Source organism: Asterias rubens, chromosome 9, assembly GCF_902459465.1.
Source record: "Asterias rubens chromosome 9, eAstRub1.3, whole genome shotgun sequence".
In the NCBI taxonomy this organism is placed as follows: domain Eukaryota; kingdom Metazoa; phylum Echinodermata; class Asteroidea; order Forcipulatida; family Asteriidae; genus Asterias; species Asterias rubens.
The window spans coordinates 2,157,054-2,214,346 of record NC_047070.1 but is presented as its reverse complement, the minus strand read 5'-3'; the positions used below and the strand labels follow the sequence as shown (position 1 = coordinate 2,214,346).

Sequence of the window (57,293 nt, the reverse complement as noted above, 5' to 3'; positions counted from 1 at the left end):
TTTGGATTAAAGAAAATTAAAGATAATTGAAGGGGATTAAAGACAGATCTGTATGGAACTCGTACGCTGGTACCCTATAATTCCAGCAAAACTAAATAGCCAACCATACTCATAAAAATTACTGTCAATTCAAAACAAAACAAAACACAAAGCTTCTGTAATTTTCAAATAAATCAGATCGAAATCAGTACTTGAAACGCAACCGTTTCTGTTGTAGGTTAATACACATGATTGGCAGCACTTTGCGCCACATCACCTTTCAAACCATTCATGTTGCTATGTAAAAGGAGTATGTCTCATTATTCAAACGTGGTCCCACATACCTTGCAGGAAAACAATGTATGTTCGAAGCCCCTTGAGCGTCACTAAGTGAAGGATGTGCGCGCTTCAAAAAGCCACTCCTACAAACTTCCCTTTACGAAGACGTGAAAAGTTTGGTCATGTCATCTTGGCGGTTGTAAATAAAGAGGTCAGGCCCAACACTGTGGTCCCTTCGTGACGTGAATTACCCAACCATGCCTCTTAAGAAAAGTACAGTAACTATTTACATAGATTCACACATCCTCCCTCTGTCCCAACCATCCTCTTTCCCTCCCGGCCAAGCAGGCATACACGCACGGACAACCACGCTTTGTAAAAACGTCAATCACACCCCTGGGAACGAGGGCTGGAGTTACCAATGCAACCGAGTCCAACAATTTGAACCCCGTACTTCCCGCCCAAAAACTGTGATGACAACTAAGCGCAATATCACTAAATCAACACAATTAACGTTCCGGATGATAAGGACATTTTCTCCGTTTCATTATTCACATAGTTAATATGCACAGCATGGAAATTTTGACAATCATCGAGTGGCATTCAATTCAATGATTCTGGAATAGTGTTACTTTTTGTGAGCGGATTTAATTTCGGCGCAATTGTCTTCAGAGTGTCGTTAAATGCCCGAGAGTATTACACCGCGCGTGTTTAGTCATCGTAAATACTCTATTGTGATTGGTTGATCTAAACTAGCCGACGTCAGCGCGCCTTGAGAACCGCGCCATTTTCTCCATTACTGAAACTCGTGGTAATATCTCGTTACGGGCGGGAGATCGAATAAACGAGACATTAAAATAATGCACTCAGAATAAATGGTAAGAAACGCCACGTCCCATCTATTATTCCGCTCGGATTTCGAGCGGATTATTGGAAATTATCCATTTTAATGGCCCTTCTCTAGAGAGACGATGTAGGTATAGCCATAAATGAGGTAATTGGAAGGGGGACCACATCGACGTAACGAGGTTTTAACGGCTTGTTACATGCATGTAATCATAATTCTGTTTTCAAATTCGTTAGGAAGAGGCTTGAAGAATGAATTTTAATTAAAATTGTATTGTTTGCTTTTATTTAACAAATTTACCGTGAAGTTTGATCTGAGTTCTGCACTGGCGCCATGCTTAGGTTTTTGATTTTGAGATAAGTTATTAGATGTTCTGATAATTGTTTGTATCTATGTCAGGTCCAATAAAATGCATTACATCGCCTTAAGAAATAAGACATATTTAATAAAAACAGACCATTAAACCAAAATGCCTCGATGATCAATCTAAAAAACAACTCCATAATATGATGTATTTTTAAAAATATTTTGTCAGTCATATCTATTTTTAACTATTGTAATGACTTTATAACTGACCATCGGGTCACGAAGATTGTCAGTTTCAATAAAATTCAAATTCATAAAACGAAATCATGTAAAATAGGAAAGAAAATAGGAACTTCCGATGATTCTTAGCCCATCCAACCTGACTGGCCTTACGTGTTGGTTTATCTTATTACTTTTAAACTAAAAGCAAAAATAAGTTAATGGCCTGATATTTCGACCCTAGCAGAGTCTTGACTCTGATAGGGTCGAAAGTTAATGGCCTGATGTTTCGATCCTAGCAGAGTCTTGACTCTGCTAGGGTCGAAAGTTAATGGCCTGATGTTTCGACCCTAGCAGAGTCTTGACTCTGATAGGGTCGAAACGTCAGGCCATTAACTTATTTTTGCATTTATACCATCGGTCCATTGGGTTGGCAAGTTGTTTGCAACAGCTAATTCTATTTTCCCTTAATTTGAAACTAGACTGTTTCTAAAGAAACACGACTTGGATTAGGAAAGGGAATTGGGAGAAGCGGTTTAACTAACAATCAATGGAATGTCTTTCATCACATTCTATCTATAAAAACCTTAAAAACCTGTAGTATATCTTTCCCTATAGCAAGACTACGATTTCTAATATCCTTTATTATGACGATTTGTTAAAGAGTTCTCGTGACAAGCATTACATCAATTATGCAAATGCGTTTGCATTCCAGTGAGTAGACACTTTTTCCAATCCTAAATTCGTTTGAAATCATGAAATGTATAGTTGTATTATTACTAACGTCTTCGCTTTGGGGAACGTAACAGTAATTTGTAAAGGAGGGTATTGTTTGCGGGTAAAATGCCCTTCCCCACAGACCTATCATTTACCATCAAGGGGACTATTGATGGAAGTATGCAGTATGATTTCCTTTCAGAACCACACAACATACTTCGGTAAATTACCGAACCCTAATTAAATTTGAGAACTCCCATCCTTCTGGAAACAATTGCAGCCTGGAATTTAGTCTATTGTTGGGGCTTGACTGCGCGGGTTGGACTCACCATCCAAATGGGGGATAATTCTATAAAGCGGTGCTGGAATCGAATTTGGACAAGTTTGCCAAAGGAATCCGGTACTACCCATCTACCATTGACTGTAAGAATTATCTCCATTGATGTATTGTTCGACAAGCAATACTTAAGGATGATGCACCGGTTATAATGAAGGGTAATTGCTATGCTTTACAATGTAGCAAATACAACCATGGGAGCTTACTAATCACCTACTACATGATGAATAAATTACAAAGGAGTTGAGGTTCCTCTTAATCTTGTAGATATTTTTCTTAATAATACTTTGAGATGATATTCGTATGATAACTGGATTGATTGAAGATGCTTTGTTAAAGCAATCTCGTCATCTTATTTCTTCATCTCGGTACAGCATTCTTGACATTATTCATAAATCTTATTATTGTTTTGCAACAGAAGAAATAGTATTCAAGTTTTTAATTTGAAATGAAACCCATACTATCGCACAAAATTACCAACTACCTGCGATATAAGTGTAGATAAACAGAGGTCGATAGAGGGCGCCACTCTATACTTAGTGGACAAACGGGGATTGATGCAGGATATCTTTTTATTTAGGGTTTCATTTTATTCTGCCAGACGATAAAATTTACGGTCATCAAATTTTCATTAACCATTCTTGGCGCGCAATCAGTTTACATTGAAAAGGTTTAACCAACTGCCAGTTATAAGTTTTGACATTTTAAATGACAAACATACAGACCACTCTACTGTGTGTACTTTAACTTTTGGTTTTGATAGTTTTTATTTTTACTCACTGGAATGATGATGTAGAAGTTTCAGCTTCATTAAAGCCATTGGACACTTTCGGAACAGAATTTTTTTTTTTCAACAGATTTACAAATAACTCACAGGGTTTACAGAAGGTAATGGTGAAAGACTTCTCTTGAAATATTATTCCATGAAATGCTTTACTTTTTGAGAAAACATTAAAACAATATCAATTCTCGAAAGCGAGAATTACGGACTTATTTTAAACACATGTCATGACACGGCGAAACATGCGGAAACAAGGGTGGGGTTTTCCGTTATTTTCTCCCGACTCCGATGACCGATTGAGCCTAAATTTTCACAGGTTTGTTATTTTATAACAATAATACACGAAGTGTGGGCCTGTGGAAAATACTGTTTACCGATGTTGTGCGATTGCTTTAATACGGTGTTATTTATATACGGTTACTTCTAGCTAGAAGTCTTTTATTCCTGTCTGAAAGCACACAAATCCGCCCAACAAGGGTGTTTTTTCTTTCATCATTTTCTCGCAACTTCGATGACCAATTATTTAGCCCAAATTTTCACAGGCTTGTTAATTTATGCTTATGATGGGATACACCAAGTGAGAACACTGGTCTTTGACAATTACCAAACGTGTACAGTGCCTTTAAGCTGTGTGTCAATCTTTAAAAATATTTAAGCGAATAGTGGTGTCGCACTATAAATCACTGTGGGGGTATCAACAACTAAGTATCCAATCTCACTGTTGTGAATAATTCGCGTTCAGGCGCAACCTTGGGCGACTATTCACGGTTGAGGGCGCTGTATAGGATGCGCGTGGTCAAACTAATCGGAGAACATTTTTTCTGTACATAAAATTGCCAGGTGCTTTCCAGGTTTTTTTATTTTTTCTGAATCGATTCAAAAAGGGAATAATATTTAGTTTTTTAGGATGGCAATTCTATACTATAGAAGAAAAAAACTGCCATCCGGGAGGGATGCTTGATCTGTCTACATCCTTTCAAATTGATTTCACAAAACAAATAGGCCTAAAAATTGAAATATAATTTATAGTTAAGATAGTAGTGAAAGTTTCTTACCAAGCTGTATATAATGACAAAGCTGCTCCTCCATAGGGTCAAATGAAAAGTTCCTCCTTTTAAGAATGTTTGAGCGTGAAATCAGACTTTTTCTCACCAATACACTCTTGATTTGCTGATGAGATGTAGAATAAGGAGCCTTTCAAAAAGCCTTACCACGTACTGCATCTCTTTGGAACTCATTGCCTGGTAGATGTTTCCCTCCATCCTACAATCTAGACTGTTTTAAGAGGAATGAAAATTCCCATTCTTCAGCTCCTGAGTTAGTCATAGTTTGTCATATTATAGCCCTTACCATAATAATAGGCGTTTCGTCTTGTTTGGGGCCAACTTTCATTAGAACACAAACTGTCTTTAAACGTATCGTAAATGTACTGCCGTTGTCCTCACTAATATGACCTAACAACTGCATGCTGCTCGGACCTCATGGGTGGTCGGAACAGTCGGTTTGACTTCTATTATGCTGCTCAAGTTGCTCTACGATCCAAACATGGTGCAAGAAACTCCTCGCTCTACTCCAAGCTAGAAAGGCCTAAGTCACGCACCACTGAGCTTTGACTCGTTAACACCATTACATAATCCTAAATCACGCAAGAATGCCCTGGAATCTGACCTAAAAAATAGGCCTACTTTAAGCTTCAGAAGAGGAATGTTTTATTTGTATTGTAGTTTCGACAAACCTGCTGCCATTTCCGTCATAGTAAGCCTTACAGCTGATACTGGTTGACTTGATCGCTCTTCAAGGCGAATGTGACGGGTGCGATGCGAACCCCCCCCCCCTACCATTCGATTAACACCAGTCACACTAGTATCAGCATTAAGTATTGCTAGTTAAGTGTGATCAAATAACCCCCCAAAACAAACAAATAATCAAATGAAATAACAATGATCATCCTATAAGCAACATGACGACTTTTCCAAAAGGCTTTCTGGTTTTCCATAACAACATTTAGAAAGTCAAATTATTTTGTTTGTCAATAAAATAATATAGTTCACATAGTTTATTGTCTTAAACATTCATACACTAAGTAAAGGTAAACTATAACATACAAAACCTGAGAAGTTGACAATAAAATTATGTGGCAATGCAACCCTATCCTCCGAACGGTCTGTGTAAAGGGCGCCACCCCCTGACTCAGGTCGATTAGTAGTACGATCGAAACTAATGGGTTTTTTTCATTGGGATGAGGGTAGCCAGAACACCTGACGTCACACTTCGAGGCTCGTGAATAACGGATACAGACAGGGGCCCAGTCTAGGATGAGAAAAGCCTGAACATCTGACGTCACACTAGATGAGGACAGCTCAATTAATTCAACGGGTATAATTATTAACCAAATTGAACGAAAAAAATAGGCTGTTATTTGATAGCAGAATTTAATATTTGATGTGGGTTTAAGATGCTGGTGAGATATTTTGTAGATATTTATGGGGTATTTGTTTAAGGTATTTTAAAAAATGGGATGGAGGATGGTGATTCAAAGGAGGGCGCTATCAAAACAGGTATACACACTGCGCCAGGGGGGGGGGCAATTTTGGTTTATGTACATACAATTTCCCACTGTCGAAGTGCTTTTCAATGGGGAAATTTGTTACTTTCTGAATAGAAAAAAAAAAAGGAATCCATACTTTAAAAAAAAAAAATCAGGAACACCTTTGAGGATGACAACTAGATAGATTTAGATCGATTTATTGCTTTTCACACTCGTGGCCAAAGGCCAAAGTACAGCAAAAATTACATTATTTTGTGTACAAAAATAGTTTAGATTCAAAAATAGTTCTACACTACAGAAGATAATAAAAGAAATGCCTCCGGGGCATAATCTCCGGTCACACCGGACCAAGTCTTTGATTATAAAAGCGGCTTTTAAAAAATAAATAAACAAACGGCTTTTTAAATAAGCGGTTATTTAATTAATTAAGCTAGCAATCGAGTTGACAACGTATGTCCAAGCCAGAATCCTCCACGCAAGACTCAAGAGAGGGCGCACTATACAAAGCCTTGTAACGACCAACTCTTCAAACTACGACCGTTTTCGAAACCATGGCCACGGCTCGAGATTGGGCTTGGGTAAGAGGCCCTGTCAGTTACTTAGAAAATGTGTGCTTTCCTTATGCGGATTCAAATAAATGGAAGGAGCCCAAGCCCATGCCTTGGTTTCGTAAATGCTGACGTCGTAAGCCCCGTTTTACATGAGAGAATTTTAGCAAGTGTCCCTTGCTAAAATTGTAGCATGGTTGTACATTAATTAGTTTACAAACTGTACCTCGTGTGAAGGACAACATTTGTTTCTAGTGTCCATTGTTTCTATTGTCCAAGGTCTCTTGCCAAATCCTGTCAAAGATTGCTACATTTTACAACCATGCTAAAATTAAGCAAGGGATCCCAGTTAAATTGATGTCGTGTGAATGGCACTTTAGTTTCAGGAGTTTGTCAATAACAACAATCATTGTCAATAAAAAAAAGCAGTTTCAGATTAAAGCCATTGGACACTTTTGGTAAACAGTATTTTCCCAAATGCCCACACTTCGTGTATCACATATATAAAATAACAAACCTGTGAAAAATTAGGCTCAATCGGTCATCGGAGTCGGAAGAAAATAACGGGAAAACCCACCCTTGTTTAAGCACGTTTCGCCGTGTCATGACATGTGTTTAAAATAAATCCGTAATTCTCGATATCGAGAATTGATAATTGTTTTAATGTTTTCTCAAAAAGTAGAGCATTTCATGGAATAATATTTCAAGAGAAGTCTTTCACCATTACCTTCTGTAAACCCTGTAAGTTATTTGTAAATCTTTGAACTTTGTTTGTTCTGTTCCGAAAGACTGTCCAATGGCGTTAAAGGAACACGTTGCCTTGGATCGGTCGAGTTGGTCTTTGAAAGGCGTTTTGTGACCGTTTGTTATAAAATGCTTGTGGTTAGAAAGATGTTATAAAAGTAGAATACAATGATATACACAAATATGCTTCGAAATTGCGTGGTTTTCTTTTTACCTCGTCCAATAACACGGTCGGCCATTTATGGGAGTCAAAATGTTGACTCCCATAAATTGCCGACCGTGATAGTTCGCGACGTAAAAAGAAAACCGTGCAATTTCGAGTGATACTTGTGTGGATCATTATATTCTTCTTTTAAAAAATCTTTCTAACCATATACATTTCATAACAAACGGTTTCAAACGCTTTTTATAGACCAGCTCGTCCGATCCAAGGCAACGTGTTTCTTTAAGCCTGACAACATAGGAGAGAGAAGAATTGTGAGGAAAAACAATACACTTCAGATTTAAAGTTTGCCTTCGCAACTCAAAACCACATTACACTTTGAACAAAATGTTGGAAGAATTTAGGTTAATCGGGGTGTTTAATGTTTCACAGTAATGTTGCACTGCGGGATTAAAGATTGTACAATACTCTGATGATTGACAGCAGACCGCGACCGAAGTGAGAACGTGATGGGTTGAAATTAGCCAGCACACGGCAGGCGTGTTGGTGGCGATCTGGAACCAATTACGGATCGCGTGGCATGATTTCTCTTACACCGAAAGTTACAAAAAAGTCACGTGCTGTTGTGTGCCTGTTAACTTTAAAGCCATCATCGTTTTAATGACTGGCACAATGACAGGCTGTCATTAAATTTTAAATGAGATAAATCTGTAGGTTATTATGGCTGATTGGTCGGTGTTGATGTTGGCTATAGAGTGTGAACGTAAAGGTGCACAACACTAAAACAAAAAAAGGAAACATTCATGCATCTAAATGCTTTTCATAATTGTTGTATTCCCGCAAATTTATATGTTTATTAAAGACACTGGACACTATTACTAATTATCAAAGACCAGTCCTCTCACTTTGTGTATCTCCACATATACATAAAATAAAAAACCTGTACAAATTTGAGCTCAATCGGTCATCGAAGTTGCGAGATAATAATGAAATAAAAAACACCCTTGTCACACGAAATAGTGTGTGCTTTCAGATGCTTGATTTCGAGACCTCAAATTCTAAATCTGAGGTTTCGAAATCAAATTTGTGGAAAATTACTTTTTTTACTACGTTACTTCAGAGGGAGCCGTTTCTCACAATGTTTCACACTATGAACCTCTCCCCATTACTCGTTGCCAAGTAAGGTTTTATGCCTAATTGTTTTGAGTCATTACCAATAGTGTCCATTGCCTTTAAGGGGACTTGAACAGACTTGGTTAACATTCCAATTGTACTTCCCTATTTGTTATTTATATAAATTTATTTGTTGAACAGTGTTTCGTGGCTTTAGGTTGCATGGTGCACAAACCAGAGAAGTATATAAAACATAATCAAGATAGGCCACTTTTCGGAACAACGACTTGGGCTAGAGGCTAGGATTAAGCTTGATCCTAGGCTTAGGCTTCGCTTAGGATTAATCGTAGGCATATATATAGGCTCCTTAAATTGAGAAATGTACTTTCTTACCTGACTTCAAGCGGACAGACCTTCACCCAGAGCCCAGGGCCCAATTTCATAGAGCTGCTAAGCACAAACATTTGCTTAGCGTGAAATTTCTTCCTTGATAAAAACAGGATTAACAACCAACCATACCATCCATTTGTTGGATATTGCTTGTTACTGGTATTAAGCTGTTGTTTGCTTATCCTGAAAATCATGTGGAAATTTGGTTGGTAATCCTGTTTTTATCAAGGCGAAAATGTCATGCTAAACAAATTTTTGTGCTTAGCAGCTCTATAAAATTGGGCCCAGGCTGTGATTCAGAAGAGGTACATAGAACTGAACACATTTGGTAATAATATTGTCTAAGAGCAGCATTCTCACTTCGTGTATCCCAACATTAGGTATAACAAACCTGTAAACATTTAAACTTATATGCGCAAGCGCAAACTGTCGAATGAGGTGCATGCTGGTCTAGCTAGTGATCAAATTTGATAGCAAGCTAGACCAGCATGCACCTCATTCCACGTCTATTGTGCGCGTACCGAGTATTTGGGATAAGGTCTATGAAAGAAAACGCCCTTGTTGCGCAAGTTTCTGTGCTTTCAGAAGTCTTTTATTAGTAGAGTGAGAAATTATCTCTTTCTCAAAAACTACGTTACTTCAGATACAAGTTTGTGTGCTAATAGTTATTTGAGATACCAATAGTGCCAGTGCATTTAAAAGTTTTCGCCACATCTCTGTGCGTGCTTTAAAGATAGCGCCCTCAATGAACCGGCACCAGTGAGGTTTTCAAGTGACCCATCACTCATTTCAAAAATGGCCAATTACCGGCATTCGATATTGTCATTAAGTTCATGATTGACCTAATAATCCGAAAAATAACCCCGTGTGAAATGGCTGCCATACTGTGCTGACAAGTTTAAGTGCCCAGTATCCGACCATTGCGTGGAATGACATATGGGGTCAACTGTAGAAGGGGGTCCAGTGACCCTAAAAAGAAACCCAACACCGCCACCATCGTCCAACATGGACCATTAGCCTCGGCCAACGTGTCATCGGTCTACACAAGAAAAAAGATTAGCGAATTTTTATGCATCGAGCCTGAGCAAAGATAACAAGAAACACCATGGGTTGCTGTGACACGATTATTCGTTGAATGTCTTTAAGTGCCGAGAGCTCGGGAAGGGAATTGGCAGGGAGGACTGGGAAAGAATGAGGCAATCACCAACGGCTGTTTGCTGTATCTGGAGAATCTTTGATTATGTGTTAATCATGCATTTAAAATCGTGGAGCAACACATCAAAAGACGATTGTTTTACGGTAATAGTTTGTTATACCTTACTCTATGGTTATACCATAGAGTTACCGTAGTTATTATTTTTTGAAAGCTTTCAATCCGTTTTGCTCATGGTTTTGCTAAAGACGGATGAGTGTTGCTGTGAGTAATGGCTACGAGCAACTTCACTTGACCAGAAGCTGTGACGTAGATCTCGAATTGAATATAATAAAATAATATCGAGGTCTTATATAGCGCACGTATCTACAAAACAAGGTACCCAAGGCGCTGAGTATATACAAACTTTCAGAAAGATAGGTTATTGCAGTGATGAATTCGGAGACCAAATTAATTAGCACCTTATAAGGGTTTACAAGTTATACAGGTTGCTACCGTATCGACCATGCTCCAGTTTGCATGGTTCGATATAATCAATATACCTCTCCATGCTCCAGTGTGCATGGTTCGATATAATCAATATACCTCTCCATGCTCCAGTGTGCATGGTTCGATATAATCAATATACCTCTCCATGCTCCAGTGTGCATGGTTCGATATAATCAATATACCTCTCCATGCTCCAGTGTGCATGGTTCGATATAATCAATATACCTCTCCATGCTCCAGTGTGCATGGTTCGATATAATCAATATACCTCTCCATGCTCCAGTGTGCATGGTTCGATATAATCAATATACCTCTCCATGCTCCAGTGTGCATGGTTCGATATAATCAATATACCTCTCCATGCTCCAGTGTGCATGGTTCGATATAATCAATATACCTCTCCATGCTCCAGTTTGCATGGTTCGATATAATCAATATACCTCTCCATGCTCCAGTGTGCATGGTTCGATATAATCAATATTCCTCTCCATGCTCCAGTGTGCATGTTCGATATAATCAATATACCTCTCCATGCTCCAGTGTGCATGGTTCGATATAATCAATATACCTCTCCATGCTCCAGTGCATGGTTCGATATAATCAATATACCTCTCCATGCTCCAGTGTGCATGGTTCGATATAATCAATATACCTCTCCATGCTCCAGTGTGCATGGTTCGATATAATCAATATACCTCTCCATGCTCCAGTGTGCATGGTTCGATATAATCAATATACCTCTATGCTCTATGGTTTCTGGCGAGTCTAGTCGGTGGAGTCAAGTCTAGTCGCACCTGTACCGTTGCTCTTGTATGTGGCAACGGTTTTTCCATTAACAGCGCCACCTTGCTGCACAAATTGGCAAGACGGAAGTGACGTCATAGTGAGCGGAAGATGTGTCATGCTGTATGAGTCTGCCCCAACTGATGCTGTGTGAATCACCAGAGTGTGAGGGAAGTGGCCCGTAACATCACTCTATAGGATCAATGCTGCGTCTGCTGATATCATTCGGAATGTCTCTTTACTTCTCACTTGGATTTGTTTCTGTTTTTATTTCATAGTTTTATAAAATTCACAGGGGATAATAGTGGATTCTTATATAGCGCGCATATCCGTTACTGGCGCTGTAATATACAGTATTTTCCTGCAAGATATTTTTTTGTGGAACTACGTTTTGAATTATGAGACCTATAATACAATAGCACCATGTAATGGTTTACAAGGTGCTGTGGTGCAATATGATGTTTAATCAAACCAGGAACACCGAGGCAAACCTCTTCTCCTTTTGATAAGTGCACTGGGTTCTTTTACGCGAATTTTACGTCCCATCCGAAGGACGGAGGGAATATTGTGTTTCTTTCCTCTGCAAAAATGACCCCATAACTGCCATGACAACACGAACGGTAATCGAGACATCGACGAGTTAATGTTTTCTGCTTTGAACAGTCGTCGGGTCCAATCTACGAAAGGGGGTTTGCCGTTTGATATTGGCAAAGCAGCAAATTGTGCCAAATCGCTGAGTGAGCCCTTATCATTACCGCATTATTGGGAGAATACTGTTTATTTACTCTGTCACTGCAAAAGGACGGATGGGCCTGATGGGATACCCGCCATTCACCACACTTTTCAGTCAGGTTTCCCCACTCCCCATTGGTTTTGTTTGAGCGCCGGTATCGAATGTTTAGACCGAGCAAGGACTGTGTGCGAGCCACTTACATCAGCCTTAAGTGATTTGTTGCAAATGTCAGCGCGGGCTACTCGAAAAGTCAGTCTAGCTTTACGAAGCGTTGCCTCCCCTTCCACTTGGCCTGTCACTCGCTACCATTAACATCCACCCGAGAGGAGACCACGCTTTGCCTCTTGACTCCGATACGTAACAGCAGTTGTGATTGGACAAGCTGGTAGCGTGTCTCTCCAGGGATATGCAACGGGGCTGGTGATTGGATGAGCCGGCAACGTATGGCCTCCTTCCCTTGTGCCGTGGCTGCAAGTTGTTTCAATTTAAGATCAATATTATTAAAGTTAATGTCTCACTAAAGGGTTGTCCAAGTCAATTGTCAGAGAGAGAGCACGGCAGCCATAAGGCCTAGGGCCTCGCTCTCTCTTTCATGAATCATTCTGGTTTCGAAAGCACCACGAACGCAAGAATAGGAAGTCAAACTTGTTGTTGAAGAAACTTTACTCCACTAATAATAAAGTACCTCATTATCAATGCGCCATCTTACTTGAATGGCGTTTACTGTCAACAGAGCGATGACTTGCCTGTGATCTTTCCAACAAAAACTGCATAGTCTAGATTAGACATATTAGAGAGAAACCCAATTCCCGAGCATCCAGTATTAAAGCGCCTTTTCCAGCGGTTGCAAAACAAAAAATAAATGAAAAACCACAGAAGAAACATATTAAACAAAGAAGTGAGTTTTAAGATGTTTTTTTTTTATGAGCTGAAAAAGTCACATTGGCTGTTTGCACGAGGTACTGAGTTCCAGAGTGCATGAGCAGTGCATGAGAAAGAACGGTCTCAAGCATTTCTTAAAATTACTCCTTGGGGCCGATATATAACGTGTGGAGTATTGATATGTTTTATACTTGACGCCGGTTCCAAGTTTTGGTGCATTCTTTTCCTTGTCTGTGTCCAGCACACTGCAGCTTTGTCTGTTATTTGTGCTAATCATATACAATGGGCCACATTCACAGTGATTTGAATGTATATTTGCCAGTGAGACTGCAACTGAACAAGCTTTCAAGATGTATTACTTCATATCATTTACCCGGGGATTAAAGACTGAAGTTCTGTCTTTCACTTAATCATTTTTTTTTTCTTCCTAAACTCTCCCCCTCGGTACGGCGATGTTCCTATTATCAAAACAGTGGCATCGCCGTCTTGATGCGCTGTTTCACCGGTACTCATTAGCAAGTGAAACCCACTCCGTACTTGACCTAAAGATATCATGGTTTCCTGCAGTTGCTGATCTGCAATTCAACTGGGATCGTGTTTTCCGCTCAGCCAACGAAAACTTTGCCGTGGCTGTCCCTCTTCACTGTCGATTCGTTGCCGTGGTGAGGTGCATCACTCACGGCGCGCATTTTTTACATCAGCTCGCTTCGGTTCTCACTGTTTACTGTTTTCTCGACGGTCTTGTGCAGTGATGGAGGTCTGATTCACCAAGTGGATTGCCGACAAGTGGTTATTCCAAGTAGTTTTCTTATTTAATTAGAATGTTTGCCTCGAGGCTTGTGCACCTTAATGACCCACGCCTCGGGCAATATCTGTCTTGTCGGACAAATTTAGTAGATATAAATATTGAGCAAATGCTCAGTAAAGTGGGGCTAAGCGAAATCGTGGTGTACTGATTTTCATATTATGGTTTTGATTAATCATTTACGATTCATTTTTGAAGGACGTTGTCATTTAACACTGCAAGGGCAAATCTGTGGATATATGAGGGTTTTTTATGAATACGAACGGTTTATTTTGTATCGGCTTACAATGTTGATCAACACTAATAAAAACAGAAAAGGTGAATTTTAAATAAATTTACATATAACGTGTTTCGTGTTTACGGGTGGTGGTTTCTTAGATAAAACATACAGATTATATGATTACACTTCTTCACTGGATGCTTTATCTCAAGTAAACCAAATACACATTTTATCAGAGGTTGCATTGTTATTATTTAGTTTTAGTACTTGTTTTATTTATTTTTGCTAATTTATTTGACCCTATTGTTGTTTTGCATCGCTAAAAAGAATGATTTCATTCAAATGTCAGGTTATTTTATTCTTTGTGGAAGGTTGACGACTGTTGCCTGTCTGACCGAAGGGAAAAATCAAAATGGCTCAAAATAAAACAACCTCCACATCAATTTATTGTCATTCTTACATCTTCTCTCATCGTGTGCACCACTCTTGTCATCTCAACTCACTCATCTAACCCTTTATATCTTAACTGATATTTGACTTTGAAATCATCATCTCACTGATTTCATGTTGCCCATTTTGCACCCACATCGTCCAAACTCCTTAAATTTAAACCGACGTTGTGCTCACTGATCCACACAGCCTAATGTATCACGCCGCTACAGCTTAACAAATTAAGTGCACGCCTTGCCGAAGCAATAGAGGAACTAAAGTGTCATTTATTACCTGTTAAAGAAGACAAGCACGATTCCTACCCTATACCCTTAGCCTCTATGAATCAAACTCTACCTGTTGACGTAGTGACCATTAAGACAGATTTTCCAAACGGATTTTACACGATTGATGAGATGGGATTTGGAGATCTTTACAAACACAGCGAGCCCGTAAGATGGCGCCCGTAACGTCCTGATCCGGCGGGGGACTTGGAGTGGTTTCATACCCCCGAAATGCAACCACACCGTCCACTGATCAGACTCAAGCCTCGATCACCTATTCATCACGAAATAACGCCTGTTTGTGCTAATGGCGCGTTTGTTGTACAATTGTCCGTCTCTGTAAGAGGAAATTACGACCATCAATTACTCTTCTCTGTTTATAAGCCTTTTTTTCTTCTTCTTATAGCTATATGCACCACGATACAAGACTTGAATAATAATGCAAACTTACGACCATTTGGGTAAATTAATGGGTTTCTACATTGCCGATTTGTGTTGCAATTGTTGATGTTATTTGGTGTTGTATCCAGGTGGAAGATGCACCGACTGGCAAAGCTGCTTGGTGCTGCTGAATGCTTTTAGGAATTTTTTATTCAACACTTGACTCTTCTCATGGCTAATACATAAGATCCTTTTTAACATATACATTATTCATACCAAAACAACGAGAGAGAAAAAAGACCAAGAGCACCACCAAAAACATAAGCAGCACTGTAGTTACAACAGCAACCCCCCCCCCCCCGAAAAAAACCACCCTCAAAAACAAAAACGACAACAACAAGGATTTTTATTGATTAAGTTTACTCCCGTTGTTATAATTCCGTATTTTCTTATGTTTTAGTTTGTCTATTTTTCCGTGTTCAGCGTCCTAGAGCATGTTTACACATGATTAGGGCGCTATACAAGTTTTGGTATTATTATTAACAAGAACAACGCTCGATTTTGTTCCCAGTAACAATAAAACTAACATGTGAATCTACATTTTCTCCGTCCATTCTCCTTAAAAACACTGGACACCTTTGGTAATTTTCAAAGACCAGTCTTCTCACTTGGTGTATCTCAACATATGCATACAATAACAAACCTGTGAACATTTGAGCTCAATTGGTCGTCGAAGTTGTGAGATATGAACGAAATAAATAACACCTTCGTCACACGAAGTTGTGTGCTTTCAGATGCTTGATTTCGAGACCCTCGAAACTACGTTACTTCAGAGGGAGCCGTTTCTCACAATGTGACTATCAACAGCTCTCCTTTACTCGTTACCATGTAAGTTTTTATGCTATCAATTATTTTGAGTAATTACAAATAGTGTCGACTGCCTTTAACATAACGCCAGCATCTACAGCGATAAATTTGAGTTGGTAAATCGAATGATTTCTAAGCCCACTCAGACATAGCTTTCTTACATTCTCTGTGTGTTAACAAACTTAAACGTCTTAACAATTTAAATTAATTGTTTGAACCCCTTCTAGTCCGGTGCAGATCTCCGGTGTAAATCGTCTTTTCTGCACTGTCATTGTTATGCCCTTTTCATTAAGTGACGTCAGTAACGCCCTAGCTTTCATGGCTGTGTGAACCCCCACCCACAAACTCCGCCCATCAGGAGCTGCATTGACTTACATCAATTCTGATAAAGGTGTTGATTGCTCATGTAGCTTTTTAAAATGTATTTTCGAGAAAGAAGTAATTGTTCACGCATTTGATTTCGAGACCTCAGATTTAGAATTTGAGGTCTCGAAATCAAGCATCTGACAACTTCGTGTGGTGGGACAAGGGTGTTTTTCTTTAATTATTATCTCGCAACTTCGACGACCAATTGAGCTCAAATTTTCACAGGTTTGTTATTTTATGCATATGTTGAGATCCACCAAGTGGGGTAGGTGGGCACATTTTCTGACATTTTACGAAGAAAAAAGGTCTCACGACGAACCCTTGTATCTACTTATAGAAATATCGTGGAGCGATATGGGAGTATCAAGTTCACAGGTTTGTTATTTTATGCATATGTTGAGATACACCAAGTGAGAAGACTGGTCTTTGACAATTACCATTAGTGTCCAGTGGCTTTAAGGGTAAAAAACACGAAAAAATGCCATAAATAAACATGTTTCAGACTATATCACTCAATCACCCCGAAGTCCTCCCCACCCCTCTTGCTTACACAGCGGCTCAATTCACAATGTGAGTAACCTACCAAGGGAATTAACTATTCCCCATTACTCATCAGTTATTTCCACATCAGACAATAGCTCTTTTGTCATCTCTGAAACAGGGATGTCTTGTAACTTTTACATCCATCAATCAAGACACTGAGAAACAAAATCCACATCCCCTAATCCCACATCTTCTCAACGGGGCACAATTTCATAGAGCTGCTTAAAGGCAATGTACATGTTTGGCAATTGTCAAAGACCGGTGTTCTCACTTGGTGTATCCCATCATAAGCATAAAACAACAAGCCTGTGAAATTTTAGGATAGATCGGTCAACGAAGTTGCGAGAAAATGATGAAAGAAAACACACCATTGTTGGACGATTTTGTGTGCTATCATCGGATAGGACTTCTACACTGCAAAAACGTTGGTCAAATCATTTGTTGGGCAAAGTAACTTCAACAATTATTGGTCGATAATTGCCCAACAAAACCAATAATTTGTGTTGTTGGGCAAACATTTTGTTTGCCAATTATTTTTTTTTAAAGTGGAACAAAAGTTGGGCAAGTGTTGGGCAAATAATTCGTAATCTGAATTTATCATAACTGTTGGTTACACTTTTGCTCATTTATTGGGCAACTTTTTTGGTAATTTTAATTAAATGCGATTTTTGGTAAAAGTGATGCACATTAGTTGGTCAAAATCATCCGATCATGCGCACTACGATCAAAGAGTTGCCCAAAAGTTGGGCAAGGTATAAAAAAAAACATAACGATATTTTCCAACATGGCGAGTGGCGGAGTGGCTCTGACGAGCGGGGTTTCCAGTAGATATAGCTCAAATTTGAAGGTTAGTTTTTAACTAAATATGAAGTTGTGTTTTCTATTCAGTCGTACATAGTCGCAGTTGCAGAGGGAGCAACAAAGTGACACTACTGTTGAATTAGTTTCAGTTTTTAGTTTCAGTTTTATCATGCCATTATGTGCAACGCCGGTTGTGGCATGTATGCGTGTGCTTGCGCTGCAACTGTCACGACTGTGTACAACAACTGAACAGGAAACACACTGTATTTAGTTAAAAACCAACCTTCCATAGCATCTACAAACCACTGAGCACCCTCTCGATTTTGAGAGAGATGCCAAGGTCACATCTCACTACCGTTTGCCATCGTGGAAAAGATATTTTCTATGCCTGGTTGTATGACGTATCACAAAAGAAACTGTAAATCAAAGGGTTAAATATATTCACCATTTGTTGGATAACACCGAAAAAGGTTAAATCATTAATAAAATCATCGCCCAATAAGTGGGTTATTGATAATGTATTAAATACCCGAGAAAATGGGTAAACAAAAAAATTACCCAACTGTTGGTTACCAAAATATACCCAACTATTGATTACCCAATTATTATTATTATTAATTATTTGGCAATCAGAGTGCCTAACTTTGATGGGTAATATTTTGCCCAAAAGTTGGAGGAGTTCACTACTCGCCCTTAATTGGGTAAAAAGTTGGGGGCATTTTTTTACCCATTTTTTTACAGTGTAGAAGCTAGAAGAAGTCTTAAGTTAATATTTGTTTGAGTGTACCTTCCCTTTAAGCAGAAATTAACACTGACATCTGTCACAACTATAGTGACGTAGGAGTTTGGATTGCAACCTTATTCGTAAGCATAATTTTATTGTGCTTGGCATCTTTGTTTGTGCTTAAGCAGCTCTATGAAATTGGGCACTGTGCAACAAATGCATACTTAGACTTCAAGAAAATAAGCTGCTTATCTAGATGGTTAATTCATTAGTTAATTCATTTATTATTTTAATGCTCTTCATTCTATACAACAACGATGCACATTAATATGTCGAAATTAAAACACTAATAGCATGACGTATGATATTATTATCATAAATAATAAATAAAAGATAGTTTATATAGCGCTTTATGCCAGGCCTCAAGGCGCTTACCACTAAAATAAAAACAATATTTAAAAAAATCTTCAGTAAATATAGAAACGGCAGTTTAAAAACCACAAGTACACAATGACTCAGAACACAATGATTCAATAATAACCAGCAATTTAGTGACAACATTTTTTAAGCGAGATGCTTTCGTGTTCCCTAACCTATAGACAGACAAACATTTAGTACAACAGCTTCGATGTCCGATGTCCCTCACTAGCCCCCCCCCCTTCCCCTTTCGGTTTCAACACCTTCCTATAAATCTAATGGGTCAGTTTGTTACCCCCCCCCCCCCACCGTGGGGGTCATCAGACACCCTCTTCCAGGTTGTGTCTTTTTTGTTATCTTAAAGGCCATGTACAAACAAAATACAAGTTAAGCGTCCGGTTTTATAAAAAAAAAGAGCAATTTGAGGGCCTTTTTATTTGTTATTTCTTTCAAAGGCGGCAGCCAAGCATTTTTAATTCAAGCTTTCCGCCAATTCTTCAGTTTAACATCACCACTTACTTTGTGTAGGAACAAGTTCTTAAAAGAAAATCATTTTTCTCTGCCTCATTAAATAACTTTGTTTATTGGTTATTCCTTAAAAAAAACTTGTTTGTAATGTTTTAATGAAGTATGGAAATAAATGTTAGTTTGAATGAAGAAAAATAGTCTTTCAGAAGAAATACAAGGGGGAGAATAAAAAAATATGCGGCTCTTAAAAAAAGGGATGAGGAAGGGGACGATCAACTATTTTTTGGGGGGTGGCCTTATGTCCTTGTGTGATTTTCACACATTGACTGTTGATATGATATTATGATGTAAAGATTAACCTTCGGTGAGAATTACAAGGGGTGATGAGAGGCGATGGGGGGTCACTGTCCACAGACAGTCTGGATTCACTGCCGACAATGTCTCAAAAACAATTGCGCATAAAGCTTCTTTCCTTTCATTCATTATCGTATACTGTTAATATCACCATGGCCAACAACTTTTCATGTTGAACATAACAAACTGTGCTTCTCATGTTTGCTATACCTTTACCCAATAACTATCACCAAAAGCAACATTTTCGAAACCATATTCAACATTAAAGGCAGTGGACACTATTATTAGCATAAAACCTTACAAAGTAATGGGGAGAGGTTGATAGTATACAAATATTGACTGCTTCGAGTGCTATGGTTAAAACTATGACTGCCGAGGCGATCCCCGGAGCGTTCTATTTTCCCGAGGCGATCCTCGGTGATCCCCGTAGCATTCTATTTTCCCTCGGCTTCGCCTCGGGAAAATAGAACGCTCCGGGGATCGCCTCGGGTGTCATCGTTTTAACCATTGCACGAGTAAAAGCAGTCAATATTTGTTTTATAACACCCCAAACATTCCTTAATACTGTACTATTATTATTAAGTTACAGACCTGCATGCTACAATCCACGGACGACGCGAATACAGACTGAAAAAAACTGTTACTGTGCTGCATGTAGTGTCGTGCAATCCGAAATGGTTACAGACTATTAATTTATCATCCTCGTACACGCAACGGGCGTCTGGGTAATGCACGCCATGTGCTAGTCTTCGGACTAGAGCACGGCAAACCGACGCACTATCACACGGCCGTCGTCCAGCAAAACTAAGACATGTCATGTGACGCGCTCTAAACCAATGAGCAGGGAGAATATTAGTAAGGGGTGTTATAATATAAAACATTGTGAGAAACGGCTCCCTCTGAAGTGACGTAGTTTTCGAGAAAGAAGTAATTTTCCACGAATTTGATTTCGAGACCTTAAGTTTAGAATTTGAGGTCTCGAAATCAAGCATCTGAAAGCACACAAGTTCGTGTGACACCTTTCATAGTTACCTCGCAACTTCGACGACCAATCGAGCTAAAATTTTCACAGGTTTGTTATTTTATGCATATTTTGAGTTACACCAAGTGAGAAGACTGATCTTTGACAATTACCAATAGTGTCCACTGTCTTTAAAGTTGTGCTACTTGTGTTTTCGGTTAACCTTTTCCAGATATGTATTAAGAATAAATGTAACAGTATATGTTCGTTCACGAGCGTAAAACAATCACTTTTGCAATACCCCCTCCCACCCCATAAAAGTGTACGAAGAGTTGATGTGCCCCCCCCCCCCACCCCCACTGTTAATTACAGTGAACGGTCCCTTAGCCGGTATTGAGTTATACTATTCTGTCCAATGACTTCGCTTCTGAGTTTCATTTCGATATCTGAATCACATCTGCCATCGAGTCATTTGTACAAATTAAAGTCGCATTGATGAAGTGACATTAAATGCCTGTTTCTTGTGATGACTCTACACAAATTGCTCTCTAGTGACCTTTCAGAAATGTTCCAGCTTTTTAAAAACGAATAGTATTTATCATTCGATTAGGTTTACCTTCCAGAAGTGGCCAGACAATTTCAGGCAAAGTTTACCTTCCAGAAGTGGCCAGACAATTTCAGGCAAAGTTTACCTTCCAGAAGTGGCCAGACAATTTCAGGCAGAGTTTACCTTCCAGAAGTGGCCAGACAATTTCAGGCAGAGTTTACCTTCCAGAAGTGGCCAGACAATTTCAGGCAGAGTTTACCTTCCAGAAGTGGCCAGACAATTTCAGGCAGAGTTTACCTTCCAGAAGTGGCCAGACAATTTCAGGCAAAGTTTACCTTCCAGAAGTGGCCAGACAATTTCAGGCAGAGTTTACCTTCCAGAAGTGGCCAGACAATTTCAGGCAAAGTTTACCTCACAGAAGTGGCCAGACAATTTCAGGCAGAGTTTACCTTCCAGAAGTGGCCAGACAATTTCAGGCAGAGTTTACCTTCCAGAAGTGGCCAGACAATTTCAGGCAAAGTTTACCCACCAGAAGTGGCCAGACAATTTCAGGCAAAGTTTACCTTCCAGAAGTGGCCAGACAATTTCAGGCAAAGTTTACCTTCCAGAAGTGGCCAGACAATTTCAGGCAAAGTTTACCTTCCAGAAGTGGCCAGACAATTTCAGGCAGAGTTTACCTTCCAGAAGTGGCCAGACAATTTCAGGCAGAGTTTACCTTCCAGAAGTGGCCAGACAATTTCAGGCAGAGTTTACCTTCCAGAAGTGGCCAGACAATTTCAGGCAGAGTTTACCTTCCAGAAGTGGCCAGACAATTTCAGGCAGAGTTTACCTTCCAGAAGTGGCCAGACAATTTCAGGCAAAGTTTACCTTCCAGAAGTGGCCAGACAATTTCAGGCAGAGTTTACCTTCCAGAAGTGGCCAGACAATTTCAGGCAGAGTTTACCTTCCAGAAGTGGCCAGACAATTTCAGGCAGAGTTTACCTTCCAGAAGTGGCCAGACAATTTCAGGCAGAGTTTACCTTCCAGAAGTGGCCAGACAATTTCAGGCAAAGTTTACCTTCCAGAAGTGGCCAGACAATTTCAGGCAGAGTTTACCTTCCAGAAGTGGCCAGACAATTTCAGGCAGAGTTTACCTTCCAGAAGTGGCCAGACAATTTCAGGCAGAGTTTACCTTCCAGAAGTGGCCAGACAATTTCAGGCAAAGTTTACCTTCCAGAAGTGGCCAGACAATTTCAGGCAGAGTTTACCTTCCAGAAGTGGCCAGACAATTTCAGGCAGAGTTTACCTTCCAGAAGTGGCCAGACAATTTCAGGCAAAGTTTACCTTCCAGAAGTGGCCAGACAATTTCAGGCAGAGTTTACCTTCCAGAAGTGGCCAGACAATTTCAGGCAGAGTTTACCTTCCAGAAGTGGCCAGACAATTTCAGGCAGAGTTTACCTTCCAGAAGTGGCCACACAATTTCAGGCAGAGTTTACCTTCCAGAAGTGGCCAGACAATTTCAGGCAGAGTTTACCTTCCAGAAGTGGCCAGACAATTTCAGGCAAAGTTTACCTTCCAGAAATGGCCAGACAATTTCAGGCAGTGAACAATTGTCCATTAAAGGCCCTGGACACATTTGGTAAATGTCAAAGACCAGTATTCTCACTTGGTGTATCTCAACATATGCATAAAATAACAAATCTGTGAAAATTTGGACTCAATTGGTCATTGAAGGTGCAAGAGAATAATGAAAGAAAAAAACCTTGTTGCATAAATTTATGTGCTTTTACATGGCCAATAAAAGGATTCGCGCATGAAGTCGGGTTTTACCTGAGTGAGAAATTAACTCTTTGAGTTGAGGCAGCCATTTCTCACAATGGTTCACTCAATCAACAGCTCTCCATTGCTCGTGCAAAGTTCTCATGCTAACTATTACTTTGAGTAATTACCAATAGTGTCCAGTGTCTTTCATATCCTTATATCTGGATAGATGGCTGGTATCCTTACACCCACACCACGCCTACATCGCTGACCCCTAGTAAACTCTACATGTAGAGCTGAAATGCAATCTATCTTACTACAGCAATCTACTATAACCACAAGAGTGTAAGTGTTTTGTTTTGCCGTTCTCGAATTGCACAAAAAGGTTTTTAACGAAAACATAATGTACCCGAAACCCCTCAATTATAACAGCAACCATCCACCTATTATCAAATTGCAAACAAAATAATAACCCAAACCTTAATATTTCATTTCATTTTTTGGACACATGAACCGATGGGTTAAAAACTCAACGTCACTTTTGCTTGGCAGTCGGAGAAACCTGAAACTCATTGAAGGACTAATCAAACAAACGACCGAATACTTTAGAAAAGGAAATTTCTCAACCACGCAAACCACAGTTATGAGCTACGGTTTACATGTTATACAATCGGGCGATAAAATACATCTGGGATTTTCACTTAAGTTCCAAAAATTATCTGGCTTCCCCGGTATCCAATAGGAGAAGCTCCCCGTCTCCAGCTGAACGAGAAATCTCTCCCTTGATAATGTGGCAAAAAAAGCATCGAGACATCTTGTTCCATCTTCGTCGTGCATTACTACCGCTGTTCATCATACCAAGGCACCCGACTATTTTCTCTTAAAGCCTCGCTTCGAAGAATGAGGCTCTCCGAGCCTCGCTTCGAAGAATGAGGCTTCATGTGTAGCACAACCCCTTTCATTTTTAATCTTTACTTGGGTTCGACCGCGGATTTTCCAAACATTGTATCGCGTTAACTGCAACAGTGACATTCATGTATGGCACTTGATACGTTTTGTAATTGTCAAAGACCTTTGTTCTCACATCGTGTATCCCAACGTATGAATAAAAAGTAACACATTCGTGAACATTTTTACACAATTGTTCATCGAAGTTACCAGAAAATAATGAAAGATAATAATGTGTGCTTTCAGATGCTTATTCGAGTGATACCTCCTTCTCAAAATCTACCTTACTTAAGAGGGAGCCGTTTCTCACAATGTTTGTTGTTCCATAAACAGCTCCCCATTGCTCGCAAAACAAATAAGTTTTGATGCTTACTTGTAGGTGTAAAACAATTACAACACTTTATCACTTTAATAGACAAAGGCCATGTCCGGTTGATGACCTTAAAATAAAGATAGGTTTAGGTCTACATTTATTGGTTTTGTTAATAACAGTAATCTGAGATGTCTGATGGAGAAGTTTATTTATAGGAATCAAGTCCAAGCCACAATGACGTGATTCGACCGAGAAAGTTGGTCAATCCCGGTCAACTGATGACTCATGTTGTGACGGTGTTTTTTAATACTCGTTGTACAAATCAAGATATAGAGGTAAACATGTAATTATTGGAAACTATTGAGACATTTTTGCCAAGTTGTGGTTGATCCCCGGTCAAGGCTAGCTAGAGATAGCAAATCTACGCCGTGTTTTTGGCGGCATAGACGGCGGGTGTTGTGACTTCCTCTACGGATCATATCCCATTATTTCACGGAATAGTTGACTATTGGTTTGTAAAGACAAACAATATTGTTGAATGGTGGTGGTATTATGGTTTTAATGACTGTGGGTTAAAGGTAAATTACCCGATGGAAATTAAAATGATTTGTGGAGTTGTGGACGGAGGGGTTGTTCCGTTGTGGGGTATCATCAGCATGGTCATTTGTAGCAGAAGTGTGGCTCATTAGGTGAACGGTCAACAGGCACACTGTGTACAAACAAAATGTTGAATTTTGCATCAGGGATAAAGATCGAATATATAGTTGGTAAGACACTGCTAAAACTACAAAGGTCGTGGGTTCGAATACCAGCCGAGTAATTATGATTGTGACTTTTGATTACAGACTTCGGGAAAGTAATGAGTATATTTATACAGTACTAACACACAGAACAAAAAAAATGAACATTTTGCACTTCGAGGAGTAAGGTAAATGAAAAAGGGGTGACATGGGGGCAGTTTAATGTTCTGTGAACAGTAAAACCCTTTAACAAAACAACTTGACATAAAGTGTTACATAAAAGTGAATTCATAAATACCTCAGACAGTTTCGCTATTCCTATTGGTGGAGAGCGCATCGCGTGGGGTGTAAAACGGCCGTGAAAGAACTATAGTCGCTACCATTGTATTATTCCCTTATTGAATGGTTTAGTGGATTATTACTTTAAAAATGTCATCGCAGCATACTGTTGAATTGCGACATAATTCACAATCGTTAAAAATATTACAATAGTTAAAAACATTGCAATAGAAAATACGAAAACTGTGAAAATTATGAAAATATGAAAACCCAAAACAAAGGCCTGGCAGAAATGCACCAATAATGTATCTACAATTAAAGGAACACGTTGCCTTGGATCGGACGAGTTGGTCTATAAAACGCGTTTGTAACCCTTTTTTATAAAATCAAATGGTTGGAAAGATGTTTTAAAAGTAGAATAAAATGACCCACACAAGTTTGCCTCGAAATTGCGTTGTTTTCCTTTTACTTTTCGAACTAACACAGTTGGCCATTTATGGGAGTCAAAAAGTTGAATCCCATAAAAGGCCGACCGTGTTAGTCTACGAGGTAAAAGGAAAATTGTGCAACTTCGAGGCATGTTTGTGTGTGTATTCTACTTTTACATTATCTTTCTACCCATATGCATTTTATAAAAAAAAAACGGTTACAAACGCTTTTCAAAGACCAACTCGACCGATCCAAGGCAACGTGTTCCTTTTAAACCAGAAATGAGAACAATACAACTTGCAATTGTGATTTATGTGTTCAGAAGATTGCTGTAGTGTAATTGCAAAATAATGATTGGTGACTGATGTAAACAACAGAACAACCAAAGCAAATTTAAGATGAGCAAACGGAAATGAAAAGGCATTTTCCTAATGGCAGATCTCTCTCCCTTGTACCCTGGATGTTTGGTGTTTCCTTTGTCTTATCTACCACCCTCAGTGTCCCTTCCCTTTTTGAGTGACTTCTGTTGCATCTTGCACCTCTTATCTCTTAAGGGTAACCACCTAACACCTTCTTCGTCTTATCTTGAAGTAATTTGGGTTAGTATCGCGCCTCTGTTGCACCCTGGGCTTGTTATGTTTTCCACCCCATCATTAGGGTGTCGTAATCAAACCTGGATGGGCAAAGACAGTTCTATTTCCGGTAGGGATGAGTCTGGAGATGTGTCGTTGATGCAAAACACACGAACCAGACATTACATGATCAAAGATTGGGTGTCGAATCCTATTGCCCGCCCCCTTAGGAATTACACCTGTATTACACCCGATTTACACTGGCATGGAGGAATCCTCCATGACACTGATAAGTTTATTTGTTACCTTAATAAGTAGGTTTTGAAACTTTGCATGGTGGAAGTATAACTAATGAGAGGTTCACGGCAACACCGTGTGTAAATCTCTTTTCGGGTAAAGTGGTGGTTTTAAAGACAGTGGACACTATTGGTAATTTTCAAAGACTATAGTCTTCTCAGTTGGTGTATCTCAACATATGCATAAAATAACAAACCTGTGAAAATTTGAGCTCAATTGGTCGTCAAAGTTGCGAGATAATAATGAAAGAAAAACACCATTGTCACACGAAGTTGTGTGCTTTCTGCTGCTTGATTTCGAGACCTGAAATTCTAAGCTTGAGGTCTCGAAATCAAATTCGTGGAAAATTACTTCTTTCTCGAAAACTACCTCACTTCAGAGGGAGCTGTTTCTCACAATGTTTTATACTATCAACATCTCCCCATTACTCGTAAGAAAGAAATGTTTTATGATGATAATTATTTTGAGTAATTACCAATAGTGTCCACTGCCTTTAAAGAGAACCGGTGGTTGACAACTCTACGTTTCGATGAGATATGCTCTGATCCGAAGACGATCAGAGCATGAAGACGATCTCCGGAAGACGATCAGAGCATACTGATCGAAACGTTGAGTTGTTAACCCCCGGTCCTTTCAGAACCACACCTACTCAAATCACACGCCGTTACTGCAAACCTCTCTCGAGAGATCTCTTTAGTTTACCCTAAAATCCAATGGCACCGTGAACATGCAACACTGACCAGTGTTCAGATACCACAAAGATGTCTCAAACATACCACAAAGATGTCTCAAACGTAATTCCCAGACGAACAATCCACATCAACTCAGACTTTCTGATGTACAATAAAAAACAACTTCATCATTGAAAAAGATAATAAAGAATCCATAATATTTCAATGGACGTTTTAATCACCCATTTACTTTTAGAAGACTCAGTAAGTTTTATGTCAAACTGTGATTATTCATGCCTTGTTTTAAACAACTGATAGCTAGGTTTACAATTCTTTTTTACCCATAGGTATTGCTCACGTACACCTGGAACTTTTAGACACAAAGCACCATGTCAAAATTCTTTCGATAACATAAAGTTTTACTGTAACGATGGCATGGACTTCAAGTTCGTTCAGTGGGGTGCGTAAAGATGAGAATGGTTGACATCGTGTGAGGTCAAAGTAGAGGTCAAATCTCGGGGGTGTCGTAAGAGGCTCTTAGAGGTGAGAAGAAACACCGATTATTTCAATATGGTCTCAGCTCCTAAGGCCAAATAAAAACATACTTATGTAGAGCGTACCTTGCTCGCTTCATTTTGAGAGGCCGTCTCCTTTTTTTTCTCTTTTTGTTTTGCAAATCTTCTTTTTCATTAAAAATTGATACATTTTAACGATCTCAGACAAAACAAGCCTATAGCCGGTTGTCCTTAAACAAAATTATGTCAAGCGGCCTTTGATATTTTTTTACATTATCACGATCTTATAGACGAAAAAACCAAGCCGGCTGTCTTTAATGTCGGCCATTTTGAAAGAAAAAAACAAAAACAAAAAACTCTTTCTTATTCAAAAAGGCATGACGCTAAACATTGTTTTCTTTTCTTCCGAAAGAACTTGAGTCATAATTACCGCATTCGTGGACCCTCTCACTTTGGATACCTACATGGCTCGTTTGAGGGTAAACCCTACAGGATACCTCCCTAGGGAGCAATGAGGCATTGAGGTGTGGAGAGATATAAAGATGCTTGGAGGTAGCCTCATATAAAACTCACCCTGTTAGTTTAAATCAACTCCTCCCCCATTCCTTTGACAGTTGAAAAAGGGTCTCCAATGTGCTTCCCTCTATAGTCACAATTAATGAGGCCGTAAATTGCCAATCCTTACCCCCCCCCCCCCCATTATTAGGCTAATGTGATTTACCTTTATTGTTCCAAAGTGGTCATTAAGAATCAAACGTGTCAGTCTTGACTTTAAGGACAACACAAAGACTGTTCCTTGGAGTCTGTTTAGGGTTATAAAGCTCCCCTCTTAAATTGTCTTAATGTGTGTGCGGCTTGGGTATTTGTTTTCAATGTTTAAGAAGCGGGACGTATTCAAGGTGTACGACTCTAATCTGACCCGTGTGTATGGAAAGTGAATGCTAATCATCCTGTCTTCATGAGGAACAGTTTACTCAAAGCTCAAAGGCTAGATGAACTTTTAACGGCGCATAATTCACCTTGCGCATGTCTGGCAAAACTTCTGTCTGTCAGTAAATTATACTTAAAAAAAACAGCAAAACATTTTAGGTTTCAGATTAAAATATTATAAACTTTCTAATCTCAAAAATGCTCAAAACAACAAATGTTGCTTTATTATTTGGCTGCAAGATGAACACTTAGGCCTACTCTAGCACAATTTCATGATGAGACTTAAAGACACTGTACACTATTGGTAATTGTCAAAGACCAGTCTTCTCACTTGGTGTATCCCAACATAGGCTATAATAACAAACGTGTGAAAATTTAGACTCAAATGGGCATGAAGTTGCAAAAGAAAAGTGAAAGAAAACCACCCTTGTTTGAACAAATTTCAACAAATTTGGACAAAGGCTTGAGGTCAGAAATATTTAATATTTGAGTGAGAAATAACCTCTTTTTCCAAAACTACGTTACTTCGGAGGGGCGGCCGTTTCTCACAATGTTTTATAAATTATACTAATCAACAGCTCTCCATTGCTCGTTAAAGTAAGTTTTTATACATTAGGCTAAGTTGAGTAACCGATAGTGTCCAGTGCCTTTAAAACTGCAAACTGCCGTTTACGAAAAAAGGCATTTTATGCCTTTAAGGTCAAACTATAAGGTTGTGGGTTTCGACCCTTCATGGAGAGCATTAAACGAGCTGGGGTTACGCACGATCTCATTTGAAGTATGTACCGTTAAAAGCCTGCTGTCTCCCCACCAGGAATTCTCCTCCCGATACCCGGACCTTCCGAATCGCCGATAATTAGAACACAACGGTACCATGGAAGGAGGGGGGGGGGGGTGGATAGCTCCATCTGAAACGGGTTTAGATAAATAAGGTTTACCGAGAAAAGAATGTGTGACTGCTGTGAGTGGAGGACTATTGATGACAGTCTTTTTACTGGACTAAAGGGTCGCTGTTCTACTTGTTAATGATTTGAAACACTGATCTTTGAGTTGTAACAGGTAGAGTGATTGGTTTAGTTGTAGGTAATGCAAGAGGAATCCTCATCGTTCTGAACAGAGTAATTAACTTGGCTTACGTATTGATAATATGGGTCACAATCAATTGACTAGATACAAAAAGAAATATTAGGTGAACATGTGATAAGTTTGTAAATGTCAAAGACCCGTCTTCTCACTTGGTGTATCTCAACATATGCATAAAATTACAAACCTGTGAAAATTTTAGCTCAATTGGTCATCGAAGTTGCGAGACAATAATGCAAGAATGTCACACGAAGGTTGTGTGCTTTCAGATGCTTGATTTCGAGACCTCAAAATCTAATTCTAAGGTCTCGAAATCAAACTCGTGGAAAACTACTTCTTTCTCGAAAACTACGTTACTTCAGAGGGAGCCGTTTCTCACGATGTTTATACTATCAACAGCTCCCCATTTTACGCTACCAAGTAAGGTTTTATGCTAAAATATATTTTGAGTAATTACCAACAATAGTGTCTCATTGTGCAGTTTGAGGTTTATTTTCGTCAGACCTTTCGGTAGGCAGATTGCCATTACTAAAATTGAATTGGGGGAAAAAGTTGCATGTCAAGCACCGGATTCAAGCTCTGGTGTTTCTGATCAGCAGAGTGGGGGGTTCGAGTCACAGTCGTGACTCCTTAAGCAAGACACTTAACCATGATGCTTCGTCCTTCGGAGGGGACGTAAAGCCAATGGTCTCGTGTGTTGTGTAACGCACGTAAAATAACCCGGTGCACTTTATCGAAAAGAGAAAGGGGTTAGCCCAGGTGTTCTTGGTTTGATTGGCAGCATATTGCACTACAGCACCTTGTAAACCAATATAACAGGACTATGTCTCATAATTCCAACGCAGTCGCACCTTGAAGAAAAATACTGATGTTAAAGCGCCCTGAGCGTCACTGAGTGACGGATATGCGCGCTGTAAGAATCCACTATTATTATTAAAGGAAAATTCTATACCCTCAACCTTGACTATCGAACAATTTGAGGATGGAAATTTTCCTTCCTTCATGGTCTTACCTAAAACCAAATCAATAAATGTTCAACCCAGTGCAAAGGGCTCATGCTTGAATGCAGTGGACACTATTGGTTATTACTCAAAATAATTATTAGCATAAAACCTTACTTGGTAACGAGTAATGGGGACAGGTTGATAAAATAAAACATTGTGAGAAACGGCTTCCTCTGAAGTGACTTATTTCGAGAAATAAGTTATTTTCCACGAATTTGATTTCGAGACCTCAGAATTAGGAGGTCTCGAAATCAAGCATCTGAAAGCACAAATCTTCGTGTGACAAGGGTGTTTTTTTTTTATTATTATCTCACAACTTTGTATGTTCAAGGTATTGACTACTATTGTCTCCAAAACATGAAGAAACGGCAAAGTTGTAAACTTTGGTTGATAAGTTAAATATTCTAAGTTGCAGGGGCTACAGACAGTACTTGTATCTATAGTTCAAACTTAGTTTGTAGTGATTTTTAAATAATTTTTAACAAGATTTTGTACTTCACCAGACGAATAAAGAATGACAAACATGCTTACGTATTCTGTAAGACCACTCTCCACCGGAGAGGGCGCTTTGAAAACGTCAACAATAAATTGGATATGACATCGTGACCGACCCACGTGCACTATTGACCGTAACAACTTGCATTTCTGTTGTCTCACATCTCACACCACGGCCATCAAATATATACAAAGAACCAGACTTCTCGAGACACAGGGACATCTTCCTGAAACTCAAGACAAGAAAGTGTTACAATTAGTAACCTCTGGTTAAACAGGGTAGCCCGATGAATAGAGGAAATTGGGTAATCTGTTTCTGACTTTGATAACAGATCGAGATTAACACGGGGTAATTAAATCAGAGCGGCCCTCAAGTAGACCGTGAGTAGACGAGACACGAAGCCATCAATTAGCGGGTCGACTTAGCCAATTTAACGGCATGTACTCTAGGGTCGCGTGGGTACTCACTGTTGTGTTTTTATATGAAGCAAGGGGAATAAATTCATTATCACAGATTGAGACCGACTTCCAAGTTTAGTTAGTGTATCCCCCAATGTGTAAAAATAAATATTACGGAGATGTAATTTTATAGCGGTGCTGGAATGTTTGCTTCGCCGTTGATTTGATCCGATTGACGGTTAACACTGGCCTCTCTGCCAGTCAAACTTGGGCCTCCAGGCGGTTAATTGTCAATACCAACCTCGTTCCATTCTTGTGTTTGTTTATATCAAGCTGCTTATTGCGGGGTCGTGCTGAGTGACACGCGGGCTCCCTGGACAAAAAGGAAAGTGTTATTTTGTTTCAAGATTTATCCATTAATGAACTTCTTGTTTCGATAAACGCTGGCTTGATTGTCTACGATTGGGTTTCCAAGAGAAATATGAAGCGGGAAAAACAATTTCTCACAATCTTAAAAACATCGCTTATGAATTACATCATCAGGTGATAGGTCACGTGGTGACACAAGTCCCGTATTCTACATTCCATTCGAACCTTTCGTTTTTAATGGGTTCAGCGATGAAGGGATTTGCTCAGTTATATTGCTGACAAGTAACAGTGCCCGTCACCGAATAAATAGTACGCGTGCGCAGTGAGGTCACAACCTTCCATACGGTCCCAGATGATAGAAGTCGAAATGATAAACCAGCGATGAAATGTTAGCCAAGTTTTAACCTGTTTTTACATAAAGAGTTCTCTGTTTTGTATTTTAACTTGTCAGAGCGGGGGGAAAAAATCTCCAAGCCCTAGAAAATTGTTTTCATGTTGTCATCATCATCATTCTGATGATGTCAACGCAGCGATCGCACGAGTCATTTCAGACGCGCTATTTGGGCTCACTCTCTCAATAATAATACCCTCAAATCGATTGGCTGACTGTGCCCCCCCCCCCAACCCATCATCCATTTAAAGCCATTGTGGATTGGATACTTGGAGAGCCACGGTAGCAGTTACCCAGTCAGATGTCCACCACACACACTGACTACTTGACAAAAACACAATGCAACAGTGGTGTGTTAAATCACAGGGCAGTGTTTAACAGTCATTAGTGGGTGGCTACTGCCCCATCCAGTCTGCTCCACTACACACGCACCACGCGCGCAAACCGCAGCCACAGTTTGTGGCATTATCACTTCCCACACAAGTCAATGGTTCCATCAAAAAATAATCGCAAGAGAAGTGACTGCGTAAAACAAAAACAGCAGAACAAAAAATCACTGCAAGTTTGTTGAGGCCGTCGTCCTACACAGCAAATCCAGCTCACACAAGATGGAATTCTGCTGACTTTGGTCTTTAAAAGGACTCCGAGGAAGAACTTCAAACCGGAGATTGGAGCTGATTTCGCGTCGTCGATCAGTAAAATGCTTTTAATTACCTGTCGACTCACCGCTCAGCCGATGTAGCCATTTGTTTAATGTGGCGGGTCGTTAACAATCTATTATAAGCAATTTGACGTTGTTGGAGCAACACACTGAGATAGCAGTCAGTGCTGGCTGATGCGTGGATATAAACTGCCAGGCCAATATAGTATCGTTTTAGAGCCATCATACATCAAGTTTACTATAATCGTCGACTGAAAAAAACAAAATCTCTGAAGATTTTCTCAGCTGATACACCAAGATGTTTCCCCAATATAGAACAGAGTTTTTAGCGGTCGGTCTTGCCTCATCAAAGTTTCATCCTGTACCGGTATCAGCGTCGACTTTCTTCCCACCAGTGGTTGCGATTGGAACCTGGCATCCTCATAACTACCGACCGAGAGCTAAGCGACCTACGCCGTACTACATCGCCGATATCCTGGGTCTGTGGGAGCGCGAGGAAACACAGAGGAAACTCGGCCTCCTCGGAGAACACCGGGCAGCCGCTGTGCTCGACGCCGGTAGCCTAGCGGTAAACCACGGGTACCTGAAGCCGCGCGGCAAGCAGACATCACCGATAAACCTGGCCGGAGAGATGGAGAAACGCCAGGCGAGGAAACTAGCAAAAGACGCTCATGCTAAATCACAGATTGATGTAGAGATTGTTGCTGAGCGGATGGAAAGCAGAGATAGCACAGACAGTAATGGTAGGTCAAAACTTTGTTTTTTGAAGAAAAAAATTGAATGTTGCAAATAATTTTTGAACCAAAAGGACCGATGGTCTAAATGCCAAAATAGTTAATGTCCTGACGTTTCAACCCTAGCGGAGTTTTTCTCGAAGACTTGAAGGTTTTTACTTTAATTTATCTCAAGATCTCTAATGATAAAATAATTTGATTGAGTAATAACCATTTGTTCTTGAGTTAAATGAGCACTACTTATTCATCAAATCGTGGAGATCTCTCTACTGGCCCAGGCCTATTTGTTTACATTCCTTTCTCTTGTAATAAGGTAACCGATAAAACATCCATAAAAATTAGGCATAACAAATTTAAACATACTATAAATTCCTTAACTACTCTAAACGTAAAGTATCGCTACACACTGTTCCTGTACCCGGTGTTAAAGAAAACAAAACTGGTTAGCCTACCATTAAATAAAACCCCTTCTACAATGTCACCTTCTTTTGAGCTGACGAGGTCGATTTAACCCTCTTGTTCAACCCCTCCACGCCCGTCTATCGACCACTTTATAACGGCACACCATGGACCACCAAGAAGCAATTGAGAGGTGTTTAAATAAAAAATCCCCCCATCATCTTTTCTGTCGTACGGCTCACACACTCTCTCTCTCTCCCTCTCTCTCATTATCCCGTATCTGAGCAATTGAGGCAAAAGTCCCCACTAGAAACACCCAGAGGCAGTGGGTATTCAGCTTCCCTCATTGTGTTGGGATACAATCTTAATACCAGACAAAATGCTTTGAAGGAAAGGACCCTTTTTTTCACTGCCCATCAGGCAGGACCTCCATGAATACGTCCAGAGGGCTTACGATTTGCTGCGGCCTCGCTGCTCCAAAATGACCATCAATTTCTTTTATTCCGCTAAAAGGTTTCCAGGGAGGAAAATATCCACTTATGAGCAAACGATTCTTTGCCGGGTTTTTTTCTGCGGGGGGGGGGGGGGGGGGGAGAAAAAGCTAACTATTTTTGACAAGTGGGTTTGCGAGTCACAACCAGGATGGATTTCAAGCCTCAGTTTAGAATCTTCGCTCTTTTATTTGAAGGAATTCTGTAAAAGTGGAATTCTGTTTTTTAAATCCGTTTAGAAGTGTAGCTTCGTCAGGGGTCGTGAACCACTTGGCCTTTTTGAAGTGGGTTGCCCAAAATGTTTATGTATAATCTTTCAAAAGGAGATTTACCGCACTTTCTTTGTTATGATGTAAAATGTAAATTCGGTTCGTACCTTCTTTGGAAAATGATACTCTTGTCCATAAGTATCACAGACAAGGTTTTCCAATATACATCAGATATATAATTCGATTGTTTTTCCTTTGTCTTACTCGAAGAAAATAATATTTTCCTACATTAGCTTATTTATACCCACGTTGTCAACATTAACACTGATGCTTCAGAGAAGAGATTCAGTTCATGACTTTTATCTTTTCAACTCTTCCTTCTTCGAGTCAGATCGGCCGATTAGAATTTACACAGTAATTTTTAACTTCACTGGATACTATTGGTAATTGCTCAAAATAATTGTTATAAGCATACAAACTTGCTTGCTAGCGATCAATGGAGAGCTGTTGATAGTATACAACATGTGAGAATCGGCTCCCTCTGAGGAAACGTCGTTTTCGAGAAAGAAGTTAATTCTTTTCCCACTAAAATAAAATATTTGAATTTGATTTTGAGGTCTCGAATTCAAGCGTCTGAAAGCACACAACTTCGTATGACAAGGGTGTTTTTTTTCTTCCATTTTTATCTCGCAGTGTCGACGACTAATTGAGCTCAAATTTTGTTATTTTATGCGTATGTTGAGATTACTCGTCTCTGTCAATTACCGAAGGTGTCCAGTGCCTTTAAAGACAAGTTAACGTTCGTGGTTTGAATTCACTGAGTTAATTCTGTGGAAAGCTTCGTGTTGGTCTATCAAACTGACTCGGTCTATTTTCTAAAAAGGTGATGTGCTTTTGAATGTATTTTTCGAAAGACATGCGAGCCTCATACGTATGATTTCGAATATTTTAACCGTTGTCTTCAGCAACTAAGTTTTAAAAAGTCACTTCGCATGTCAACCCTCAATTGAAATAATATGCTCAAAACACTTGAAATATGGGGCGTAGAAAACTAAACACAATTGACTATTAACTGATTGTATGCATCTACGTATGCATAAACATACGTTAATAATTCAAAACTTCAATTTTGACTTGTCAATAAGTATTTTGCTGACCGTGGGTGGTTATACATCTGCTCTAGTAATGCAAAGGTCGCGGGTTTGAATCCCACCGCGTGATTTGCCAGTGGATTTTTTTAACAAAACTTGGGAAAGTACTGACTACATGTACAGTGCTTTAAGGCAGTGGACACTATTGCTTATTACTCAAAATAATTATTAGCATAAAACCTTACTTGGTAACGAGTAATGGGGAGAGGTTGATGGTATAAAACATTGTGAGAAATGGCTCCCTCTGAAGTGACGTAGTTTTCGAGAAAGAAGTAATTTTCCACGAATTTGATTTCGAGACCTCAAGTTTAGAATTTGCTTCGTGTGACAAGGGTGTTTTTTTTTTCTTTGATTATTATCTCGCAACTTCGACGACCGATTGAGCTCAAATTTTTTCAGGTTGGTTATTTTATGTATATGTTGAGATACACCAAGTGAGAAGACTGGTCATTGACAATTACCAAAAGTGTCCACTGTCTTTAATACACAACGGTGTAAGGGTAAACACAAACTATTACTTTTCAATATTCGGTCACCCAAGTGCGCATTCATTTACATAATTTGATTGATTGATGTGTTTGTTTTTAATTGAAGTATCAATTTGAATGGCTTCAATACACTGTTAAACCCTGATATTTAATAACCATTGAACTCTATTATGAAACAGTTATTCTCAGTAGGTGATTAGAACATTCCTTAAGGTTAGGTCAATAATTAGCAAAGGATGGTGCGGTAATTTGAGACATATTTTTAACAACTCATTTGATATGGATGTTATTTTTTGTTAAGCAAGTAATTATGAGCAATGTCTTGACTTTTGACGCTTCATCGGTACATAATTGGTAAAGATTATTAAAAAACTTGAAGTGTGACCATAGAGATGTTGTTAGAAGACACTGTTTAATAAGGCACGGGGAAACTGGATTTGCAGATCTCTTGAATGATAGTTTATTGACGGATCAAAATCTGTAAATTGGGTGAACAGAGATGTTCAAAAACAATCCCACAAAAAGAGAGGAAAACAGAAGGAAATGTAAATTAGACAACAACAAACTAGGGAGCAACAACCAAAACAAAAACTGTGCTGCCTACAGGGGTAAGAAAAACGTGATTTAAAACGCTACCTTCATTCAGAGTTGTGTCACTTCAACCCCAAAATAGCGACAACAACCACTACAAAACCACGTAGACACACAAACAAAGAACAGCGAACGGCGAGCACCAGGAACAATATGGGAATCCTTGATAAAATCTCAGAGGCTTATAGTATACTTTCCGAGATTAACATTTCCATCTTAATTACTCCAATATTTAGGAAACATGTCACCCAACATTCAGTTGTAATTTCGATAGGACCAAACCTGACGATGGGAAAACATTATGTGCCATACCTATTGTCACCGTAATCCAGTGGTTTGAGTGCAGGACAAGGTTGTGGGTTCGAACCCTACCCAGCAAACTGCATCACAATAACTGAATCACAATTTCTTAGTTTGTGCAATTCATAATCATCATATATACGTTAAACCAATGTTTGTACGAGAGTTTCTGCCAGCATGGTGTTTATAGCCCTGCCAGGGGTGGATTTCACAAAGGTAGTCCTAACTTAGGACTAGTCCTAACTTAGGACTAGTCCTAACTTAGGACTAGTCCTATAGGCAATGCTAAGAGATAGGACTGGTCCTAAGTTAGGACCAGTAACTCATCCTAACTTAGGACTGGTCCTATCTCTTGCATTGCCTAGGACTAGTCCTAAGTTAGGACTACCTTTGTGAAATCCACCCCTGTGGCGTTTGCCGAGTTCCCTTTGATGGGAAGATCATACAAACACACGAACAAACAAACAGTCTCACATAATCTCATAAACGCGCTAACTTGAAATTTGGACTGTTGTTTAGGCAAAGAAAAAAATGCTATAATTATTCGCATTTGGACGAAACCTACCCTTTGTAATAGTTTTCTGTTGGTTTTTTATGTTCGGAAATTTTTCCAAGACGTCGTGAAGTCGTATACCTGCAGGGGTCGCATTCAATGCAATATTGTTTCATGCCGTCATTCGCTATTGACGCTGATTCAACTGCATTTAGGAGAAAATAATTTAAATGTTTAAGTGAACCCTCAACCTAGATGTAAATCCACATTCTAAACATTCCATCTCCCACCTACCCTAATCCACTAACCCTCCCATCAAGCCTAATTAGTTATTTGTTAGTCCCTAACTATCTGCGGGGAATTCTATGATTGTCATCAGAACAACAAATAAATGAATACAAAATAAAAATGTTTTAATGACTCTTGCTGAAATTGGTTTTCTGTTTTGGAAGACGTAGAGATTGTGAAAGAAAATATTCTTGTTAAAGACACTGGACACTATTGGTAATTGTCCAAGGCTAGCCTTCACAGTTAGTGTATCTCAGCATATGCATAAAATAACAAACCTGTGAAAATTTGAGCCCAATCGACCGTCGAAGTTGCGAGATAATAATGAAAGAAAAAACACAGTTGTGTGCTTTCAGATGCTTGATTTCGAGACCTCAAATTCTAAATCTGAGGTCTCGAAATCAAATTTGTTGAAAATACCTTCGGTCTCGAGAACTCCATTATTTAGAGGGAGTCATTTCTGACAATGTTTTATACTATCAACCTCTCCCCCGTTACTTGTTACCAAGTAAGGTTTTATGCTAAAAATTATTTTGAGTAATTACCAATAGTGTCCACTGCCTTTAAACCACTTGTGTTTGTAAACAAAGGACACTAACACAGAAACTAATTGTGCAGGAAATTTCGAGCCTCTGTGTGGGAAACTTTTACAGGTTGGTCCGTTTTGTCTAACAGTATTTTGAAGAAAAAAACTAAGCGGATTTAAAAGCCATCTTATTTTCCCTTATGAAATCGAAATGCAAACAATAATTAATGGTCTTTGCTCGAAGGTCTGTCCCGAAATATACAGACAAAGCTTGACAATTTGACGATTGATTTTCTCTTTAACTATATTTCTTCTGACAGATGACGAGAGTTGTAGCGAGAAAGCGGACCGCAAGCGAAAAGGAGACGGAGAATCACCCGAGAGCAAAGAGAAGAAGAAGAAGGCACGAACAACGTTTAGTGGGCGACAGATCTTCGAACTGGAGAAACAATTTGAAGCCAAGAAGTATTTATCAGCGAGTGAGAGGGCTGAGTTGGCAACACTTCTAAACGTTACAGATACACAGGTAAGGACAGATTAAGTAATTTATAATTTATTGAACTTATATTGCGCTCTCTCCAGGACCAGCCTGTTCGAGAATGCATATCAATTTAACACGATTCCAGTAAAAAAAATATATATATATGAAAATTAATCCATCCGAAAACAATCAAATGCGTAGTTACAGCAAAAATCCATTAAAAAGTAACAGCAAATAACAAAGACCCATTAAAAAATGATAGCAAAAAACAATCAGTAAAAATTACATAAAACATTTACAAAACAGACTTAAAACACACACAGAAGCAAATTGCACAAAGATCATAAAAGCTGTCACCCACACAATTGCAATACAAGTGTAATTACAGATCGTAAAAAGCCTCCCTAAATAAGTGAGTCTTTAGTGAGGACATAGTGTTAATTTGAAATATCTTTAGGAAAGTGTTCATTATAGACCTTTATTATGATTTGGCCATTTTGATGTTACTCGATTTCGAACCTTTGTAAACCTAACTGAGTCCGGAAGAAAAAAAAGTCTGTTTTCTTTTCGTAGCAGTGGATTTTAACATTCATTATTACTATTATTATTTGTTTTAAAAAAAAAACATTCAAACTTCGCAGCCAAAAGCTAAATTGAATGCATATTGGAAACATATGCACAAAATAACTTACCTATGAAAATTTGAGCTCAATCGGTCGTCGAAGTTGCAAGATAACAATGAAAGAAGAAAAAAACCTTGTCACACGAAGTTGTGTGCATTTAGATGGTTCATTTCGAGACCTCAAGTTCTAAATCTGAGGTCTCGAAATCAAATTCATGGAAAATTACTTCTTTCTCGAAAACTATGGCACTTCAAAGGGAGCCGTTTCTCACAATGTGTTATACCATCAACCTCTCCCCATTACTCGTCACCAAGATAGGTTTTATGCTAATATCTATTTTGAGTAGTTACCAATAGTGTCCACTGCCTTTAAGAAACACAATTTGTTTGGGTTAGAGTTAGGGATAGCATTATCAGATGGTGGTTGCATGATAAAGGTCTGTTGACTTGGGCCTATGTGTCATTCCAGTTCTCTTGTTGCGAATGGACCATAAGCTCTGACATTGTCTTCACACGAGTTTCTTATTGTAACAATCAAAATGTGCGCGTTAAACGTCGTTATTATTATAATATATAAATATTAATAAATTTACCATGCTTGACACACTATGTTGCCTCACCAGAGTTTGTGTCTTTTGAAATTCTCGAAACTGTTACAACTTTAAGATTTGTGTATTATTGTACTGATTATAGCTGAATGTATATTGTCACAAACCAATGATATACAAATATGTAAGCAGAAAAACAGACCCACTAAAACCAACAATTCATAAGTTATTATTGTGACTGATATTTTGTTATTTTAAAACTATGTCAGGGTCATTAGATCATCAGTTTTATTGCCTTCCTCGGTTTCGTGTTATTTGAAATTTCAGCAGCCATCTTCTTTTCTTCTGTTTTTGTTCTCCTGAAGACGAGCAGGGTATACTGTTCGAAACGTCGAGACCAAACCGGCTCTTTTTCAGAGCCAACCTTCCCTCAAAAGAGACTTGTTACATGGTTGTACCCGCAAGTTTTATTTGTAGTTTATTCTTAGCCTATCCTCCCGGATCCCCACCATACAAAACATCATTTTCAGCAGCCATGTTGTGAATTTTCTAAGCTTTAAAAATTACATCAAACCTTGCTTGTTGAGCTACAGAACCTTACATTTTTCTCTTGTGCAGCTCAGACACTGGTATCCTGTAGTCAGAGAGGAGTTCAATCTTAATCAATTCACCCCTCACTCATACTTTAACTCAGCAGCGATTACCAGTGAGCCTCGCAGTGCCAGGTAAATTGCCTTCAATCTGAGGCTATGATAATAAGTTTATAGTCGTTTGATGTTTGAAAACCTTCCCCATTCAGCGCAAGAACTCCGTGGTGGTAATCTATGCTGTGATCAGACAACCTATTAGTATTACAAAGCGCGATTTAGCTCCCCCTGAATCTCCCGCCATAAAACAAGTCCATTAACGTATACTTTGCCGGTGCGTTTTTTAACTCGTCGAATTGACCACACGCGCCCATTTCTCACAATCAACCATCAGAAGGTTTTTTTTTTCTCTCTCAGTCTCTGCATTTATTTTTCTGATTTTTTTTCTCTCCATGTACTTAATTTGTCTCAATGAGGCCGTCGTTTTCACAAGCATTTAAGGGTAATACACGGAGGCACTGTAATCGGAAAATAATAGATAAAAGGGACTACTGAGCAGGCTTTGCTGAGGGCAAGATAAAATGCCATTACGGTATGCTTGATTGGAGTAAATGGGGGGGAAGCAATTTGCATTGTGATTGGTTAAAAGAGACGCTGTTTTGGCTTATGTTAGTACATTAATTCATGACGTGTATTGTCTGACTATACGGGTAGTAGGAGCCTCTCTGTTGAGCAGAATGCGGCAGTTTGAACTGATCGTTTTTAAGTGGGCATTTTAGTGATGTCTACCACGAACTTCACCACAATGCGTCTGCTGATTGCTCTCATCAAATTGCGCGCCAAATCCAGTGTACATTTTGGCAGAGTTGATCGAGTCTTGTCAATATCCGTAAAGTGTTATTCCTTTTGGCTGATTCTCTCATGGATATGGCTTAGTCTCTATCGTCAGAGTTCGCCACCCTCCGTGTGTCCCCCAAAAAGCAATTTAATTTTTATTTGTTGAAATATCTTACCAAGATCACTGTTTAAAACCAGTTTTCAAAATGATTACGAAAACATTGGGGGGTTTTGTGTTGGATTTTAACAATAAATGGCATGAAGAGATAAAGGTGACTTCATCAAGAAGGCTATTCTTCATTCATTCAGCCTACTTTAGACACCTAAATTTTTATCGAGTTTGACATTTAACTTAATTGTTCGGTGGGTTAATTCTCTTTGCAATGGAGGATAAATCACGTGTGTTTAAACTTGACTATTCTTCAAAGATTATTTCAAAAGATCGGTCCACAGGAAAAAGAATGTTAAAAAGGTGTATCAACATTTTGGTTATACTTTTCGGTATGCATGCAATCATTTGATTGGATGGAATAGTCTATAGTCGGCTCTTATTGGTGGAATGTGGTCTAACAAGTGTAACAAAACCCAGCACACAATTATCAGCACGTTCTTTGACTCGACATTGCAGTATTTTTGTCAGTTTTGGAGGAAAATAAACAGACACACAGAAACAGTGAGACTCGCTGGCTGCTCTGGGCAGGATTCAGTTGTAGTGATCAAGTGTGTGTAAGCTAAGAAAGTTTAGCCGTTTCTTTGTTTTGCCCCGACATCGGCCGTTAGTTTATTGGGGTCTTTTTTGAGTTGAGGGTCGGGCCGGCCCTCTGCCGTCTATGCCTCAGGTAAGATACCCACGTAAGTGTGGTACTCGTGCAAGGAGACTCCGTACAAGTGGAAACAAGATGAAGGTGGAGAAACTTCTCCGGGGTTCGGCTTGATCCAGTTTGTCGGTTCAGGGTAGAGAGACCGGTACTCACCTCACCCTTCCAGCCATACAGAGGAGACAGATAATCTACTCGCTTCAACAAGCACCCTGAAACTCGGCTCTCGAAAAGCCCCATCAGGTCGGTGTCACGACACACTGGTTCCCCGCGGCTCAACGTTAACGAGTGGCGGTAACAGTTACCATTTCGTCCCATAGCTATGTTTCTTTTGCATTGAATACTTCCTCAACCTAACCGCTAAATACTATACAAGTATTACTCCTTTTATAAAAAATAAAACCATGTAATGGGGATGTTGTGTCGGCTCTGGAAAACACACGAAACCGTGGAGTTTTGAGCGTGACTTCTTGCCCTCATCCTGCCGTCGTTCAGTCTAGAAATCACGGGCTGAGCAAGCGAGAAGAGACGAGACAAACATTGGAGACTGTGCTTTTTGCCTTGGACAGGAAGCAGTTTAACCATTATCACTATTAAAGTAACACTCAGAAGTCCGCGTGCTCTGTAATCTTGTTTCGCACCACCCTCCGTGGCGCTGTGTTCGTCATGCATGGGATGAAGCAGTGTCGCTCTGACATCATGAAAGAAGAAAAAAAGAATGCGATCAAAAAATTCAATTCCTATATTTAACTTTCCACCAAGTAAGTTTCATGAACTTTGCTCTTGTTTTATAGTTTTGGGACGTGTGGATCTTACAGGCACAGGAAACTATGTAATTACTTGTTAGCATACAAAACGTACTTGGTAACGAGCAATGGAGATCTGTTGATATTATAACAAATTGTGAGAACGGCTTCCTGTGAAGTAACGTAGTTTTTGAGAAAGAGGTAATTCCTCACTCAAATGTTTAAATACTTCATGTCTGAAGCCTTTGATTAGGCATCTGAAAGCAAACAAATTTGTGCAACAAAGTTGTTTTCTTCTTTCATTATTATCTCGCAACTTCGATGACCAAGTGAGCTAAAATGTTCACAGGTTTGTTATTGATGCATATGTTGGGATACACCATAGAGTACTCTATGGATACACCAAGTGATAATACTGATCTTTGACAAAATTACAAAAGGTGTCCAGTGCCCTTAGCATTGGGGCTTTTATTGATCGGAAGGCAACACAAGGGAATCCTGACTAGTTAATCGTAAATGTGTGACACCTGTTTAAGAATATGTACCTGTTTTAAAGGCAGTGGACACTATTGGTAATTTCGCAAAATAATTATTAGCATAAAACCTTACTTGGTGACGAGGTATAGGGAGAGCTTGGTGGTATAAAACATTGTGAGAAACGGCTCCCTCTAAAGTAACGTAGTTTTCGAGAAAGAAATAAACGCACACAACTTCGTGTGACAAGGGTGTTTTTTCTTTCATGATTGTCTCGCAACTTCGACGACCAATTGAGCTCAAATTTTCACAGGTTTGTTGTTTTATGTATATGTTGAGATACACTAAGTGAGAAGACTGGTCTTTGACAATTACCAAGAGTGTCCAGTGTCTTTAAGAAACAACACAAAACTGCTAGGTTTTTATGTAGCCCTTTAAATTTAAATGTATGAGTGTTTCCAACGGACGAGCCATAAAAGTACAGGTGGTTTGATCAGGTGCATAAGCTGAAATTCTCTATGGGCTCCAAAACGACTCCCGCTCATTCAAAAACAAAATGTATAAATATCTACATATACACCGTCATTAATTTTAATACATTGATGGTTAGTAATATCGGTATCGTCCATCCATTTAACAATGAGATACACGTGTACACTTTGCCATCGTCTATATTCATTTCCATCATTTAGTCGTAATGGAGGCCTAATGGTATAAAGGATTCAGATTGGACCATTAAGGCAGGTAGATACCGCCATGATGACATGGTTATGGTACGGATTCTCTGATTGGTCAGCGTGAGTCTTCTATCGTCTTTCGTGATTGGTTGGATGTGTGTTTGGTTTATTTTAATAGTATCACCGTTAAATCTCTTTATTGACAGATAAGTAAGGTTTCGATCGTTGTTCGTGATTGGTGGAGAGTGTTTGGTCATCATTTTGAGTCTTTATAACGCCAGTGGTGATTGGCCAGCTTGTTCAGAGCGTGCTCTAACTAGCAAGGGCGGATGGGTACCATGATTTGGGCTATAGTACAGCACTTTTCATTGGTCAAGAGTTTATCGGGAGAAGCCAGTTAGTGGGACGATTAAGCTGTTTACAGATTCAAACATTTCATACTTTTGATCTAGCTTTGACCGATTGATAATGTTCTCCAAATATAAAAAGTCAATACTACGTTTTTATTTCTTATACAATCAGAAATCGTTTGATCTATTTTGTGTAAGTGGATTGACGTTTATTGTTAAAACAACCGAATACAATTAGCACGCACGGTCTGTCGAATCCTGTGTCTACTCAATTATGCTAATTGGACCTAGCTTACCAATACCGTACTTCCCAATACCTTAGATTAGTATTTTAACATCCTTAATGTGGGGTGTCGTGGCCTAGCGGTTATTTATTTTTATTCGCATCAATTATTATTCTCATCATTGTTGTCTTCATCATGTCCGTCTTTTTTCTAATTGTCTGTCCGTTCGTTCTTGTCCCCGTTTATTGTCTGTCCACAGGCATCCCTACATAAGCCTCGGCTTCCAGATGATGCCTCCATACTCTATTAATTTGTTCTCGGCCTCATTAAATAGCTTTGTTTATTGGTTATTCCTTAAAAAAACATTGTTTGTATTCTGTTTTCATGAAGTATGGAAATAAATATAAGTTTGAATGAATGAAAAGCACCGGTATCAAGCTCTGATGTTTCTGATCAGCAGAGTGTGGGTTCGAGTCCCGATCAAGACACTTATGTCCTTAAGCAATACACATAACCATTGTTGCATCCTTCGGATGGGACGTAAACCGTTGGTCCCGTGTGTTGTGTAACGCAAGTAAAATAACCCATTGCAGGCACTTATCCAAAAGAGAAGGGGTCCGCCCGGTGTTCTTGGTCTGATTGTTCTTGGTCTTATTTTTTGTCTGGCATCTCCTGTGCAATTTGTCCTCTTTTAGTTTGGGAAGGGGGTTTACTACTCTTTCATGTTTTTGTTTTAATGTTTGTTTGTTTGTTTTAATGTTTGTTTGTTTGTTTGTTTGTTTTAATGTTTGTTTGTTTGTTTGTTTGTTTGTTTGTTTGTTTGTTTGATTGTTTGTTTGTTTTTGTTGTTGTTGTTTTTAATATAAATTTTAAGGATTTTTTTTATTAAGGTTATTTTTTTCTGTGGTATTGTGGTAAAACTTCTGCAATTTTACATTTTACTATTTTTTATATTGCATGTACAATAAGACTGTAAATTTCATGTATGTTTTTATACTTGACGATAAACCATTCCATTCAATTCAATTCAACTCATTGGCAGCATATTGCGCCACAGCACCTTGTAAATCATTTCATAGTGCTATGTTTAGGAAGATTTTCAAGCGTAGTTCCACATATATTGCATGCAGACAACTACAAAATGTTGAAGCGCTCTGAGCGTCACTGAGTGAAGGATATGACAGCTATATAAGAGCCACTATTGTTATAAATAAATAAAATGTTTATTGATGAGGTTTTTGTTCTTCTGTTTTCTGTCCTCAGGTGAAAATTTGGTTTCAGAATCGGAGAACAAAATGGAAGAAAATGGAAGGGATTTCCAACGCGGAAGCGGCCGAGCATAAGATTGGTGGACCGAAGCATATTGACACTATACGGCAGAAACAAAGCAGTGAGAACACGGTCAATGTCCAGGGGACGGTCGCTGACAAAGCTGTCACACACGAGGGACACATTGCGACAGCTGGTGACGACGATGATGATGACGATGACGATGACGAATGCGACTCACCATGTCAGGAGGGAGATGACAATGCTGTCATTGCGGCTACACTGTGTGGTAGCGACATCGAGATGGTCGGACGAAACGACGATGACACGGAACGAGGAGTACCCCAGGATTTAGTGAGAGGTCACGGTCGACTCTCAGGGGACAATGACTCGGTTATCCCCACGACACCAATGCCGTTCACATTGCAAACTCAAATCACCGAGATACCAACGGATAGCGATGACGATGCGGACGCGAAGGTAATGACAACCCACGTCATACTGAGGGATGAAGAAAATGGCGAGCGTGAGAAGAGTAAATGGGAAAGCCACGCCCATGACGCAGAGACAATCCTTATTGATCATATCCATCAATGTCGCTAAGGAACTGAACTCAATATTCCTGTCACCACATTGACTTGGAAACATTCATCTGTAAATTCTGATAACAAATAAATCTACTATTTATAACTGATGCTGGATTTGCATTGCGTATTGCTATTATGGTAACGCGTAAAGGGTTGGGACCATATCTTTATATTGATTATTATTTCTAAAACATCGATGTCAAAATGGTCCGGTTTGTGAAACATTTGACAGGAGGACATTATGAGCACGATAAAGAACTTGCGGCATGTAGGGGCAATTATTTAAAAAAATAAATGCAGTGTATAAATAACGAGCATTACCTTGCACGTGCTTTTGAAGTTAACTTTAGAAATTATCTGTATATAAACTACCACCAAATCAATTTTGTAAGTATCAAATACTATACAGTTGATGTTAGTTATAGCTCACAGGGTTTGACAGATGACTAATTGTAATAGATTTGCAGTATATAACCACACAAACTGTGTGTTCTTTACCGCTGTTTGATTGCGCATATGCATGCAAGCTCTGTGTCATTAGAAGTCATTGGGTTCGATCTATAGTCATACGATGAAAACATTAAGAGATGTTTAGCGATCCAGTCGGCTCTTTTTTAGTACCGTGTCTCGTGCATCAAGACGACGGTAAATAGCATCTCTCAAAGCACCCCCTGCACGCGTCGTAGACCCTTCAAGTCCCTTTCAACGCGGCGACAGCTTTCCTCTACAAAAAGATGGGAGTTTTTTTTTTATACATGCCTCTTGGAAAATATAGAACTCAATTGACTGCTTAGACCCCATCCAGTTGTAGTCGTTTTTATAGTCAGGTGTACGGCGCAGGTGGAATTGTCAATACTGTCGAAGTACTCGCCTTGCATATCCAAACATTCTCAGCCCCATCGTGTCTCCCCCTACTACATCCTAATGCGAGATACTTCGCCGAGACGAAGAGAGAGAGCATTTGGAACAACGAGTGTGTACACTAAATGGTACGTGAACCGAAAGCAGAGCACGGCAAATAGACAAAGAGCTCCGGACAAAAGTCACCGCAAAACGGTTGGCGAAGATTGCCATTCAAACTCGCAAAGCGGCACACGTGTTTCGTCCACGCGGCTGTCCGTTGTGAATTGATCTCTAATACTAATTTTTTGAGACAACCCAAAGATTGCGAGTAGGCCAATAAGTTTGACTTACTCTTTGACTTTCCTCAATTAACCTTGGTCTTGCAAATGTACATCAGAAAAAACAAACCAGCGGCCATGTCGGTTTAAAATTCCTAGATGCGAAACCCGTTCCGTCATTCCAGCTTTTGGAAGCGCGTGACCGATTGCCATTGGTTTGTTTTTAAAACGGGTCAACGTTTGTAAATGTTTATTTCTACAGTCGAGTACTACATTATACTTGCAGTTTCACGGCGCGCGCCAAATGTCAAAGTGTGAGTTCCCCTGGCAACATTTTGGCTTCTGATGCCACAAGAATATACCGGCAATAAAAACAGTATGCCATTTTACAATGAGTGAAAAACAATTTGCATGATAGAAATATCAGTAAGGTTTGCGGCAACTTGTGCAAATATATTTCGAGTAGACGATCAGAGGGTACTGAACCAAACGTTCAGTTGTCAACCACCGCAAACCTCCCATTTAAGAATGCTAAACATTTATGTATTTTCACGTTAAAGGCAGTGGACACTATTGGTAATTGTCAAAGACTAGTCTTCACAGTTGGTGAATCTCAACATATGCATAAAATAACAAACCTGTGAACATTTGAGCTCAATCGGTCGTGGAAGTTGCGAGATACTAATGAAAGAAAAAACACCCTTGTCGCACCATGGTCACAAGAAGTGGTGTGCTTTCAGATGCTTGATTTCGAGACCTCAAATTCTAAATCTGAGGTCTCGAAATCAAACTCGTGGAAAATTACTTCTTTCTCGAAAACTATGGCACTTCAGAGGGAGCCGTTTTGCACAATGTTTTATACCATCAACCTCTCCCCATTACTCGTCACCAAGAAAGGTTTTATGCTAATAATTATTTATAGTAATTACCAATAGTGTCCACTGACTTTAAGTAGCGATTTAATTTGACCAATTCTACTTTTCGGTAAATATCGAGATTAATTGATCACCTCTTCATCATAGACACCTCATTTCAAAGGTTCCTGTTTGACCCACGAATGGTCACGGCTGAACCAGCTGGGGTCAGAACTGAACCATAAAGTGGCCCATCATGAGTCAATGTAATGCATTAATGATTCAGGTCAAAGTTGAACTGTTCTGCAAATCAGTGAAACACCGTTAGAAGTATTATTTCTGTCACCCATGTAAAAGTTAGTCTGATTGGTCTTTGTATTCGATTGAGACTTGAGTGACGTCACAGTACGCCCTCTGGCACTGTTACCTTTAACACTTTCTACTTTCATCTCAAACTCTTGCTTGAACAAAAAAACCAAAATCCGTCTGGATTCCATTTTCTTCTTCACCATGTTATCTCCCTTCCTGCTCGAATGTCCATAATCAGCTTTGGTACCGAACCAAACACCGTGGTCTGTACTCAACGTCATGTCTTTCCTGAAACACCATGCCGGGTGTCCTGGGCCTCCCCGACGGGTACATCGGGCTCTTCGAAACCCTAACCCCGGTACCCGCGATTCCACACCATAACACTGCATTCTTTCACTGGACTTTGATGTGTTTTTTTCTCACCCTGATGCGGTCTGGTAACGCGCCCCGCAGTCAGGATGCTCGGATGGGTTGTTTGATACGGGTTTTCCTACTCGTTGGAAAGCCTATCTCATTCGAGATGGTATGGTGCCTCTGGACAAAATCACGGAAGTGGATGCGTGAGATAAGGACCACTGAAAACAAGCCGCCAGGAATGGTTTCTTACAATACCACTGATTTCAAGATTTTATGAGAATTAAGTAAAGACTGGTTTGTCTTTTGTTAGATAAGTTCATCCTACAAAGCTTTGTAGACAGCATGCTTGATTTCTTTATACATACGATAATATAATAAAAGATAAAGAATATTCTTGATTCCCGATGCAAATTTAACGTTTATAAAAGATGAAGTAAGAAAATAACTTTATTATCCCACACTAATGAAATTAAAACGGGCATTCATTCAAACAGTACAGACAAAAACACTAAACAATTAAGAACGGTAAACAGACAGATTGATTAAACAGAAACAATAAAGCAATAAAACAATATTGCACCTTGAGTGCAATGCAGGTTTAAGTTATTGACATGAATTATAAGACTGGTGTTCACTCTGTAAAGTATGTCGTAATTGTACTTAAACTGCCGTACTGCTCGCTTTTCTAGTGTTTAGAGACAGGCGACGATGAACACAACTGCTGTTTCGTGTATGATTGCTTTCACATTTTGGATACAAAGGCGGTCGCATAAAAATTGGGCATGCATCTGCCGTCAGTTTCTTGCGACTTGTTCTGTTTTGAAGGATTCATAAAACAGCATCATCACGTTCAGTGTGTTTCGTTACGATCTACGATTCAGCCATCTCTGTTCTTTTATATTGGACACGTAATGTTAATGCTCATGCGTACAAAAAACAAATTGGAACAGTAGCAACAGTTCTAGCAACATTACAAATGCTGTATGTAATTTTTCAGTTTTTTAAACTTACTTGGTAAACGAAGAAAAAACGTAGTTTTTGAAAGAGGTAATTTCCCACTCAAATATGGAAATACTTCAGAATCTTTAAGGCTCCTTTAAACACACTTTTGTTGTTGTTGTTTTGAGGTTTTTTTTTTTTTTTTTTTTTTTTGCATCTTCGATGACCAATTGATAAAAAAAATTCACAGATTTGTTATTGATTATGCATATGTTGAGATACACCAAGTGAGAAGACTGGTCTTTCACAATCACCAAACGTGTCCAGGGTTGGATTTCACAAAACGTTAAGACTAGTCTTGTCTCAAGTTAACTCATCCTAACTTAGGATTAGCCTTAAGTTTGTCATAATACCCTATAGGACTAGTCCTAACCTATCTCTTTGTGAAATCGACCCAGTGCATTTATAAGATATATTTTTGGGAAACCGCGAAGTACTGAATGTTGTACGTTAGACCTAACATTATCCGTGTTCAGTAAACGCATTCAGTAGTATTAAACTGCCAGTTCTATATATGCTAGATTTATAAGTGTTCGAGTTTTATATTTGCAAAGCAAGTGTTTAATATCTGTCAAGTCAGATATCAACAGTTTATGACCGTGTTGAGTCCGCAGACATTAAATGTCATTATGTTCCCTCCAGTCCACACAACAAACAGCAATGTTTTAACGCCGATTCCAGAGGGAGTGAGACATTCGCCTTGAACCGTCGCCTCTCGCAAGACGAGACCCACCTGTACGGAGGCCCCCGGGGGACACTGAAAGCTGTGAAAGCGAAAAGGTTATTAATTTAAACTGTCTTTCCGATTAACAAGGCTGGGTAAATAATGTTTGGATAAGAAGGTGTTCTGATCAGGGACCAGATGAGGGTAAATTGGTCCTCAATGCCGACAAATTGCAGCTTGCTTTTTTGGTCTTTGTCACTTTTACCCTATCGGGATACTTTGTGTTGTATACAGACTGAAGAATAGTGCTATGATTACCCTACCCGCTGAGATTTGTTGTTGTGTAAATAAACCATCTGAAATTAAGATGTTGGAATCGTTTCTGGTTTTCTTAAGGTGTTGCTCGTTTAAAATCTATTAATATAGGCCCATTGCGTTTAATCATCAACATTGTTACCATGGTGGGTGTTTATTTAGATGATCTTCCCATCAAGGGAACTCGGCAAACTCCCACTAGGGGATATAAACGCCAAGCTGGCCCATCTCTTCCATACAAACATAGGTTTAATGTCTATGATTTGTACATGCACAAATCAATAAATTATGGTTCAGTAACTAGACGACAATGGTTATTTAAAGTCAGTGGAAATCAGCGATTAGCTTGGGGATTCGAGCCCACAGCCGTGTGATTGAAAGTCATGCAGTATAATTTGTATCACCACTGAATATCATAATCGTTTCTATCATCACAGTGAATTACACCATCCACCAATCGTCATTGTCATCTATCTACCAATGCTCCCATCACTACATTTTGTATTATGTTACCTTCACCACACCCCTTCCCCGTCCCCCTTCCCTCCCCACCCTCCAACTTTTCAACCCCATCGTAATTAAAGTCATCATTATAACCGACTTCAATCCATATTTAAAAACGTCGTGCTAACCCAAAAATATCTCACCAATCAAACCAATTTCAATGCAATAAAAACGCACATTCTTCTCCCAATCAAAAATCAATTGCCTATCCATAATAATATCTGGATCACACTAAGAGACTCCCGCCATGTTGTTCTTGGGGAAGAAGAAAAGCGGCCGAGATGGAGAGCCAAGAAGTTGGAGAAGGAGAAAGAAGAAGTAGGAGGAGTAGACGGGTTTAGATTCCAGCATCGACAGTAGATGTGCTTGAAACCTTCGCCCTCTTTGAGCCTGCGGGCCTCTAGCTATTCAATTTCCCCCTCGCTTACCCGCTCTTATACCCCAAGTACAACCAGCATTTTAAGCCCTGGGCTAAATGCGTTTTCCCTCCTAGAGCGAAATCCTCCAAAACGTATCAAGAACAGGGCGTTCTGAGCATCCCATCCATTAACTGGGGAGGTGCCGATCAGCGTAGCATGGGACGAGCATTTTAGTCTAGCGTGGAGTGAAACGGACTATCATGTGAAACTTGATCTTAGTCGGAACTGCGGCATCATGTACAGTCAAGCACTCGGAAAACGCTCTAATGTGAGGCATTTCGTGAAACGCGATGCATGCAACATCTTGTAAATACCCAGGAATGAGGGGGAAAAAGACTCAGGCTTTAGAAGTCAGGGTAGGTGGGTTTTTTTTCATGACGAAGAAGAAAAAAATGAGTGTTAAAAGCAAGTTGAGCGAGCCGTTTGGCGGTCGGTGTGCAATGCCCGAGCTGGTCGGTGTATTCAGTCCCACCTACAACCCCCGATAACTCATTGATATTCCTGGCCATGAACGACGCTCGTTCTTGCCGGCCACAATGACATGCCAAGTGGGTTATACGAGAAAACTGTCGACTGAACAACCTAAACCGATACCAGTGAGCGAACCTAACTCTAGCCGGATGCCTATACCGTGATAGCTTCAAGTGTTTAATGGATTTGCCCAGACTATATTAAATAGTGTTGCGGCAAGTTGCGGGTCCGGGGCTTTTCTCTCTGTCTTTTTTTACTACTATTCGCACCGGGGCGGAAGAACTAGTTTCGTGCCTTTTCATCATTGAGTCCCGAGAGCAACGTACATGGGGGAGCTCGATCATTTACGAAGATCTGTTTCTATCTTCCCAATTCTATGTCATTATTTACACCGCCCTTCCCTGTAACGACTCGAAAAGGGGCTTTCTCTTCAAGAAGTACTTAACGTTGCTTCACACAGCCACTGATTTCTTAGTTATGACTTTATTTCTCTGTCAATATAAAAATGCAGTAGGCTCTCACGGGGTCATCTTATAGAGCGGGCTGGCCAAACCACACATCACGAGTAGCCACGCGGGACCACATATTAGTGGGGACACCCAAGCCTTAGTCTCGGCATAGATGTTCAGTGTTTCTACGCTTCTAAACTATCCCCACCCGGCATATTGAACTCTCGTATCGTTCACCAATGAGGTAAACCTGGCACTGAGAGATCCCTAGAGGGCCATATTCTCGCACCGGTGTTTTTCAGTGGATAATGGGCATAAAGTGGCGTTATTTTGTTTGTTGTTTAGTGACATTTTTCCAGTTTTTGAAGGGGGTTGTGCTTTCTGCAATGAGACAGAACCACCCAGGCGAGAATACTCCTTTATTTCAGCTGCCATTAAAATTCCTATAAAGTCTGACCAATCTGTTTCATGTTCAACCAAGTCACGCTTTTTTGGCATAAATCATAATCATTTTGTGTAACAAAGGTTTGCATTTTGTTGTTTTAAGCGCGATGTCTGTTGAAAGTAAGCTCACAGCTAATAAAACAAACAGCAAACTCGCTGTTTATTAATCTATCGTTCGGAGGCATTTGATGTTTTCTATTTTTCTTTATAGAGGCAAATTTCGGTAATCACCCATGATTCAAAACCAAAGAATTAGCCTTTTTTTGAGGATGGTGGACACTTTAGAAGTGCATTGTTTGGTTTTGGTTTTTACAGACAAATTAACCCAAACCAAACAGTGTCACAATACTCTGTCCACCATACTTCAAAATGGCTTATTGACCAATGGCTTGCGTTTTCAAATATCTTTTTGAAGAGGCGCGCTAGCAGCATAATATGGCACGCCCTCTCTCGGTGAGTCATTATACAGCGTATCGTTCCCAGAGGGAGGCAACCGTGCCCCAAGCTGAAGCTTTTAAAACACCCATTGAGCGAGATATTCCCACGATCGATTCAAAGTTAAGTCATTTTGTTCTCGGGTGGTTCACCTCGAGTCAGCCGTAACAACCTCCATTATCGATCATTGCGATTGATCAGACTCTATTAAATCGGCACATTGGGTTTAAACCGGGACATCTCGGCGCTCCATACTCCATATTTAGGGGTCTATTTGGCGCCTGCAGCACGGCGAACCCTCACTGCGTTAAACTCTGATGTTAATGTGTTCACCAAACCCTTAGGCCACAAACGGGCAAAACGAAGAGAGAGTCGAAAAAGGATATCACGCTCTCACCACTTCAGATGTCCTTTTCGTGTTTTATTTCCTCCCTGTTCTGGTCTATTTTTGTTGTAAAAAAAAAGAGGGGACAATTCTTTGCAATCATGGAGAAAAAAAAATCAAGAAATGAATTTGCTGCTGGGGAAAAGGGATTGAGAAGGAATAAACAAAACGGGGGCTGGTGGTCGCGTGTGTGTTGGTTATGGCCACGTGTTATAACACAGGCATTGACCAGGATGTTAAGTCTACAAGTGGAAGATGCATAGAGGGCTGGGACCGAGAGAGAGACGGTGGTTCGACCACGGCACTTAACTGCCGATGGAGAATTAAATAGCCCATCTCGGCTCTACTCAACGCTGTTGCTTGTGGCAAAACAAGACCTAAATGCAGGTGAAGTGGGGACAGAGACATACCCCGGTGTGTCTGAGTCGGCAGCGGCCCCGGTGTGAAGAGAGGCACTAGCTAGGGACACGCGAGGAGAGCGGAACCCTGGCAGGTAGTCTGGTGTCGGGTCGCCATTTAAAACCCACACATTATCCCCTTTCTGTTTCTTGTGGCAAGGCACTGTAATCGATACTGCATAACCAGCTATTCAACATGTGTAGTGGCTGCGTGGAGCCACCGTACCCCGCTAAGGCCCCCCATGTCATGAAACAGATAGGCCTAGAATGAGGGTGACAAGTGCGTTGACAAAGCGATCCGGTTACTTATGTTTTGGATTCAGAGAAGATTCTAACGAGGAAAGAAAAGCCCGTTATTTCCCCCTTCAACCGTCCAATCCCTGTGCTGAGGTAAACTCTGAATAGTGGACTTAATAAATCAGCCTCCCCATTGAAAATCAACATTGTCTCATAGGATAATATCCCTCTAGGCCCTCTTCTCTTCTCTGTAGATTGTTATTTAGGAAACCGTAAAAGAAAAAAGTAATTTCTAATGCACGCGCTAGGAGCTAGCTGGAGTCAACTCAGGAACCGGGACCCCGGGGGTACGCACTTTCCCTCCCCTACCCCCTTAATGCTAGATCCGTGTTCCTTATAGTATACTACAAGTATCATCGCTAAACCATAAGCAATGATATTCACTTGTCTTTCCTTTATATCTCCCTTTGCGTCGATGCTAAAAACATCCACACAGCATGTTTTCACAGTCCTCGAATCATAATGCGTAAGAGCTTCTACAGTTAGGGGTTTTGCCCCCCATCTTGAGTCCGTGCAATCAGAATTAATTGCCTGTGCCGCCTGCTTGACAGACAACTAGAAGGAGAAGAAGAGAGAAAAAGCGGGAAATTCTATCCAAAACTTGCTGAAATCTGATAATGCCTGTGTAACAGGATTCGAATTTCCGTACTGGAGTACTGCATGTTAGAGAGTAAAATGATCTTAAAATAACGGTATATTTATTACCCTGAGAAGCAAAGGACTGCATTTTGACAATGCCTAATGTGCATAAAGTGATGATTCACAGTATGTGTAGACCAGGCAGCGTAAGGCAACGAGGTCTTTGGGGCAATTATACCCGTCAAATGATGGGGATATGAAAACAAAATCAACCAGTAGTTGTCAATATTTGAACTAATACCCTGCATAGATTGCGCGTATTATGAACTTCCGACACCAAGTTGGTCACCAACCACCATGGAGTGTAACGAGCGCGATTCTATTTCTATTCACTAGAGGTAATTACTGAAATTAATTGTTAGCATAACAATTTACTTGGTATAATGAGCAATAGAGAGCTGTTGAAAGTATAAAACGTTGTGAGAAACAACTCCCTCTGAAGTAACGTAGTTTTTGAGAAAGAGGTAGGCCTAATTTGTCACTCGAATAATAAAAGACTGCAGGCCTACTGAACCTTTTTATATGCATCTGAAAGCAAAGGTTAGCCATGAAAAAAGAAATTGTTTTAACAAATCAACAAAGAAAACCTGTGAATAAGGCCGTACCCGCATTGGCGTACACAGCTAAGGACATCCTATAAACCTTTATTACGCTGTCACCATCTTGGTCATGTTCCCTGTTTCCAATTACAGAAATGAATGCTAACATTCATTGCGTATGGCACCAGACTAATATTGTGTCCAGCCTCAGTTTGGTTTAATACATAGGCCCTTTTTGAAATGACTGGATTTGGCTTTGGATTCGGCTCAGGCTAGCTTGGACCCGCGTGGTTTGCGTATACGCGCCCAGGGTTTCAGATGTTAGGACGGGGCCTGAAGCCGAATCCAAAGCCGAAGCCGTGGTTTCGAAAAAGGCCATTGAGTTGGAATGGAGTTAAATCAAGATGACCACACCGTGATAACGGTCTATGTACAACGCACGATGACGCAGACATCTAGCCGGAGCCGTAGCGGTATCCACCCGTTCGTACACGGCCTAAGAAATTAAAGACTCCGTGACGTCAGTTTCCGGTTAGTTTTAAGCAATTAGGAATTATGCCTAACTGACGTTTATGTTATCGCATGACAGTAACCCGAATTCGGGCATTTTTTTGCAATTGGGTTTTCTTAAAAATATGCTTCATCGTCCTAAATATTTTTCTTTCTATTGAAGATTGTTCTTAAAGGCAGTGGACACTATTGGTAATTACTCAAAATAATTATTAGCATAAAAACTTACTTGGTAACGAGAAATGGGGAGAGGTTGATGGTATAAAACATTGTGAGAAAC

General features: G+C 39.7%; 1 protein-coding gene across 1 annotated transcript; it reads left to right on the top strand.

The window, feature by feature from the left end:
• Positions 1-32,790: 32,790 nt before the first annotated feature.
• Positions 32,791-48,634, top strand: LOC117294859 (barH-like 2 homeobox protein). The gene is made up of 3 exons (XM_033777402.1): positions 32,791-33,757; positions 39,005-39,210; positions 46,312-48,634. The coding sequence occupies exons 1-3, from the start codon at positions 33,313-33,315 to the stop codon at positions 46,918-46,920; spliced, it is 1,260 nt and encodes a 419-aa protein (XP_033633293.1). The 5' UTR covers positions 32,791-33,312; the 3' UTR covers positions 46,921-48,634.
• The last annotated feature ends 8,659 nt before the right edge of the window (positions 48,635-57,293 follow it).

What these genes read in the sequence shown, in the direction of transcription:
- LOC117294859 (XM_033777402.1), top strand. Translation starts at nt 33,313, where the DNA reads ATGTTTCCCCAATATAGAACAGAGTTTTTAGCGGTCGGTCTTGCCTCA. An exon ending in AGATAGCACAGACAGTAATG is followed by an intron (nt 33,758 to 39,004) that starts GTAGGTCAAAAC and finishes TTCTTCTGACAG; the next exon opens with ATGACGAGAGTTGTAGCGAG. An exon ending in TAAACGTTACAGATACACAG is followed by an intron (nt 39,211 to 46,311) that starts GTAAGGACAGAT and finishes TTCTGTCCTCAG; the next exon opens with GTGAAAATTTGGTTTCAGAA.